Genomic DNA, 72,089 nt, shown 5'->3' on the forward strand with positions numbered 1-72,089 from the left:
GAGAATGGCATTGAAACGTGTATATCATATATGAAACAAATCGCCAGTCCAGGTTCAATGCATGATACTGGATGCTTGGGGCTGGTGCACTGAGATGACCCAGAAGGATGTACAGGGAGGGCGGAGGGAGGGGTGTTCAGGATGGGGAGCACGTGTATACCTGTGGCAGATTCATGTTGATGTATGGCAAAACCAATACAAAATTGTAAAGTAATTAACCTCCAATTAAAATAAATAAACTTATATAAAAAATAAAATAAAATAAAAACAACAAAAAAACAATTTATCATTTTTAACCATAAAAATGGTAACAGTATTAAACATTGCAAATATCATGTGTTGGCAAGGCTATGGGGAAATAAACATTTTTATATACCTCTAGGGGAAGTACAAATTACCATATCATTTCTTGGAGGCCAATTTGGCTACGTGTATAAAAAATGATAATACATATTTTCATGGATTTGGTACTTCTACACACAAGGCAATTTTATAATTATAATCTGCTGCTGCTAGGTAGCTTCAGTTGTGTCCGACTCTGTGCAACCCCAGAGATGGCAGCCCACCAGGCTCCCCTGTCCCTGGGATTCTCCAGGCAAGAACATTGGAGTGGGTTGCCATTTCCTTCTCCAATGCATGAAAGTGAAAAATGAAAGTGAAGTCACTCAGTCTTGCCCGACTCCTAGCGACCCCATGGACTGCAGCCTTCCAGGCTCCTCTGTCCATGGGATTTGCCAAGCAAGAGTACTGGATTGGGTTGCCATTGCCTTCTGCTACAAGAAGGCAAAGATGTTTTCAAAAGCATATTCATTGTCATTGTGCTTAATAATAGGAAAAATGGCAGCAACAATGGAGATGATTAAGGGAACAAATAATGGTACATATGAACAAAGAACTATGCAGCCATTAAAAAGAATGGGTTGATATGGAAAATGCTATTAAGTATGAAAAGTGAAAGTGAAAATCACTCAGTCATGTCTGACTCTTTGTGATCCCATGTATATACAGTCCATGGAACACTCCAGGCCACAGTACTGGAATGGGTAGTCATTCCCTTCTCCAGGGGATCTTCCCTACCCAGGGATTGAACCCAGATCTCCCACATTGCAGGGAGATTGCAAGATTCTTTACCATTTGAGCCACCAGGAAGCCCAAGAATACTAGAGCGGGTATCTTATCCCTTCTTTCTGACCCAGGAATCGAACCAGGGTCTCCTGCATTGCAGGTGGATTCTTCATCAGCTGAGCTACCAGGAAGCTCATCAATAAGTATAGTTAACTATGAATTTTATTTTTAAAGAGAAGATAAAGAATAACAGTATAGTGTATATATTTTCAAAGGATTTATATATGCCATAAATTTCAAACCTTTTCTTTGTAAGGATAGAAGAAATACGTGATAGTTATATGTCTTTAGAGAGAGATGGTGGGGGAAAACCATAAAGGTGGATAAAAGAGATATTGTTTAACATTTACATTCTGTATTGTTAAGTTTTGAAAAATCTTACCCATGTATAATTTTTTTCTATGTTAACAGACACTCTTTGGGTGTGAAGATAATTGGTATTTTTATTTGTCTAATGTTTTATTCTTTATTCTTTTCTGTTTTAAACAAATAGATTATTTCAATAAAAGATTTAAGTGAAAAATCACCGGTTTTTTTTTAATGAAAACATAGGGTAACCAATATTGGATTATATATTATATTGTTTTCCAAATATATCACTGCATATCAGGGGCCAAAATTATTCACTTGAAAGTATTTAGTAGTTCAAAGTTGCAGAAACTGTTCTAAGAATATGTTTGTTTTTTTGGTTTTTTTTACAAATAATTCCCAGTTTATCTCCTTAAAATGAAATTGGAACTATTCTTTCCAGAATGAGGATGTGGGGATAAAGAAACAAAACCAAAAAGGTAAAAGAATTGATTTGAAAGAAGATTGAAGTGTAATGGAGAATATATGGTAGAAATATTGATTTGGGAATCAAACTTATCTCTGTGATGGTGAAGTCTGCCTTAATAAGACTTTGCTCCATAGATGATGCTTCAAAGAGGCTGACTAGAAGGGAAGCCAGGATAGTTACTGGCAGAGTAACACTAGCACCTTATGACCTTGGATTGTATTTTTAATGAGTGCTTTTTAGCAAATATTTTCATCTTCATTTTCTTTCTTGAAAGGGGGAAAAATACTATTTTCCTAGGGTTTTCATTTTAAAGTAATTCGTGAATTTCAAAACCACCTTATCCCAGTTATGTTCTGAGGTCATGGAATTACAATCTTCAGCACAATAGCTCCCTTCTCTTGATTCTGTTTCTTTGTACACATTTTTCTCTTTACAAGGAATTATTTCCCTGTTATTTCTTTTCTTTGAAAACGCCTATCATCTTCCTTTATGCAACTGAAATTTCACTCTTCCCTGAAGCTTTCCCTGACTCCAAAAGTAGAAGTAGGGGTCACTTTTCCCATGACATTTCATTCATAGAGACATTATGCAATTATTTCATTGTACTCTAAAGTTTCATTTTTTTAATGTCTCTGTCCCCTCTATGCCTTAGGCTGTTTGAAAACATAAAGATGGTCTTTCAATAAAACTGCACAAATGTGCGCATGACTAATGGAAGGAACAATTCAATGAACAAATAATTGTGTACATTAGATATAAATTAAATAGTTTCTCCAGGCTAGGGTATTATCATCATTCATTCACTCGTTTATTCAAAAATATGCATTAATGACCTAAAATGCATCAGGCACCATGCCGGGAATACAGCAGTAGACAAAATAGGAAGTGTTTTGCCTTTTCAGAATTTGCAAACTTGCAAGATTGAGATACAGATCAGGAAACTGCACTCATAGTGACGGGCAATGCGGGTAATGAAAGCAGAGCCCTTGGGTGTTGGGGAACCTAGTCTAGTGGAAGTCAGGGAGGCCTCCCTGAAGAAGTGATGTGTTCCTGGAGACAGGAAGGATGACAGGGATAAGAACTGGAAAGGGAAAAGTGGTTCTAGAGCTGAGGCAAGACAAGCATGTGGCTTCTAAGGCAGAGGCTGAAGTGCAGTTTGATTGGAGGGTGGTAAGATATCATGGCACCTGGTCCCATCACTTCATGACAAATAGATGGGGAAACAATGGAAACAGTGAGAGACTTTATTATTTGGGCTCCAAAATCACTGCAGATAGTGACTGCAGCCATGAAATTAAAAGACGCTTGCTCCCTGGAAGAAAAGTTATGACCAACCTAGACAGCATATTAAAAGTGGAGACATTACTTTGTCAACAAAGGTCCATCTAGTCAAAGCTACGGTTTTTCCAGTAGTCATGTGTGAATGTGAGAGTTGGATTATAAAGAAAGCTGAACACTGAAGAATTGATGCTTTTGAACTGTGGTGTTGGAGAAGACTCCAAGGAGATCCAATCAGTCCATCCTAAAGGAAATCAGTCCTGAATATTCATTGGAAGGACTGATGCTGAGGCTGAAACTCCAATACTTTGGCCATCTGATGCAAAGAACTGACTCATTTGAAAAGACCCTGATGCTGGGAAAGATTGAAGGTGGGAAGAGAAGGGGATGGCTGAGGATGAGATGGTTGGATGGCATTGCCAACTCAATGAACATGAGTTTGAGCAAACCCTGGGAGATGGTGAAAGACAGGGAAGCCTGGAGTGCTGCAGTCCATGGGGTCACTAAGAGTTGGACATGATTGAGCAACTGAACTGAAGAAAGGGAGAGAGTGCTCAAAGAAGTAGGAGAGGTATCCAAGGACCAGGTTATGGCTGGCCTTTTAAAATCATGCTAAAATGTCTGTTACTTTATCCTAGAAACAATAGGAAGACATGTAAGGTAACATTATTGAATATGTATTTTTTAAAAGCTCCATCTGACTGTAGTGTAAAGCATTGACAGGAGGAAGGGAAAGAAGAAGCTGACAAAACCAAAGAGAGAAAAGATAATGAACTATATATTGATCATTATAATATCAGCATATTTGAAAAGTTTAAAGTTTACAGTACTATAAACAAGGAAATTACATGGTGAAGGACATAACGAGACGTCTGAATAGTTGTATTGTCCAATCCCCCTGTGTGGAAATCATCTTTACTGTATCAAGAAAACACAACAGCTAGTTTACAAGAGCCCACACAGACCAAAGGTCTGCATCATTTACAGACCTTAAGCATTTAAGTATCATAATAATAATCACTATTAAGGATTAAACACATAGAATTAATGGTAATTTATAGGTTTTTAATGACACAAATATAAACAAATATTGAAAAACAATATTCATAACTTTTTGAACTATTAAAAGTAGGGCCATATCTTCTTACCTTTCCAGGAAAGACCTGACTTAATTATTAATGGCCCCCACTTTTACTTTCAAATTGTCCCTCTTTGGATGATAAATTACATATTATCTCACTAATAAACTAACTCTTTATTTTGTATTAGTGAATTGGCAAATGAAGGGGAAGAATTTTAAGCATTTATCCTGCCTTTTCAGGGTAATTCAAAGAAAAACTAAGGCTTATTTTATATAAGAATTTTTACTACAGATGAAGATAGAATAGAATTAGAAAACCATCTTTCTACAAACTGTAAGCAATGTATTGACTCCAATCAAGATTATCCATTTTAAAACTATTATTTTAAAATTATTATTATAGTTGATCAAGAATAAAATATTTCTGTAATTTCTAAAATAACACCACAATAATCACTTGTATTTGTCACTAAAGGAAAAATACATACAACTGAAGAATGGAGGAATCAGATAAGCATCACCCTGATCCAGTGGACAATTTTAGCATAATTACATCTAAATCAACCAGATATTAGGTCTCCAAATACACTTCACATCACCGACAGTATGTTTTAGAAACTATTTTACTTGATTTCATCAAAGCCTTTTGATTTAAATTTCAATTTGCTAGAAATACAAGGTATAGAAAAACAAGCTAAATAACCACCAGACAATCCAGGAGATGGAAAAAATTAGGAAAAAATGTTCAGCTTTTTTTTCTTTTAAGTAAATTAGGGAATGGTGAAAGAAAATGTAGCTTGATTAAAAGAGCCTTGAGTGGCATAACAACCAGAGGAAATGCAAATATTGATTTGAAGAAATCAGTACTACAGTGCATTTTGAGAAACTTGGGTAAATTTAAACACGGATTGGATGTTAGGTAGGATGAAAAGTGATTGCTATGAAAAGACTATGATAATTAATGGAGGAAAATTTGATTAAAAAGCCACACATATGGAATGCACTCTTAAAAAAGAAATATATTATCTTTGTACATATATGCATAAACAGAATATCTGGAAGAATGTGCAGATGTTCAGTAGGATTTTAGGAGTAGTGATATAGGCAGAGAGCATATGGTCCCACTATATTTTAGTAAGATAAAGTTTGGTTGTTTGTGCTTTCCAACTTTCTATTATACAATGCACACATATTACTTTGTTAATAACAAAAGGCTAATTCCAGTTTAAAATGTGATATTAAAGATTTTATAAATTGTATAAATTTATAAATTTTTATTAAATCTTTTTTGCTTATAAATTTTTTATTTTTCTATTTTATTATTTTTTATTTTTTATTATCACAATTAACAGGACATAATTAAATTATAGTACACAGATTGAGTGGGCTATTTTAATATTTCAATCTAATAACCAGATGTGTATATATTTTGGGCTTATATTATTTTTTCTTTCCAAGCATGTTGATCTATCACTGTGTTAATTATTGCTTCTTCACAATTTGACATTTGCTTTGCTGTTCACTAGCTGCTTTATTTGGGGATGCTTCATTGAATTACTATGGATTAGGAATAAAGATTCCCAAGGGAATTTTCAAAAAGTTACTAATATTTTTCCTAGGATATGCAAAAATGGTTTTATTGAGAAAAAAATTCAAAACAGTCATAGATTTTAATTATCTCCATAATTTTCTGAAATATTTCCTCATAGAAACAAAAACTTTCAGGAGGGAAAATTTTGTATCTCTAAAGTTTAACTAATCATAATTAATTTTATGCTGCCTTTTCCCAGAAATATTTCAAGAGACTTAATAGAATATACAAAACAAGACAGAAAATAAATCATAAAATAAATGTGGGAATAAAAAATTTAAATGCCAATGTTGAGTAAAAAGAACACAGAATAAATTTTAAAATGCTTAGAATAAAATCCATATAATTAATAAATATAATAATTAATTTTGCTAAATGTCAATTAAACAGTCAATAATATCCATGAAGTAAAAGTGAATCAATCACTCTTAATTCTAAGATTAGATTAGTAATTCTCCTGAGATATTGGTAAAGAGATGCTTGTGAAGTATGAACATCATTTTCAAGGATATATGAGCAAGATGTTATTATCTCATTTTTACATTATCTAGCTTTTTAAATTGGAAACACTTCTTTTGAGGGCTTCAGAAATTCACAACTGTACTCCCATTTTCCAGAGTATTTTGGTTTTATAATCTGTTAAGGTACTGCATGACTATTAATGCTATTCATGTGACTTTCAAGGAAGCAGAAAAACTAAGGTTAAAATTTTGTAGCTTTAAAAAAACTCTTCAGTTTAAAAATTGAAGAATGGTTATATTATGTATACGAGTAAAATCCATGAGCAATCTTTCATTGATATCTTTAAATGTGTATATAACTCTATTTTTTCAAAAAGCACACATTTTGTGAGGAAAATTGACTTTTTTTCAGTAGAGAATTGTGAGCCTTTATTGCTTTCAAGCAAAAACATATTTATTGCATTTTATCATATGTTGGCTATTTTGCTGGGTACTGAGAATCCAGTGGTGAGAGGACACTTGAATCAGTGAATTCTAATATGGCACATTCTTGAAAGGCATTTAGATGTCCAAGCAATCAATACTAAGCAAACTCCCTGGTTTAGCTATTAATTGCTGTGGTTTAATGTTTGACAATATACAAGCAAACTTGGAGTAGTGATAAAATAATACACAGATCTCTTATGTTCCTAATGAGGAAGAAAGGCAGCACTGACTCTCATATTAATTTGGTATTAATTCAGCATTTGCTTTTGACATTTAGAGCATAGAGAGGGCACTTTTCATCTTTAACTCCCACCAGTGGCTGGTACATGGAGCTGTTCTTTTTCTATTTTAACAGAATCAGAGCAATGGTAAGCTTTGATATACTGGTTTGAATTTGGAAAAATCATCTTCTTCAGAGTTATCAAATAACTCAGTGGAGAATACAAAAAGTGAGCCAAAGGCCAGGGAAAGAGCTAGGAGCTTGTCAGTCCCTTCAAAGATTAGAATCTCTGGCCTCCTTTGAAAGTTTCTGTCCATTCTTAAAAAGAGTCATATCATTTTAATACCACCATGTCACTATCTCTAGTAGCAATATAGAAATCACAACAAACATTTTGTATCCCAGCAACCTTATCATTAAATACAGGGGAAGTGTGTGTGTGTGTGTGTGTGAGAGAGAGAGAGAGAGAGAAAGAGAGATGGTAAAAGAATGCGGAAGAAAGTAATAATTGAGGAGAAGCAATAGGAGACTCTAATTTTTTGAGTAAGCTGAGCAATTAATTTAGTTGGACTTGAGGCCTAGATGTCTGATCCTGGATAGGCCTGCTATTTGGTTAATTTGAACTCACTTGATTAGTTAAACAATATATATACAGACTGATACATGTCAATTCACACCCTAGTGTCAACAGCATACATTTTGGCAGTCTGTGTTCGAGGGGTCGCATGTGACCGGGGCATGGAAACAGCTGTGGTTGAATAGGCTTTCCTTGCGGAATAAGGATAGCTCCTCTCAGGTCCAACATCTGTTTGGGAGAGATAAACATAGTGATATAAAAATAATTATGGCTCAGTAAATTTTGGGAAAATGTAATTATATATTCTTCTCTCAAAGAGGCAAGAATATAAATATTTTAAGAAGGAATCATCTAAGAACCCTAGAAGAAAGTCTGAGTTTCAATCTAAAAGTTGCTTTTAGATTTAAAATTCAGCCAAGTAATTTCCTTTTTTTTTTTTATGAAAAGAGAAATTTCCTAGTTTTTTTTTTTAGTAACACATTACATTCTTTAACAACAAGGGTGCATTTGATTTGACTCTGCATCTACTTCTCTGTTTAAATATAAATTTAGTCAGTTGTGTGAAATGAGATATATAAGATAATGACACATTGAAATAATTATTGTCTATTTGGGTATTGAACACAATTGTATCTGCTTTCCCCCCCACCTTTTTCAACAAATATATCACTAACTGGATAGTAAGGTTCTAGTATTACAAGTCAGTTGTCCTTGAACAATGGAAATCTCTAATGGTAATAGATAAGTATCAAGCTATCAATATTACTTTGGGCTGGTGAGATGTGTTTCCATTAGGTTGGGAACAATAACACTGGAGGCAAGGAAGTGTGCTATTTTATTTTGTCCTTACCTTTGAAGAGGTATAAGCAGCATGTGAGGATAGCACCAGCCAAAAAACAACCCAAAGAACCAGCCATTCCAAGCCAACAGGACCAACCAAATTTATATTGGATGCCAAGAAATATATTGTGGAAAACCAGAGAAGAACGTTCTACATAAACATCAACAGCATACCAAACAGAGCCAATTATTCCTGGAGCACCTGAAAGAAATGGAAATTGCTAAAAATAATTCATGTCTTTTCCAAATATAAATCCAAGAAGATTAAGTTATTCTATTGTATTGTACTTAAGAGTATTCTATCATGTTGTATTTAAGAGTAGTCTATGACTCCCCTGACCCACCACCCAGACCCATGATTGAAGTTACGTCAACTACATAACCAGCACCTGTAATTTTAGTGATTTGGGGATAAAAACAAATAACTGAAGTAGAAATTGAAAATTTATCTACCACACCCACCATGTAAGAATAGACTAAATATTTTGTTTATTTCAAATAAAATTTAATCCTCACAGATTTGTCTTTCTGAAAATTGACTGGTTTGAAATGATGCAATAGAGTCCTTTCACATGTATAAATTACAGGTATAAATTGCATGTCAGGGCTCAGATGGAAGAAAATATCATGGCAGTCGTAGAACAAAAGACTATATGAAAATAGTGTTTCTGAAATCTGTAAGCCCCCAAGAAACTCTCACCTTTTTTCCTAGTAAGTCTATGATTTCCATTTAAGTCACAATTTCATTGCACTCTTTTCACAATTATTTAATGCAACAAGTTTAAGAAGGACCTGATTGTGAACACATACTAACCTTTAGAATACAGGACATAAATTACTATATCTTTTCTGTAATACTGAAACATATAGATTTAGCATGAAAATTCTTTTTTTTTGAAACTTAAAACAGATTTTATATATATATATATATATGTCATACTAATTTCAAATAGTAATTCCAAGGCTTTGGTCATCTTGGGTGATTTAATTCAGTCATCTCTTTAGCCATTCCCGCAGGAATTTTCTTCATTGACTTATTTTTCTTTAAATTTAGTTTTGATATTTTATGAAAAATAGAGTAGATTATCTAGTGATGTCTTAAAAAAGAATTCTAGAACAAAATTGCATAGCATTAAATGATGTTTAAATTTGCTAAAAAAAAGTACATTGTTACATACAAAAGGTTTATGTTTTCACTAAGCTGGATATGGGAATGGATATTTTGAAAAGAAAAAAGAAACTAATAAATTATTGTGACTTTTTAGTGCAAGCTAAGGATCCTTAGGGCCTTGTGTGAAAATATCAGGGAGGTCCCATTTTTGACCATGTGATGGGTGAGACTTTCTGCTATGAGCTTACTCTGCCCACTTTGGGATCTTTACAGCAACAATTAAGAATGGATACTATTGCTGGGGCTCTACCCTAATTTGCAGGCCAAAAAAAGGAGACAGATTAAGTTAACTGGCATAAAGTCCCACATTACACATATATATATATATCTCCAAGTATTTCTAGTTTTAAAATTCTCATCAATTTACCCTTCATGTCCCAGTCAGGTTCCCACTTAAATTTGCTTTGGTGACTGTTTGCTGCTATCAAAAAAGAAGATGGTTTTCAATCTTCCTACATTTTGGTTTTTCATAGTGCACTTACTCCCAATTTGCATTATGATCCAAGAAAGACACTGGGTTTTATTTAGGATGACTAATTTGAAATTAATGGCTGACCTCAGGGAAATATCAATTTTGCTGTTTCACTAATAAACCCCATATAAAGTGCATCTTGATTTATTGTTTTTTAGTCTTGCTTGATTTATGTCTTCATAAATCCACTTATTCTCTGCTTAAGTAAAGATCAGATCATACTTGTTTATTGTTACAGATATGATCATATGAGTTGGCACATGAGAAAAGTCTAATATAGAACTTGATACAACTTCAGTTCAGTTCAGTCACTCAGTCATGTCTGACTCTTTGCGACCTCATGAATCGCAGCATTCCAGGCCTCCCTGTCCATCACCAACTCCCGGAGTTCACTCAGACTCACGTCCATCGAGTCCCTGATGCCATCCTGCCATCTCAGCCTCTGTCATCCCCTTTTCCTCCTGCCCCCAATCCCTCCCAGCATCGGAGTCTTTTCCAGTGAGTCAACTCTTCGCATGAGGTGGCCAAAGTACTGGAGTTTCAGCTTCAGCATCATTCCCTCCAAAGAAATCCCAGGGCTGATCTCCTTCAGAATGGACTGGTTGGATCTCCTTGCAGTCCAAGGGACTCTCAAGAGTCTTCTCCAACACCACAGTTAGAAAGCATCAATTCTTCGGCTCTCAGCTTTCTTCACAGTCCAACTCTCACATCCATACATGATGACTGGAAAAACCATAGCCTTGACTAGACAGACCTTTGTTGGCAAAGTAATGTCTCTGCTTTTCAATATGTTATCTAGGTTGGTCATAACTTTTCTTCCAAGGAGTAAGTGTCTTTTAATTTCATGGCTGCAGTCACCATCTGCAGTGATTTTGGAGCCCAAAAAAATAAAGTCTGACACTGTTTCCACTGTTTCCCATGAAGTGATGGGACCAGATGCCATGATCTTCGTTTTCTGAATGTTGAGCTTCAAGCCAACTTTTTCACTCTCCTCTTTCACTTTCATCAAGAGGCTTTTTAGTTCCTCTTCACTTTCTGCCATAAGGGTGGTGTCATCTGATACAACTTAGGTCATTGCAAAGAATTGGTGAGGATGTGTACAGGCAAGGTGGTGGCAGCTTGGGGCTTACTTTAGGATTTAACTTCAAGAATAGTCACCAAAATAGTTTTTAAAAACTTAAAGCTTTATATACTTTTTAAGTGGTTAAAAATTGTTTGAGGACATCAAAAACCTTGATTGGGGATATTAGCCAAAGATTAATATCTAATTACAAAACTAAGGAAAGCAGGGTTGGTGGATGTGCTCCTTATTCCTTCATTCTAGAAAAGCAAGTCACATATGATCCTAAAATGAACTCCTTCAGAACAACACCCTTCTTCACCCCAAAACCTTAGTTGAGTATCTTTTTCCCCATCACTAGTCCAGATCAGTACCTGCTATTAGTAATGTGGTTCCAGCAACAAAGCTGATGCGGACTTTGATGTATAGCTCGTCAGGGAGGAATTTCACGCAGTCAAGTCCAAGAAGCAGGGTAATAAATCCAAATCCAGCTAGAATATCTGCAGTAATCATCAGCGCTCGAGTTACCACCAGCTTCACTAGAAGATTAGAGCATGTGGTTTCAGCATAATCAGAGGAAGGAGACATGTTAACACATAGAGGTGCACCAAAGAAAAAAAGACAACTGCATACATCAACACATGCCCAGTGAATACAATCACACTTTAAATGTGCATGAACTTGAAAATAAATACCCTTATTTAATTTTTTCATAAAATTCAAAAGTAGTATGAGACTACTGACATTAATTGTTTAAACAAACATTATTTGTTTAAGCACTGCTTATTATGATCCTGTTGGCCTCTTAGCAAAATGCCTGGCATATGGCAGAGACTAAATAACTATTTCTCTTTTTGCCTCCTGTTTTGGAATGAGTCTTGTTCACAAGTATTAGCTGAAAGCTATATTGAAAGTAGAGTATTTCTTCTTCCAAAGATATCCAATAAATATTCAGTAAATAATTAATCACTATATTTGTTTTAATTTTTATTGAAAAAGTGTAAATAATTGGTTAAATTTTAATATAGAGGAGAAGAATAAAATATTTCCAGATGTCTCATGCCAATTCAGGTGGAAGCCATCAGCAGATCTTTAGAAGAAGGAACTTCTGTTATTAAGTAGACTATTTCTGGAAGCCAGAATCATATTTTCTTTTAATTCCTTTATGTTGTGACCCCTCTTGGCCAACACTCTGCATTAATCTATCCACCTTGTGTTGTCAACTGCACATATTTTAAAGCCATCACCAATGAGAATATTTGGCAGAAAATCTAGGAAAGAGAAGATCAGGTAAATAGAAGTGGAATAGTAGCAGTCATCTGTAATGGGAACATCAACTGTGAAAGTTTCCTCAATTGTGAGTCCCAGTGATACTAAATTAAAACTAGGATAATGTTACCACTAATGGAGGATTAATTATCTGAAGTCAGAACTATTGGTACTTTAGCTGGCTAGTGGAGAGGAGTAATAAAATTTATTGCTTTGATGTTATAGTAATTATTTTACTTTCATAGTGATTTGGGGTTTCATTTTATTGAAATAATTTTTTCCCCAATGATGAGACCACTTTAGGGCCTACTTAGTTATAGACTGCCTATAAAAATGTGGCCAATCTTCCTCATTTCAAACATAAAATATTTTCGTAATCCTTCTAAGAGAGGAAATCAATGCATAAAATCAATCTATACCTTAAAAGGTGAATATTTAAGATATCAAAAAGTGACGATATTTTTAAAAATTTGACTCAAATTTAGGCCAAATCTGAGTTTCATTTTTTTTTCAAAATTGAAGAAAGAGAAAAATATGTAACTTGTTAGGTTGATAGTTTTTATATTTCGACAGATCTCCTTGATCCACAAATGGTATATACAAATAAGCCTCCTGTTCAGCACTCCAAATCAAGTGGTCCCACACTCTGGAGTATTTCCCTTGAAGTTTTGTAAGTCTCCTTTGAAACTTAGGTCAACAGGGCCAGGATTGTCATCTGGGTAGAGTGCCCTGAAATCATTGTGGGCCCTGGTCTTCCCCTGTCTGACCTAAACTCCTATACAAAGTGTGTTTCAGACGCTCCATGGAACTTAAGGACTCACTCCTGTGGTGTCATCCAATAACCATATAGCTAATCCAGTTTCAAGAAGGCAGCTCTGCAAGTAGGTTGCTAATGCTGGCCAGTCAGGAATCTCCTTTTGAAGATTGTCTGGGATTGGGCTACCAGAATATTGAAGGGGTGAGATGGACTCAGACTAACAGTATCAACAGAGTCCTAAAAAATGCCTCTGAGTCTAAATACCCTAAGTAGGCCAGAGCAATGAGAAAGCTGATCTAATTGTGATTGTATAAAAGATATCAAAGACTAAAAATAAAATCCTACTCTCTTATAGGTAACATCATTAACTTAGAGGATACAGCTCATTAGTTTCTTAGAACAGATTTTTATTTCTTTTGTCTTTAAGCATATGGTAGAATTTTTTAAGAATATTAAGAGATTTTTTAGGATATTTTTAAAAAGTAATAGATAAAAATATATCAAGAGGAAAATGTGAAATAGTATAGGCAAAAGATACAGGACCATTTTAAAGTACAAACAGTGGCTTTCTCTGTGTAGTAGGCTTATGAATGATTTTATTTTCTTCTTGCATAAATATACATAACAATATTTTAAAAGTTGGAAATATTGTATCTTTCTATGTTCTTCTCAGCTCTAAACGTAGCCCTGAATTTCTAGAATAACCTAGAGTTCACACGAACACAAATGTCCATTCCTAGACTAAATCATGCTTCTTTCTAGGTTAGTGCAAGGAAAAAGAGAAAACATAAAAGGTTTTGTTTTTTTTTTTACCAAAAAAGTGAAATAAAAGCCTTATGAATTATGTTAAAAAATATTCCAGTCACTCAAATCCTAAACGGCAGAGAATGCTGTTTTTAGAGTGCAACTCCTTTTAAGTGCTTTTTCCTGGACTGAAATAGCTGTCCTGGGGAAAAGTCACATTCTAAGGGTTTACTTTTCATTTATCTTAAGAAAAGAAGTTGCCATGTTGTACCACCACCCATAATTTTATTTGAGAGAGACTAAAACAAATTTAATTTAGTGACTACACCAGTACTTTAGCACAATTTGATGTTCTAAGTAAATAAATAAATAGTATGGAGAAGAGTGGAGAGAAATCAGTAATTAGGCTTTTCAATCTGTGAAGTCTCTATTCATAGAAACAAGGGCCTTGTTAACACCTAATTATAATTTAAAGCTAAACGTAGAGAAGATGAAGGAACTGGCTTTTTGTATCTGCTAATAATGTGTCACATATCTGAATTTTTTTCATTCCCTGATCCCACAGTCTGTGTCTCTTTGCCTATCTCTTTGTCTCCCTATCCTTCTGTCTCTGTATCTGTCCCTCTGCCTCGACCTTCTGTATTTCTTAGCAAATCATTCACTGAAATATTGTAAATTTTCTATCTGACGGTAAGTTATTGCTAAAAGACTTCTCTGAAATCTTTTCATCTAACCTATCAACTCTAATCATAAAAATCACTGCCCTTAAAGAATTAATTTCATTTTTTAATTGTTTACTAAGAGCCTACAGTGTATAAGGCACTATAACAGACTGTTTGTGAGATAGCAGAGCTGAATAAGGTAACAATTTTACCCTAAAAGAATTTATAAATAGATGGGAAAAGATTAAATATGCTAACAATGCTTCAATTCACATTTCAGAAATAATAAACTAAAATTTTAATCGAAACATTTAGAACTGAACAGAACCTTACTATAGTATAGTAGAAGACAAAAACACATCATGGAAACCTGAGTTCAATTCCCTTTGGTCTCCCTGCCCTGACAAGGAGGGATGTGTAAGGCATACGTACAGGAGTGCTCAGCAAGTATAGAATCATACTCATCACAGGTGCGAATTCCATCAAAAGCGTTTGTGACACACTCCCACCAGAGGCCTCGACATTTTGTGCTCACCTAGATGTTGGAGAAGACAATATGTGAAACAGCCGGGCAGACACACTTCAGTTTACCTTGATCAAAGGAAGAACTTGGCTGTTATGAGACTAATAGCAAAGCACAGTGCTTACAAGCACTGTACGCATTTCATTGACAACAAACACCATACATTCTATTTTCTCTTAAGCACTAACAATAAAGACTTTTCTCAACAGAAAGTAAACTTATTTCCTGATTTGGGAGTGGAGGGGGAGTAAGTCATGCTGAAGATGGATAAAATCAGAATTAAACACATTCAGATGCCTATGGTTGGTTCCATCAAGTTGATCTAATGTGGCAGCACTTCATTTCACTATGCTGACATTTACTAACCAAAAAAAAAAAAAAATCAGTATAACAATAGATGATCACTGTTGACATCTTGAATCTATTAGGAATGTACATTAGTTTTTCTTCATCATGAAGATGAATCCCATGAAGAAACATGTTATTATACATGAAATTCATAGATTTAAAATAATGGTCAAAGAAAGTTATACATGAAGACAACAATAAATGAAATATAAAGACCACATGACTTCGCCCTTGCTCCACTGACAGACTACAAATGCTTAAGCTATGATGTGGATGTAAACAAACTGAACATTAATTTCATAAACCTGACAGCTGTAAACCACTACTACTTAGAAATGTTGTACAGATGATTCGAAATATCCACTTTAAAGCTAAAAGGTAGCAGTGTCCTGAAACTTCTCATACTTTACAAGCTGTAAGTCAAAATAATAGATTTCCTAGAATTATAAACATGCTAACAGGAAATGTTTTCAAGTATTCTTGACAGAACTGTTGCATATGGAACAGAGCTAATATGATTGCTTATTCTGATTCAATTACAGATTCACATTATTTTGGCAATCTGGGAATAGTTTAGTAAGATTTAACCAAAAACTATCTTGGAAAATGAAAGCTTAAAATTTTCCTTTAGGAAAGAATAAATAACAGAGCAGAGTGGCAAGAGAAATGAAAGGCAGGGAGATTATAACTGATGTGGAGAAGAAAGGAATATAGAACATTTTTCTTGGCAAAATAAAATTATATCAGAGGATAACTGTGCTATGAAACTCCCTGCCCCATGTTCTGCTTTGAAGTTGTTTGTGCAGCAAATAAGACTTTACTACTGGCTGAAAGTGAAGTCCCTCAGTCGTGTCTGACTTTTGTGACCCAATGGACTATAACCTGCTAGGCTCCTCCATCTATGGGATTCTTCAGGCAAGAATACTGCCGTGGGTTGCCGTTTCCTTCTCCAGGGGACCTTCCTGACACAGGGATCAAACCCGGATCTCCCACACTGCAGGCAAACTCTTTACTGAAATGACTTAGTACACACATCTGATCTGAGACACCACAGAGACTAATAATTTAATACAGAAAATTCATCTTATGAAATCTAATATATGTTTCTGAAGGAGGATTTGAACATACAAAGTTATATGAAAAATGAAAGTGTTAGTTGCTAAGTTGTCTGACTCTGCAACTCCATGGACTGTAGCCCACCAGGCTCCTCTGTCCATGGAATTCTCCAGGCAAGAATACTGAAGTGGGTTGCCATTCCCTTCTCCAGGACATATCCCTGATCCAGGGATCAAACCTGGGTCTTCACTGTTGCAGGCGGACTTTTTACTATTTGAGCCACCAAGGAAGCCCAAAGTTATATACACATAAAATGTAAACTATAACTGACAAAACAGACTTTAAATTGACACCCATTACTTGTGTTGTTTCTTTGAGCAAGATTTTACCTTTTTGAACCTCAAACTCCTTGTCTTGGTGGCTCAGAGTTTAAAGCATCTGCCTGGAATGCTGGAGACCTGGGTTCGATCCCTGGGTCAGGAAGATCCCCTGGAGAAGGAAATGGCAACCCACTCCAGTACTTTTGCCTGGAGAATCCCATGGAGGGAGGAGCCTGGTAGGCTACAGTCCATGAGGTTGCAAAGAGTTGGACATGACTGAGTGACTTCACTTTCACTTTAATGCTAAAGTAACTATAAGAATTAAAAATTACAAAACATACATAGTACAAGCGATTTGCTCAATAAATGATAAAATTTGTAAAGTACTTAAACATCATAATAACCTGAGTAGTGACTAAGTTCAGCATTACTAATGAACCATAGGAAAGTTGAGAAAAGTAGATGTAATTGGTTGAATGGCAACACCTGGCCCCAAATGTGACCATGTTCTAAACCCCAAAACCTGTGAATGGGACCTTATTTGGAAAAAGGAACTTTGCATATGTAGTTAAATTAAGAGTTTTGAGATAAAAGCATCTTCAATTACCAGGGTGGCCCTAAATCTAGTGACATGTCCTTATAAGAGACACACACATGTACACGAGGCTATATTCAAAATGAGTAACCAACAAGGACCTATTGTATAGCATATAGAACTCTACTCAGTTATGTGCCAGCCTGGATGGAAGGAAGGTTTGGGGGAAAAAGGATGCATGTATATGTATGGCTGAGTACCTTCCCTCTTCACCTCAAACTACCAAATATTGTTAATTGGCTATATTCCAATACAAAATAAAAATTTTAAATTCTGAAAAAAAGAAGAAGAGAAACGCAGAGGAGAGACAGAAAGAAGAGAAGGAGGTCATGTGACCACTGAGGCGAACTTCAGAGTGACTCAGCCTCATGTCACTGAATGCCTAGGTCATCAGAAGCTGGAAGAGGCGAGGAATGCATTCATTCTCTTCTAAGAGCCTTCAGAGGCAGTGCAGCCCTCCGAACACTTTGACTTCAAACTTCTGGCCTCCAGAACTGCAAAAGAGTAAATTTCCCTTGTGTTAAGTCAACAAAATGTGGTAATGTGCTATGGCAGCCTGGGGAAATGGATATAGTAGAGATGGTTTGTACTAAATTATCATAATACAACAGAAAAAAGCCTTCTCATAGCCTTTTACTCATTGGAGTCTGAATGAACAGAAACACACTGGATCTGGTTCATTACAACCTGAAGTAGGTTATGTGGACCTGAAGTCACTATTCTAATAATCAGAGATTGACTAATAATCTCCAATTTCCTGCTAACTCAGCTACTAAAATGAACTAATGAAATCTAATTTAGTCATTCTATGTGAGGTATTTAGAAAATGAGATGAAATATATATTTGAGGATACTTATTTTAAGCTAAAAAGTATTTTTTTCTTGCTAAAATAATCCAGTAGTGCTGTCATTTTTCAAGGCTATTGATCATTTACCTGCAATAACCGTATTTAGAAAAGCAATGAGCTCATTAGGGGAAACAAGGAATCCAATTTCATTAGGTATTAATGCTTTAGGGCACAATATTAGATTGTTTGGTATTCACACTCAGTCAAGGTACGTGAGAATAGTGGCTGTAATTAACTAAACTTCTGTGTTAATATAGCACTTACTGGAGACACTCTTAAAGGTGCCTTTGTGTGCAAAAAAACAAGGTTAAAAGACTGTAGGTTATTTATCACATTTAGGAAAGCCCTCCTTGCCTAAAATTTAGTCTTCACTTATCCTTCTGTTGTATAATGCCTTATTAAGAACTCTCTAAAAGGCACAAAGATAAGTGAAAGTGTTAGTCACTCAGTTGTATCTGACTCTTTGCAACCCCATGGACTGTAACCTGCAAGGTTCCTCTGTCCATAAAATTCTCCAGGCAAGAATATTGGAGTGGGTTGCTGTTCCATTCTCCAGGGGCTCTTACCAACCCAGGGATTGACCCTGGGTCTCCTGCACTGCAGGTAGATTCTTTACCCTCTGAGGTAGGCAAGCAACTCTATAATTCTTAAAGTTTTAAGAAAAGGTTCTTGTAAAGCAGACTGATGCATAAAATATTATGGTTAATATTTCTTAAAGGGCAAAACTGTGGTGTTGGAGAAGACTCTTGAGAGTCCCTTGGACTGCAAGGAAATCCAACCAGTCCATTCTAAAGGAGATCAGTCCTGGGTGTTCTTTGGAAGGAATGATGCTGAAGCTGAAACTCCAGTACTTTGGCCACCTCATGAGAAGAGTTGACTCATTGGAAAAAACTCTGATGCTGGGAGGGATTGGGGGCAGGAGGAGAAGGGGACAACAGAGGATGAGATGGCTGGATGGCATCACGGACTCGATGGACGTGAGTTTGAGTGAACTCTGGGAGTTGGTGATGGACAGGGAGGCCTGGTGTGCTGCAATTCATGGGGTCGCAAAGGGTCAGACATGACTGAGCAACTGAAATGAACAGAACTGAAAGGGCAAAAACAACATTAACTATAATTTTATCTCACAGTGTTGTCCAAAATGGACAATTCCAGATTTAAGCTTTGTCCTCTTAACATGTGATCCATATATTAATAGATAACATATAAAATAAAAGCAGTAATTTTTATTTATATCAATTTTTATTTTTTTAATTATAAAAGTATGATAACACATTTACAGAAGACTTGGAAAATACAGAACAAGGTTACATGTTTGTGTCACTATATGCTACCATTATCTTTTAAGTAGATAAATTAAGATTTTTAGTTGGAGTTTCAATATCAAATTCAAAAATTAACAGAATGAATCTACAGAGAAGTAGAAGGATAGAGTAGATCTGAAAAGCACTGTAAACCAATTCAACACAATTAAGATTTATACAATTTCTACACAACAGTAGAATACAAACTCTATTCAAGTTCCCATAGACTGCAAGCTAGGAGACACTGGAACATATCTGAGGATGTAAAACACGGAGCAAAAATTTCATGGTCTAAAGGCACTGAAATCATAACAGAGCCTGTTCTCTTATTACTGTGGAATTATGATATAAATCAATATCAGAGATACTTGAAAATAACCCACATATTTTCAAGCGTAATGTGACATTTGCCAAGAAAGATCTTTGACTTAGCCATTGAAAGCCTCCATAAAGTTAAACTGATAAACAACATAGAGGGCGATTGCAAAAAGAAAGCATTTACTTTTCTGTAAATAATGTTTTCCCTGGTTTGTTTTTCACTTTTTAATTTTATTTTTAAAGGGCTTTTATTTTTATTATTTATTTATTTGGCTGTGGCACATCTTTGATCTTTGTCACGGCATGAGGGGTCTAGGTCCTTGGTCAAGGATCGAACCCATGGCCTCTGTGTGAGGAGCGCAGAGCCTTATCCACGGGACCACTAGGGCAGTCTTGATACTTGATGAATTTTTATATCATTTCAATGAATATCTGTTGATCCTGAAGTGAGGAGAAGTCAGTTTACCCAAGTTGTGACAGTAAAAGTACAAGACACATATATGAAGCTGGCATAAATTTCTTAAAATGTATTTTTTTGCCAACAGTAAAACATAAAGATTTTATAAGAGTACAGATTTCTGGCCAATCTGGCCACCAGGAATTCCTAGTTCCATGTAGCAACAATTAGCAAGAACTGAGTGGTTCTTCAAATTTCTGCCTATCATTGAAACCTTGCCTCAAAAGTATGCCTTCTTCCATGAGATTCTGCCAGTCTCTCCAGCTGGAGTTAATGTCTTCTTGGATCCCACAGCAACCTCTGCATATTTCTATAGCATTTATACTGTTGCATTACCTTTTCATATGCATTTATGTGCATCAGTCTCCCAAGTCTGTCTTTCAGACTATGTTCATTCATTCAATGTCTGCCCCATGTCAGTCAACCAACTAATGCTGAGGATACAGCAATGACCAAGACAGGTATGGCAGCTTGCTTCAAGGAGCTTATAACCCCTGCTCCTCAGTGTATAATAGATGCTCAGTAGATGTTTACTGGGAGAAAATATTTGTCAATTTATTTTTAATCCATACACATTAACTCTCATTTCAAATTTGCCATGCAAAATGGTTACTGAAACATTAGATGTACAGTTGATGCTTAATATGTCCTTTCAGCTTGACTGGATAGAGTAGAAAAGTCAAATCCAGGAGTCTAAGAACTATTACTGAGATTAGGAGTTTATACTGATTGGATGTCAGCCTGGACCCTATCTCCTCAATTCACTCTGGAAATTATTTACCATGGTGGTAAGGATGAACAGGATACCACATAGACAAGACTTAAGGAAACTAGATTGATAATCTCTTCCATTTGAGTATGAAACTCAAAGTGAAGTTGTTCAGTCATGTCTGACTCTTTGCGACCCCATGGACTGTAGCCTACCAGGCTCCTCTGTCCATGGGATTTTCCAGGCAATAGTACTGGAGTGGATTGACATTTCCTTCTCCAGGGGATCTTCCCAACCCAGGGATCGAACCAGGTCTCCTCCACTGTAGACAGACGCTTTACCATCTGAGCCACCGGGGAAGTTGAGTATATAATGGCAAAAATTAATTCCTTAATCCTGGGATTTCTTATTCTAAACTCTTTAGCAGTTTCCCATTAAGGCATCTCTATCCTAGTCTTTGCCAGTTTCTCTTTTCTCATCACTCTGTGTTACAAGCAGCAACACACAATTTTGCCTGCGTTGTCTTTTTACTACATTTGTGTGTGTGTGTCTTGCCTCTATATATTTTATACATCTTTTGAGAAGAGACAAACTTAAAATACTTTAATTTACATTTTTCATATGTAGTAATTATACACAGCAAGTTAGTAAATATTTATCCTTGGCTGACCACTATCAAACAAGATTTTTCTTTTTCACTATGCATTATGTTATAAATGCCTATGAATTGGGATTTATGTGTAAATATAAAATATAGGAAGAATAATGCACTAGCCAAAAGAAAACTGGGATAAGTCATGAAGATATATTCTTTTAAAAACCAAGGTAAAATAGAAATTTATAGTTTCACACCACTTTGCCAACCTCATGCTAGTGTATTTCAATTTTGAAGATGCAACTTACTGGTTTCCAGTACTTACTTAAATATATTTATTAAAATGCAAAAGTTTTAATAATACTATAGTAAACAACATTTTCTAAAACATGAAACATTTTCACTTTGAACAAACATGGCTTTTGAATTTTTTCATACTAGAGTTCTGAACTTTTAATTTTTATATTTTATTTTCTTTTTCTTACTATTCTAGGGCCTAAAAGAACACAAGACAGGTATTTATAAGGATGAGGAAGCAAGATTAAAATAAACAATAAATGTCATCTTTCCTTTCTACTCCATTTACATACCATGAATTTATTTGCTAAAATGCGTTTGGTTAACTCCTCTGCTTACTTAGCTGTGAGGCACTGGCTAAAGGTATAAATGGCAAGAATGGGACAATGCAAACTTAGTTGGTAAAATATAATGTCTGTGGTCTTCATGATAATATCATCTAATTTACATATATGGACTATATAAGTATTTTCATTGTAATATTTATTGTTTAATTTAAGCCATATATTTAATCATTTTAGAATGTTTTCCTTATGAAAGTATGGTATCTTAATTTTGCAATATTTACTATCCAGTGACAGAGATCACAATTTATGTTGAGTGAATTATTATAAAATATTAATTTCCTTTTATATCTCTCCTTTTTTTCATTTCTTTCCGCCTTTGAAGCACCAGGAAGAAAGGCTATATTTTCTAGATGAGAATACTCTCTTCACTAATTTTATTATACATCTCAGGGGACTGGATCTTTATTGTTATCTGATTAAAAAGAGGAACCAGATCCACATATTGGAAAAATTTAAATTGCAACAAGATGAAAAGTCTTGCCTAAGAAAAAATAATGATCTTTCTACAGAGATACTTCTTGTTCAATGTGAGATTTCCAAATAGTACTTCATATTTTATTTCATTTATTTATTCATTCTTTTAGTGAGTGTGTCAAGTATCATAATAGGTACCCATTCGGTTTATATCAACAAATACCTCCTAAGTTCGCATTATTTAGAAGGAGGTGCTAAGAACTGTAGGAGACAATGAGGCGAATTAAAGAGTATTTGTAGCCTCGAATGTCTGCTGAAGGAATTGGACATCAGTTAGAAAGTACAACTAGTATAGAAATAATGAGAGTATATGCTAGTTATAGTAATTTAAATATTTACTTTATATCTGAAAGAATTGTAGCATCATTAATGCCTGTCTTATTTCTGAAAATTGTCTTATGTCTTAAAGAATTGTAGCATCATTAATGCAAATGGAAATCCCAGGGGAAATCTGGTTATGAAGATAAAATAAATCCAAACATGGATTACCTTTCCTTTGAGGTCATAAAATTTTAATCATAGCATTGCTTGGTATATAGCAGATATTCTCAGTAAATAACTAAGAAAAGTTGAACTGAAAAATTAAAAAAAACTTGTGAAAACATTTTTTATTTTTGATAATTGAGAGACCAGTAACTTTGTAGAGAAGCTACTTTTCAATTTCACTATGGATAACGGTTAGAACTGGACATGGAACAACAGACTGGTTTCAAATAGGAAAAGGAGTATGTCAAGGCTGTATATTGTCACCCTGCTTATTTAACTTATAGGCAGAGTACATCATGAGAAATGCTGGACTGGAAGAAACACAAGCTGGAATCAAGATTGCCGGGAGAAATATCAATAACCTCAGATATGCAGATGACACCACCCTTATGGCAGAATCTGAAGAGGAACTCAAAAGCCTCTTGATGAAAGTGAAAGAGGAGAGTGAAAAAGCTGGCTTAAAGCTCAACATTCAGAAAACGAATATCATGGTATCTTGTCCCATCACTCCATGGGAAATAGATGGAGAAACAGTGGAAACAGTGTCAGACTTTATTTTTTTTGGTCTCCAAAATCACTGCAGATGGTGACTGCAGCCATGAAATTAAAGAACGCTTACTCCTTGGAAGAAAAGTTATGACCAACCTACATAGCATATTCAAAACCAGAGACATTACTTTGCCAACTAAGATCCGTCTAGTCAAGGCTATGGTTTTTCCAGTGGTCATGTATGGATGTGAGAGCTGGACTGTGAAGAAGGCTGAGCGCCAAAGAATTGATGCGTTTGAACTGTGGTGTTGGAGAAGACTCTTGAGAGTCCCTTGGACTGCAAGGAGATCCAACCAGTCCATTCTGAAGGAGATCAGCTCTGGGATTTCTTTGGAGGGAATGATACTAAAGCTGAAACTCCCGTACTTTGGCCACCTCATGAGAACAGTTGACTCATTGAAAAAGACTCTGATGCTGGGAGGGACTGGGGGCAGGAGGAGAAGGGACGACAGAGGATGAGATGGCTGGATGGCATCACTGACTCGATGGACAGGAGTCTGAGTGAACTCCGGGAGCTGGTGATGGACAGGGAGGCCTGGTGTGCTGTGATTCATGGGGTCACAAAGAGTCGGACACGACTGAGTGACTGAACTGAACTGAACTGATGAATAACGAAGAATTACACATAATAACATATTAATAATGTTATTAATTCACAATTTATTTTCTTTTAAAATGCATTTAGTAGAATACTTATGCTATTTTGTCTTTATTCTCTGCCTTATTCTCCTAGTTTGACAAAAAGGGAACAATCATAGAAACTAAAATGGAAAAACCAACAGCTCAGAGAAATAAACAGAATTTGTCCAACAGAATCAATAGAGAAAATAGGAACAGAACTTAAATCTCATATTTTTCCCTTCAGTGAACATTCTACAAAATGTCATCTCCTCCTCCAGAACAAAAACAAAGCAATAAACTGCAGATAGATGATAATATATCTAACATTCATTGACTGATTCATATTTGCCTGGTACTGTGGTAAATACTTTAGATACATAGGCTCATTTAACCCTCACAAGACACTTATGATGTGCATATCATTATTCTTCCTTTATAGGAGAGGAAATGTGGTTTTACAAAAACATTTGTCTAAATTCACACAGTTGTTGCCTGGCAGGTTGAGATTTCACCTCAGGTCCTTCTAACATCAGGTTCAACCTGTAAACATCCACCCTACAAAGCATGACTTCTCTGGCCCTCACAAGGTGCTGTGCAACAATCTAAGTGAAAAAGAAATGGCATGGTGTAGGAACATTTTGGCTTAATAACTTTTGCATAAAGATTAATCTTCCTCCATTTAAGCTCAAGGTGAATGATTCCATCCTTCCTTCCGTTGCCCTAAAACAGGAAAGTGGATTTCAAATTTTACTTCTCCTTGTGCATCAGCCTTACAATCAATTATCAATCCCACCAGTTCAAGTTCTTTAGCTTCCCGTATCTTCACAACTTTTAATGCTTGGTGCCACACTAGTTTAGATGATCAATGTTGTCCTCCTGTTCTATGGCAAAAGCTTCCTAATTGGTCTCCCTGTAATTCATTTTACCTTTTCTAATCCTTACATTAGCCAGAATGATGGATTTTTCTAAAACACATATATATGTTTGCTTAGAGTGAACCACTTTTGTCTATGATATAAAATCTATGGTAGTGGTTTAGATCAGTTGTGTCTGACTCTTGCAACCCCGTGGACTGTAGCCTGCCAACCTCCTCTGTCCATGGGATTTCCCAAGCAAGAATACTGGAAAGGGTTGCCATTTCCTTCTCCAGGGGATCTTCCCAACCCAGAAATCAAACCTGGGTTTCCTGCATTGCAGGTGGATTCTTTACCAACTGAGATAAAGAAAAGCCTCATATAAGAATTATATTTTACATGAACACAAATCCCTTGATGATCCAGTACCTATATTCTTTCCTTACACGGGAAAGTCTTTCCATGCTGAAATATGTCCAAAGCCATTAACATACAGCATTCTCATACCTAGATCCCTGCCTATATCATATCCTGTGCTTGCAATATTCTCTTCTTTTTCTGGCCCTTTCACCTGTTCCTCTAGTCTGGATTAGATACTTCTGGGTAGTCTTCACTGATTATTCATGATTGAGTGAGCTGGCCACTCAGAGGTACCTGTAATCACAGCGTTCACTGGCCATAGCATACTGTGTCTATCAGCTCACCTTTCTGTCTCTCCCAATACGCTGGGAGAAATGTAAGGAAGATCCAAGACTCATCCTCTTTCATAATGTGTACCCACTACAGTATACAATAGGTAGACAATAGGTATCAAAGAGCATTTGTGGAATGATAGATGATAGAAAAGAAAAACGGGAAGCACAAATAGAGGGGATAAAGAGACAAAGCAGAAGAGTAGGGGAGGGAAAAAAAGAAGAAAAGGGAAGTAGAGCATAAGAGACTTTTTAAAAGAGAGGAAAAAAGAGAAGGGGAGAATGAAATGAGAGGAGGAAGAAAGAGAAAGAAAGGAGGGAGGGAGGAAGAATAGAAAGGAAAAAAAAGATGGAAGGAGAGTGGGAAACAAGAAGAAAGAACATAAGAAGCTACAGAAAAAGGAAGACTATTAACGCTAGATTTCCTAGTGGAAATTTCTGGGGAGGCTGTAGATGCCATTGGTCCTCCTGTGTTGGCTGGCCATCTCTCTGGAAGACGTAGTCATGTCTCTAGACAGAGTCATAGCCAGGGAGTTCTGATGTTGAAGAATATAAGACTGAAAAGGACCTTAAAATAACTGAATTCGACTTCATGTTCATAATCGAGGAAACTGGGCCAAAGACACGAGCTGCGACTTGCTCAGTAGAAGACAGTTAAGATGCAAACACAGGCTACAATAATCTCAAAACCCAAGTTCTTGTCACACTGCAGTGTTTCCAGGACACATGTGGCCCAAGAATGAAGGAGGAGCAGCATTATGGCTCAGGACCCCTGCTGCCTGACTTGGGGCTGTGCGCGACACAATCCCATGTGCTTTTTTCCTAATGTTTTTATTTATTTATTTTTTATATTGGAGTACCATTGATTAACAGTGTTAAGCCGGTTTCAGGAAAATAGCACAGTGATTCAGTTATACATACACATGCATCTATTCTTTTTCTTAACTCAAAGAACTTCTCTCTTCAGGGCAGGTGTAAATAAGACGAAATAGTATTTTGTTGTATTTTGAGCATTCTCTAGTAAGGCAAAGGGGTATTTGAGCTTTATCTGCCTCCTGCTCCCTGTTACTCACATTTGTTCTGTATTTTTGCTATTTGTCCTCTCTCAGAAGACCTCTGCTGCCGTTTCTACTTTTTGAAATCCTTTGCATCTTTTTGAGGCTTTGTTCAATGGCTTTTACTCCCTAAGGCTTGCTTCAATGTCCCTGACAGGAAATGATCGCCTATCTTCTTTGTTCCCTTGGTACTTCATTTCTTTCTCAATATGAGTTGGCCTCTGCCCTTTATTATAGTTTCATGGTATCTTTGTTCCTAAGTGTATACTCATGAAAGGCAGGACCTGCTCTTGTTTTATCTCTGCCTCCCCAGTAGGATTAGCAGAGCACCTTTTACATGCATACATTTCATGTTTGTTATGTTATCCTGAACTGTAGAATCCATTTTCCCACTTTGATGTCTTCATCACAATAAAAGATTAACAAAGTTAAAAATTCATTATATCCCTTTTTGTTCAAATTTTCTATGGCTATGCCTTTTTTTTAAAAGCACTTTTATTGTGTCAACTTCTTTTTTTCCAATAGTTGTTTAAAGTGAGTTGTTAATATGGACCAATTATATATGTATATATATATCCATGAGAAGGAAGCAAAGAGGGAGAACAGTATAATTGTGTCAGTGAGTATTGTATCTTGACATTTATGGAAAATATTATGATTTTACATGTTGCCAAATGAAGGAGCAATTATTATGAGAGATCCACAAAATATTGACAAATAAAGAGACTGTTGGAGAGAAATTTTAAAGGTTCTTATAATGGGAAATCTTCTTGGGGAGTGTTTATTATGATACATTTCAGGTGCAAGATATATGAAAAAAGCTAGGAACTACTAACTATAGTCCAAAGTTTGCAAGGATTTACTGGAGGTGAGTAAACTGGACTGCTCATTGCATTCATTTTCACTAGAAGTGTTCTTGCACAGAACAGATGGCAAATTGTTTGTATGTACTGAGATGAAATCAAGGAGACACTTTAAGTGTCTATCTATCTCAGCAAGGTCTGACCCTTTTAAAATTTTTATTTCTTATCAAGTGAAATTAGCAGTTCCATCAGCTTAACGGGAAAGATTTTCAAGTTGATTTAGAAAATATTTTAAGAATGTTTTTAGATGTGATTTTGCATATTTTTAAAAAAGTAATTTTAAGTGTGCTCAAGTCCAGCATTTTTTTGTATTCATCACCTAGTACTGACAGTCCATATTCTAGCAAGCTAATGGTAGCAGAATGTTTCTATCTGTACTTTCTGAGTACTGTTGAAAGGAGAGTTTTTTATTTCAGTCACCAGTTATGGGCATGGTCAGATAATGCACCCTGGACTAACATATAACAGACATCCTTTATAATATTTCAATTCTATTACAATTTTCAGAAATATAATTTTCAAGTGCTAGCTAAAGAAATACTTAAAACTCTATTGGCTTTGAAGTGCCATGTAGGAGTCAGAGGAAATTTAAAAGAAAGAAAAAATAAATAAAACAGAAACATAACAATACACAGAAAAACAGAGAGATTATTACTTTCCATCTGAAACTCCAACATGAGAGTTTAACAAATAAAATTAGTAGAAAATATAAAAACTTGCCCTCGGGTATCTTTCTTAAACTTCATAAAGTCACAGCATTTGTTAGAGTAAACTGTTCTCTTCAGGATGTACACAGGAGAACATAGTGGGTTGCTATGTATTCTTTATTTGAGTTCCTGATACAGCTTCTTTTTCTTACCTACACTTTTTTGAGGCCTTGCTAATGAATAGTTGCTGATTCTGAAGAATTGATTTTTACCTCTTTCAGATTCTTACAGCCACTGAAAAAAATTCTAAATTTCAAAATTACTTCATTCAGAACTTCTCTAGTGACAATAATAAAAATTTCAGATATGAACCGCTCACTCATCTCTTGGACAAACATTAGATTCCCAAGAGCAACTCATTTGTAAAAGAGGGTTTCCTGAATCCATATCTGTCCCTGCACTTTGGGACACACTGGAAAGATTTGGTTTCATGCGGAATTTTTTATCCTATTTGGGAACTCCTTAAAAAGACATTTTTTCATTACACAGTAATTGGGTAGGTTTTATATGACTTGAGTTTAATCACTTGATCAACTTTTAGGTGTTCATTTCTTAAGAAAGTCTATCACATTACCCTTAATGCTATATTCAAGATTAGCAAATTTCTATTTGTGAGGAAGGATGTTACTGGAATGTTATTCAATTGGGTATACACAGCAGTGGAAGAGGTGTTTCTGGAAAGCTTATATAATTATGCTTGTATGAGTTTATCTTTATTAAAAAAGGGAGATTATCCAGTTACCTCATCTGTAAAATGGGATAACAATACCTACCCCATAGATGAGCTGTGTGTATTAAATAAGTTAATAATGTAAAGACTTAGTAAGTACCAAGTAAGGAATAAGTCTGTCCACTTTGGCTAGTACTACAATCACTAGTCCTAGAATGTAATGTGACAGGGGGCTTAGAGAAGAGTTGGACGGACTTGGGTCAGTAAAAGAATCTATTGACTTCTTACCTCCAGGGAGTCATCTGCATTCACCATCCAACAGTCTGTCCAGGTGGCCACGACCAAGAACCCAGCGGAGAAAAACGCAAAGAAGCAGGCAACATACTGAAGAAGATCCCTCATCCTAGCGAGCAGACTGTCTGGAAAGGACACATGGGAAGCTGCCAGCCCTGGGCCCAGTCTTCTGTGCTTCTGGTTCCTGGGGATGTTGAAAATACTGCTCTTTTCCTTTTCCTCGCTCCCCGCTGCAGGTGTCTTAACAAACAGGCTGCAACCCACAGAGGGGTCTTGGAGGTCATTATCTGCAGCAACCAGCCTCCAATCAGAAGCCAGGTCAGTGAAAGGACTGAGTGTGTTTTGGGTGGGGGAGAAAAAGAGCCCTGTTCATGGTTTCTGCCCAGACCGTGGGCTAATGGGAGATGATGGTCACAAGAAGCACGTGCCAGCGTCAAGATGGAGAGAAGGAAGAAGGGTTACACCCCATGCTGACGCCTGTAAACTGATCTTTCTCAGGCCCTCCAGGGAAAGTGAGCTATTCTCCTCCTCCCCTCAGTAAGGGGGCTACACGGTTGACCAAGCACTATTTTATTATTAGGACTATTTTAATATTTGCTAACTACCTAAGACAGGCTACTGGTGAAACTATGCCAACAAGGGCTTGCTCAAGGGAGTTTGCATTCCAAAGTGCTGGGCAGAACAGCCCATAAAGGGTTCCCAAGCACCTGGGCCCCAGGTAGAGCCATGGCTCCTAACCTTTTGACATCATTCAGTGGGAAAGAGTACGCATTTTAATCCAGACAGCTCAGGGTATAAATCCTTGTTCTGAAGTTTATAGGCTGAAGGCGCTTGGGCTCCAGTTTCTGTAAAATGAGGATATTAATACAAGCAGACATCATGACGTGCTTGGGAAAATAAAACAATATTGTGTCTGTAAATCATTTATAATAGTGTCAGACAAAATAGCTAAATGGTAAATATTAACATGACCAAGAATTCCCTATATGATTACTTTTTCCCCATAAACCAATGTTTGAAAAGATGCTTGAAAAAGAAACTGTATGTGCTAGAATAAAAGAATTTATTTTAAGTGTGCAATATAGCATGGGTAACTTGAATTTCATAGCCTTATTGAGTATAAATGCTCAAAGAAGCAAAGGGAATGCATTCAGTATGTCTGACTCTTTGTGATGCCATGGACTGTAACCTGCCAGGTTCGTCTATCCATGGGAATTTTCGAGGCAAGAATACAGGCGTGAGTACCCATTCCCTTCTCCAGCGGATCTTCCAGACACTCAGGGATTGAAACTGGGTCTCCTGCAGAGTTGTAGGCAGATTCTTTACCATCTGAGTCCTAGGAAAGCTGATAAATATGCCATAACTAGTGGTATTTTTAAAATACTTAAAAGAACATTCAATCATCATCAGACAGATCTTTCTACACTAAAATACAGATTTGTAAATCAACATTTAAAACAATTTATGTGGTTCTTAATGCAAGGGAAGGAAGGAGAAAGACAGGGAGAGAGAGACTGAGAGAGAAAGAGAAAGAGGAACAAGAGAAAAGGATTAGAAACAGGTCATTACTCTGGGAAGAATCAGCTACCAAGATAGTTATTTTAGTGACAGCTGAGGAAGGGATTACTTTTTTCTACTTAATGATTCAGTTATAATATTTAGGGTAAAAGGCTAAAATCAGTATTGATAAAACATCCTTCAAGTATATATTAAAATAATATACGTTTGTGACTAAAGTTTCTTGTTTTCTAACTTTAATTGATTTGTGTTCAAAAGTAGAGAATGTAAATATAAATGTGAGAGCTTTTGTAAAGCCATATGTGGAATATGTCTATTTATTGCCATAAACAAGGCTATGTGTATGTATATACATATATATGTATACATACATATATGTCAGTAGTTGTCATTAATTGGTGCATTACAAATTCTTTTATTTACTTTATTTGTCTTATTTTACTTAATAATTGGAGAAAAGAACACTTATTTTTAAAGTGCTCCCTCAAAGAATGGAATTTCCTATAGTGTAAGGCAGCTACAATATACACATGCTGCTTCGTGAGTCATAAGTGAGTCTGTCCCTGTGCCCTAAAATCTAAAATGCTCATGCTCTGTTGATCTGGGCAAGGAAACCAATTCCAGAAGCACATGCCCATTACAGGAAAAGTCCTGGACTTGGCTGCTAGCTTGCCACCCTGGGACCTTTCACAATGTACTTTTCCTGCTAACAATGCACCCCAGGGCAATGGTTCTTAAACTTGAGTACACACTGGAATCTCCAAAGCCACTTGTTATAAATGCAGACCTTGGAGCTCCAGCTTCAGAGATTTGGATTGGAGAAAATTGGAATGAAAGCCAAGAGTTCACATTTTGTAAATGTTTTATACAAAATTCTGATTCTGAGCCAGCCAACCATGCTTAGAAGGATTAGGAAGAGAAGAAAAATCAGCATTAAAACCAGCATGGTACTTTACAGAGTCATATACTATAGTTCCATGGACAGAGGAGCCTGGAAGGCCACAGTCCTTGGGGTTGCAGGACTGAGTGACTAACACTTTCACACTATATTACAGCTCACAGACAAAGCTGTGGAAAGGGGGATACCAGAATCACATCTTTGGTACCAACTCTTCCTTAATTACTGCTATATTAGGTCCCAAATTCAAATATCAGAACTGAATAGAGAAGATGAAATGAAAAAAAAAAATAACTGGGCACCATGCATGCACTATGTATGCAAACATATACATGTACACACACACACACACACACACACACATATATCTGGAAATCAGAGATTCTTTCACAAGAAAAATGTCGGCTGTAGCTTATTTCATTCCCCAAGTTGTACTGGATGTTGTATGTGGTTAAGGATTGGGCGACTACTAATATTACCATAGAATTATTCCTGAATCAAAGTATAGTACTTTCAGAGGGTAACATAAGACAAGCATGTTTAAAGGTTAATTTCTATGAGTGAGTCCATAATATGACAGGAGATCCAAGAAAGGAGAGCCATGCAGATTAACCAATGAGTAAGAAGGATATCACAGGTTTGGTCTGAGTGCACCTCAAAGGAGAAGACAGATGTGCTGGGAGCCATGAGGACGGAGGCGCAGGTGCAGAATGAACCATTCATGAGTACAGAAAACAAACTGATGGCTGCCAGAGGGCATAGCAGAGGGGAAGGGGCTAAATAGGAGCTTGGGATTAACATATACACACTCCTATATATAAAGTAAGTAAACAACAAGGACCTACTATATAGCACAGGGAACTATATTCAGTATCTTATAATAGGTATGATGGAAAAAAATCTGAAAAAAGGATATGCAAAATATGTGCTAAGTTGCTTCAGTCATGTCCAACTCTTTGCGATCCCATGGACTGTAGCCCGCTGGGATCCTCTGTCCATGGGATTCTCCAGGCAAAAATACTGGAGTGGATTGCCATGACCTTCTTCAGGGGATCTTCCCGACCTAGGGATCAAACCTGCATCTCTTATGTCTCCTGCATTGGCAGGCAAGTTCTTTACCACCTGGGAAGCCCCGTGTGTGTGTGTGTGTGTGTGTGTGTGTGTGTGTGTGTGTGTGTGTGAAGTGTGAAAGTGTTAGTCACTCAGTCATGTCCGACTCTTTGCAACCCTGTGGACTGTAGCCTGCCAGGCTGCTCTGTCTATGGAATTCTCCAGGTTGTACTCAGAGTTGGCTAAATGGAACACTTAACTGCCTCTTGTGTTCCAGGTTTTGGGCCACTCATTGCAGCTTCTCAAGGACAGGGACGAGGGCAAGAATACTGGAGTGGGTTACTACTCACTTCCCAACCCAGGGATCAAACCCAGGTCTCCTGCAATGCAAGGAGTTTCTTTACCTTGAAACTAACACAACATTATAAATTAATTACACTTCAATAAGACAAAAACAAAAGCAAAAAACCATTCATGAGTCTATATAATTAAATCCATTCATTCTCCCCATGCTCTAGATTCTAATACTTAGCTTTATCAACTCAATCCTAGGTTAGGTCCATTCCATTCAGCACACATACAGCCTACTCCAAGCAGTACTATGCTAGATCCTGGAGACAGAGAAAATAGAGTACGGAAGCTCTGGTTCCTATCCTTGAGAAGGTGCAGTGAGTGGCCTGAAACCTGGCACACGAGAGGGAGTGAAGAGTTCCGTTCAGCCAACTGAGTGACAGTACCGCTTCCAAGTGTAATACAGAGGCACATTGGTTAGAAACATGCAGGGGTTGCCCAGTGTAGTATAAACATGAAGGACAGTCATCACTCTGCAAGGGACCCAGCAGTGTTTACAAAATATTTTCAAACCCATGGTCTCATCTAAGCTCCATGAAGACAGACAGTTTTGTTTTGTTGACCAATCTACCCTCAAGTGCTTAAAAGTCTGCCCCCCACCCCCCATAGCAAACTCTCAGCAACTAGATGATACATTCTATTTACTTCTCACAGCTCTCACATTTGACAGAAGAGACAGGAATAGTAGACTTTGTCCTTCAGAATCAAGCAGGATTCCTCAGGATAAATACTGGGCCAACAAGGGTGGCTCCATTACACTTGCAGCTCCATAGCTGTTCACTCCTCAGGATCCCTAAGACATTGTGGTTGATTCATAAACACCATGTTCCCACTGGCCCAGCATTTGAATGACTCCTGCTTGAAGATTTAGAGCTACCTGGTGATGAAGTGATCGGTGCCCTCAGCCTAGCACCCTGACTCCGCATCTCAGCTCAGATGGAAAATCTTGCAATTGTTCCTTTGGCCTGCAGGTGGAAGCAGCTCTGCGTTTTCAGTTGGGAAAAACAGCAAGTTGTTTTTGTGCTCTTGTTTCTGTTAGTGTCACACACTGTTCCTTCTATGTTCATTATATGTTCTTAGGAAAAATAAGCTGATTTATACCACATCTTATGAATAATCTTTTCACTATTTTTTAATTGCCCAATGCTCACTGGAAAAATGCACATAATAAAATCAGTTCCTGCTGTCAAACACCATACTGACTACATCTAACGGCAAAATAAATCCATGGTAAAAGAGTTTGGTCCTCAGAGTCAGCAGACTCAAGTTCAGGCTAAGCCATTTAACATACGTGAGCTCATGGGCACACTATTTGCTACTTTATTAATAGCTGGCTCAATAAAATGAAAATGACAAATTCTGTCTAAGTTGACTATGAAAAATAAATAATATTTGTAAAGGTCTTCAGACAGGGCCTGAAACATAATCATCAATAAACTATAGCTACTATTTTTTTACATTACAATCTTGCTCATCTTCAGATGTGCCATATATATGAATATACATGTGTGTACAGGTATGTATTTGTGTATGCCTATGCATATCTATGTACATACACATAGACGTAATACATACATAGATAGATATATAGATAGGTAAAACAACTTAGTCAACTGAACGCAGAGGAAACAAAAGGTGTAATCATGAAGCAATCTCATTTTTCTCTCCTACAGTCCTTTCAAATACATTCATTTTGAGCCAATTCTTTGCCTGCCACTTGGATGAAATCTAGGGTAAGTCCCATGATATTGCTGTCATTATTGGGTAATATAAATTCTAGCAGTCATTTCAAGGCACAAAGACACAGCGCCATTCCAGTTATATAAACATCTGTACTCTGCACAATGGCCAAACCTTTTGTAGCCAATCCTCCTTTGTGCAGGCCTCATAGCAATGTGCCTACCACAGTCTCCACCCTTTAGGTTTCTTGGACCCAAAGATGGACAGCAGTCTACTAGGTCTCTCCAGGTTCAGGGAACAAACACCAGGTTCTCAGAGTAGATGAGCTGAAATTCCTTTCTCTGGGCTTAAACTAAGGTGCAACAACTCTCCTCCTTGGAGGCAGGGAAGTGGGGCTCAATACATATCAAGAACTTTCTGAAAATCTCTCCTAATATCCATTTCTTTTCTTGGAGATAACTGTCTTTTTTTGTATGTGTGTGGCGAGAAGGGTAAGAAGGGTGGAGATAGTTAGCCCAAAGAGTTGCAAAACTGGTTCAAAGACAACTCTTTTGCAACTCCTGTATGGGGTCCCTCATCTCATTTTGGAATGTGGTATTTACTGTCTAGTGACTTCAGTCGAAACTGGGACTAAAACAGTTCCAACTGAAAAACCTAGTACACAGGCTTTCTTTGTGTTAAACTGAAATTCCTGTGTTCATCTTAGCTAGACCCCATCTGGATTTACTGTGTTTGCTCATGAGTCTGCTCATAAGTCTCATTTAAGATGGACCCAAGCTCACCTAGAGGAGAAGGTTCCAGTTAGTGAAGTAAGTGAGGAGATTGACAACCATCTTATATTAATTATAACTGAAGGAAGTTAGGAAGAAGAGGATATTTAAAATCTTAATAAAGGGGAGAGCAAACATGACGGTCAGTTTTAAATAGTAGAAGGGTTGTCAAATGGGAAATTAATAATAATCTTCCCAGGAGGCTTCAGAGAACATAACAAAATATTGTAAATGCACAGAAAGGAAGAGCTATGCTCAATTCAGGAAGAATTGCCAACAATCAGAACTGAATGAAAAGAAAGTGGTCTGGTCTGATGGGTTCCTTAATACCGGAGATGTTCAAACAGAAAGGATTACCACTGACAAAGGTTCCTGTGTCAGTTCATGGTGGGATAATTGAACTCTGATTTGGAGAATGCTTGGAGAGCATGGGGTCCTAGAAAATTTGTATTCCTAATTTATCTTTTACCTTACATAGAGTATGAGACCTTCTTAAGCCAAACCTCAGAGATGACTCAGTGAATCATTCATCAATAACCACACCTCAAATTCAGCAGCCATGCATATATCATTATTCATTCTGTAGCTTATTTCCCCTTGAAAACCAAAATTTTCATTATGGTACAGTATGATTAAGATATCAATGGTGCTTTGGGTGAACCACAACGTAATAAACCCAGTGTCAAATGGTAGTATTTTACTCCCTATGGGTTAACTGGTAGCTCAGGAAGCCATCCTAACATGAAACTTTTCTCTTAAATGGCTTGTATCCTTCCACATATATCCTTATTTTCATTATTAAAGTGGTTTCAAATAAATATATCAAAATCAGTTATCTTACAATTTGAACATCTTTTAATTGACTCAAGCACATTCAACTATTACAATTTTTTTCTCATCATTTTGCACTTCCTTCTTATTTTCTTTCCACATATTTAAGCATTCACCTACGAGTCAGTTTTATCTTTTTTAAATTAAAAAGCCTATATTAATGATGAATGTATTTACAGTGAAAGTTCACTGTATACTTAGTCCACATTGAGTAGGAAAACACTGAAACTGTAGGCGATGCGCTTATATACTGTTGAGTTGTATCCTTATCATTGTCCTCGTGCTCAGCTTTATAATCCAGTTGTCTTAACTGATGTATTCTTAGCTCATTTGGAATGAAAATTGCACAAAGCCCTTACCTTAGGCAGTAGATGGCAAATTTGGGGTTTCATTCAATATACTGGTGAGAGATGATATCAGTGATAATAACATTATCAAGGGTTTAGAGGCAGAAGAACAAAGTATAAGATGAAGAATCACTGAGTGCTCTGCTATGCCCACAGTTATGTGTATGTTTAGGACAGTAGAGGAAAAGAGAGCTGGAGTGGCATGATCACAGAAGATCCTCAATCCTAGGTTAAGGAGCATGGATCAACATACAATTTATTGACAGCCACTGAAGGTTTTAGACAAGGGGGCAAGAGTGGTAAAGTAGTAGGCAGGTCAGGTAGCATCTCTTTTTACTACTATCTATAAAATTAATTCCTATCTGCCCTAATCTTCAGCCTTTAAACCAGAGTGATCTACCAGGTGTGAAGAAACTAATAGAAACAAGTTCTAGTCAATTAATTATATTTTAGGAAACTGTTTGGGGTCCTCCCTCTTCACTCTGTCTCTAGCACTTTGCCCCACATCATCCTGTACCACTGCCCTGTCTTCCTGGATTCAAAGTCTTTGGAGTTTATCTGTCATTGAAATCCCACGATGGACCTTTCAGACTTAGAAGCTGACTGTATTCCCTAGCTTTTGGTGCTCCCTAGGACACAGCTCATGCCCACCCTCCTTGCCAATCTGAATAACCTCCATTGTATTCTACTCAGCTCTGGCCCCAGGGACCCTACCTTGTATCAGTTAATCTGCAGAGTTATTTCCTTCTGTCCACAGAGGGAAGGTACCTCCAGGCCTTTGTTGTCTCTCTGATTCTTCGGCAGGTGAGCTAAAATTCTACTAATTTAGAAATAAATTTGCAGTCCTACATTTTTTAATCTTCCTAATTTTTCCAACAGTATTTTCACGGTCAAATTTGATCAGGAAAAGCAGGAGAGAGTGAGAAGAAAATAGAAACTCAAAGGTCTTGATTGTTCAGGGGAGAGGAGGTAAGGCTGGGTCACTCTGCCACTCCCTCTCTGTATCCTAAGCGATGCTCCATGTAGGTGACTACTGCCAGAACCACAAATATCCTCTCCTTTCCTGAATTATACCTTTGTTAATGCTGCTTTGTCATCACGAATGACCCCTGCTAAAATCCAAAATCTACTTATCTCAAATTTACATATCCTTCAAGACATCTTTTTCATAAAACCTCTTATCAATAATGCTGGATGAAATTGTCTTTCTTCTATTTCCTCTACACATCTTTTGATAGTTAACTTTCTCTATCAAAATGATTGAGCCATAGAGTGACCAGACATTTGGTAAAAATATCCAAATGTGAGGGTGTTTGGGGTGAGATTAACATTTAAATCAGTGCATTAAATCAAGCAGATTTATGTTAGACATGGGGCTAACATGAGTGGGCCTTTATTAATCCACTGAAGGCCTGAGTAGAACAAAAAAGGCTGGCCATCCCCCCAAAAAGAGAGAATTCTTCCAGCCAGACTGCGATAGAATTGGAATGTTAGCTTTCCTCATCTGTTAGCTTCTTGACTGAAGCTAAACTTGGGTCTAGAGACTTCCAACATTAAAATGAAAAATATACCAGTGGCTTTCTTGGTTTTCAGAGCTTTGGACATTGGACCTAGGATTTTTCAGGGTCTCCAGCTTGCCTACTCATCAAGCAGATCTTGGAATTTGACTTGCCCACCTCCAAAATCCAGTATGTGTGTGTGTGTGTGTGTGTGTGTGTGTGTGTGTGTGTGTGCGTGTTTCTCTGGAGAACCCTAATAGATATCTCATAATGTGAAGTCAAGTGGGCCTTAGAAAGCATCACTATGAACAAAGCTAGTGGAGGTGACGGAATTCCAGTTGAGCTATTTCAAATCCTAAAAGATGATGCTGTGAAAGTGCCGCACTCATTATGCCAGCAAATTTGGAAAACTCAGCAGTGGCCACAGGACTGGAAAAGGTCAGTTTTCATTTCAATCCCAAAGAAAGGCAATGCCAAAGAATGTTCAAACTACTGCACAATTGCACTCATCTCACACACTACTAAAGTAATGCTCAAAATTCTCCAAGCAAGGCTTCAGCAATACATGAACCATGAACTTCCAAATGTTCAAGCTTGTTTTAGAAAAGGCAGAGGAACCAGAGATCAAATTGCCAACATCTGCTGGATCATGGAAAAAGCAATAGAGTTCCAGAAAAACATCTCTTTCTGCTTTATTGACTATGCCAAAGCCTTTGACTGTGTGGATCACAATAAACTGTGGAAAATTCTGAAAGAGATGGGAATACCAGACCACCTGACCTGCCTCTTGAGAAATCTATATGCAGGTCAGGAAGCAACAGTTAGAACTGGACATGGAACAACAGACTGGCTCTAAATAGGAAAAAGAGTACGTCAAGGCTGTATATCGTCACCCTGCTTATTTAACTTCTATGCAGAGTACATCATGAGAAACCCTGGGCTGGAAGAAGCACAAGCTAGAATCAAGATTGCTGGGAGAAATATCAATAACCTCAGATATGCAGATGACACCACCCTTATGGCAGAAAGTGAAGAGGAGCTAAAAAGCCTCTTGATGAAAGTGAAAGAGGAGAGTGAACAAGTTGGCTTAAAGCTCAACATTCAGAAAACGAAGATCATGGCATCTGGTCCCATCACTTCATGGGAAATAGATGGGGAAACAGTGGAAACAGTGTCAGATTTTATTTTGGGGGGCTCCAAAATCAGTGCAGATGGTGATTGCAGCCATGAAATTAAGAGATGCTTATTCCTTGGAAGAAAAGTTATGACCAATCTAGATAGCATATTCAAAAGCAGAGACATTACTTCGCCAACAAACGTCTGTCTAGTCAAGGCTACGGTTTTTCCAGGTAGTCATGTATGGATGTGAGAGTTGGACTGTGAAGAAAGCTGAGTACCGAAGAATTGATGCTTTTGAACTGTGGTGTTGGAGAAGACTCTTGAGAGTCCCTTGGACTGCAAGGAAATCCAACCAGTCCATTCTAAAGGAGACCAGTCCTGGGTGTTCATTGAAAGGACTGATGCTAAAGCTGAAACTCCAATACTTTGGCTACCTCATGCGAAGAGTTGATTTATTGGAAAAGACCTTGATGCTGGGAGGGAGTGGGGGCAGGAAGAGAGGGGATGACAGAGGATGAGATGGCTGGATGACATCACTGACTTGATGGACATGAGTTTGAGTAAACTTTCGGAGTTGGTGATGGACAGGGAGGCCTGGCATGCTGTGATTCATGGGTTGCAAAGAGTCGGACATGATTGAGCAACTGAATTGAACTGAACTGAAGAAGATTATATTTCACTCCTCTTTGCTCACTCAATCTTTCTCAATAGAGTTTCATTCTAGACATTATGCAATTTTTTCTTAACCTCTGGTCACTTCTGTCTCTGAACATATGTTTGCGCTATTTCTTCTGGATGGAATATTTTTTATTTTTCTGGCCATTTATTATAACCCTAATAAAGCTGAAACTCCAATACTTTGGCCACCTGATGCGAAGAACTGACTCATTTGAAAAGACCCTGATGCTGGGAAAGATTGAGGGTGGGAGGAGAAGGGGACAACAGAGGATGAGAGAGTTGGATGGCATCGCTGACTCAATGGACATGTGTTTGGGTAAACTCCGGGAGTTGGTGATGGACAGGGAGGCCTGGCGTGCTGTGGTTCATGGGATTGCAAAGAGTTGGACATGACTGAGCGACTGAACTGAACTGAATATTCAATCAAGGGATGAATATTAACTTTACAAAGCCTGATGTGATATTTTTAGCTCACTCTCCTCTGTTTGATATGTAATCAATAACCGCATAGTTTGCTGCTGCTGCTAAGTCACTTCAGTCGTGTCCGACTCTGTACAACCCCATAGATGGCAGCCCACCAGGCTCCCCATCCCTGGGATTCTCCAGGCAAGAACACTGGAGTGGGTTGTCAGTTTAGCATGCCATTATTTCAAGGTTTCTATATATTAGCTTAATGTCTCCAGATGATGCTTAACAAACACACACAAAAAATTACCAAGTAGAAAATGTCAGGCACACATTAAGTACTTCATATCCAAACATTAATAAAGCACCATTCATGAAGTTTGCAATTGTTTGGGAGAAGAGAGAGATAGATACATAAATATAGAAAGGAAGACCAATCCTTTGTTGAAATATCTGTTTTTGAAAAATGTTTTAGGAGTATAAATAATGGAGTGATTGGTATCTCTAGGCAATTACAAAATGCTTCATGATAGACAAGATGGCTGATTTGGTTCTAATATGATGATAATTCATTAAACATAAAAGAAGGGAGCAGACAAATTAAACATCTTGGAAAAAAAGAGGGAGGGTGAATGTGCATCACATTATTGAGAAATGAGTTTGAGGCAAACACCAGTAAGCAGGCAAGAATGCTTGTTTTTTTTGTTTTTTGTTTTTGCCTGTGTTTTAAATGTCCCACAATATCCAGTGCAATGATGGCATCATTGTAGAAGCACACTTGCTGGGGACGTTTATCTGTTATTTAAGAATGTATGCCCCCTTGGAAATAGGAACTGTGTTGACTAGCTTTATTAAATGCTAGGTTTCAATAAATACATGTTGAATGAAAAAATGAATTAGTTGCATGTGTCAGACATCATGTTAGTTTTAAGACAAAATCTCAAGTGTATTTCTTTAACTATGCCTCAAATGAGCAAAAAGGTCTATATACCAGTGCTTAAAGAATTAATGAAAAAACTGTATCAACATTCCTAATTTTAGTCATATTTAATTGCAGTTTTTAGATATTTTCATTTATATTATTTCATTTTGTATTAAAGACACAATTGGAGAGGCATCATATCACCATTTTACAGGTGAGGAATGTAAGGGCTATTTGATTAGTGACTTATCCAACTCGATAGAGCTAGAAAGTGGCAGAATCAGAGTTCGGATCCAAGAGCATCAAAGTGGAGCACAGGCAAGCATCCAGTGGAAACTCTCAGAGTCAATGGAGATGAGTCAGGGAAATGGAAGTCCTCCCGAGGAGAACAGGCCTACTCAAACCTGGCAAGTGTTCAGGGACAATCCCACTCTGTCACCTGTCCAACATCCTGACTCCTTAATCCTCAAGCACGAGTCAGATGTAAGATCCATCATAACCACCATTGAATAGGCAAGAATCAGGACCTGGCAGTCATGCTATTTGTATCATCATACTGGTACAATGAAAGCTCTCTACTGAAACTACGAAGCAAGGCATTTTACTCATTTGAATTTATCAGTGATATAGTTTCAACCAATCTGCCCTCAGGGAGGCAGTGACATCACTCATGAAGGATGGGCAGTTCTGATGTACTTTATGTCCTGTTTTATGCACATGTATAAATGCTGTGAAGTTCTACACTCCTTCAGAAAAATCTTCTCCTCCCACTCTTGTCTCTTCTCTCTCTTGTCTCCCAAACCTATCCACTGAGATCTTCCATCTTCCAGGATCTTCTCAAATGTTCTCATCGTTTGAGTGTATTGAGAGGCTCATTTGTATGTAATCTCTCTTTGAATCAATATTGATTAGCTCTTAGCTTGTAAAACACTTATTGGGGGCTTATTATATGCTATGGACTAAGCTGGTTGATTTTTGAGTGTTATGTTTTTACATTCTCCCAACAAGTGCAAGAGGTAGTTCTATTATACGTTTATGGATAAAGAAACACATGATTAGAATGAGAACCTCATCCTCTTATCACCTACAGTATTGCACAGATATCTTGCTTATAGCAAGTGCTTAAGAATTTAATTTTATTGAATTGTTTTGTGATCAGAGATCACTAATTAGAATACACATATTTTAGCATATTGGGATTCCCTTGTGACTCAGAGGCTAAAAAGTCTGCCCACAATGCAGAAGACCTGAGTTCGATTCCTGGGTTGGGAAAATCCCCTGGAGAAGAAAATGGCAACCCACTCCAGTATTCGTGCCTGGAAAATCCCATGGATGGAGGAGCCTGGCAGGTTACAGTCCATAGGGTCGGAAAGAGTCGGACATGACTGAGTGACTTCACTTTCACTTAGCATATCATGATTATTAATTACATTAATAATTGTATTAATTTGTATTAATTTGTAATAATTTGTATTAATGTAGATCCAAACTAATAACAATAATTTACTTGCATGTCTAAGGAGGCTTTAAACAGAATAGCAAAACATTGGTATTAGGTGTGATTTTATTTACTTAACCATGGACCAACTGAAGTCTGCTTAGCTAAATTGACACACAGAGATGAAACTAACTAAAAGTAATAAAGCCCAAAGTGGAGCCCAAGAATGGAAATTCTTATGAGAGAAGATCAATCATGTGACTCCTCCATTTTAGTGAAATGTTTAACTACAAAATTCAAACATTAGTGAAAAAAAAGCTTTCAGAATCAAATACATTAGCAGTAATTCCTTGTGCCTCCTCTACCACATTGCTCTCCACTACCCTTTTAAAGATTCTCTTCACTCTGTGGATAAAATACAAATTGTTTAGAATGGCACGCAAGAGCTCTCTCAATTTGACACTTCTCTGCTTCTCTAGGTTCACCTGTTATGACTTCTTAGGTGCAGGCATGTTCTTTTGAACCAATAACTATCTCTCCAAGATCTGGAAAATGCTCTTCCCTCTACCTGGAAGATCCTTGCGCTTCCCCTCTCCTCACCACTTAACTAATTCCCTCTGCCTCCTTCTAGACTCAGGTTTCATTATTTCATAGCTGGTTGACTCCAAAACTTTGCTCATCTGAATCACCTGCATAGTTGTTACCAAAAAGCAGACACCCAGAGAGATTGTGATTTACAGGAATCATAATTTCTTAAAATATCCCCTGGAGTTTCTGGGAAATCACTGTCATAGATAACTTGCCTTTTAATCTCTCCTCCATACCAGGTCAAGAGCTCCTTATCAGCAAAGACATTCCTTCCACCTCTCTGATGCCAGCTAGCATTAGACCAGTAATAAGCACTGGAGGAATAAATGAATAAAAGAAGTTGGCAAATCATCCATTTCTTTGCTTAAATTGTTTTCTCTGCCTACACATAAGCATATATATGCTTTCATTTTCTGATAACGTTTTGAGATCCTCTTGGTTAATCTTTTCCTGCTATATAATACTATGGTAGATATTTTTCTTTTTCTCTTGTAACACTTTATGTGGTTTAGTCGCTAAGTTGTGTCCAACTCTTGTGACCCCATGAACTGTAGCCCACCAGGCTCCACTGTCCATGGAATTTTCCAGGCAAGAATGCTGGAGTAGATTGCTATTTCCTTCTCCAGGGAATCTTCCCTACCCAGGAATTGGACCCGGGTCTCCTGCATTGCAGGCAGATTTTTTACTGACTGAGCTATTAGGGAAGCCCTGTAACACTTTTTAGCCTGACTTATATTTATGTATTTGTATATCTTTCCCACTGAGTTCTGAGCCCTCAGTGTTAGAGACTAAGTCTTTTTCAATTTTGGGATCAGTTTATCCTACCTATACTTTTTGAATTAAACCAAAATTTTATTTAATTCTCTAACCTTTCACATTCCTAAAATAAATAAAAGCCTTATGACTAGATAACATATAACAGGCAGAAATATATCCAATAATCTTAAAGTTGATCTCACATGCAGAGTTTTGATTCCCAAACTTTATGAGGAGCACACTCATATCAATATGTAAGATACACATACGTACACACACACACATACATATATATATACACACACACACACATCTCCAACAGGAAGAGAGATGAGGTTTCAGAGCTTTGGAGTAGAACGTAATCAGTGCAATAGAACAGGGAGCTAAATTCTTAGTAATAAGTAAATCTGTAAGAGATGATTTCAGTAAAATTTATTCTGAAGGCAGTGATGTGGATTAGTTTGCAAACTGTGCCTCAATCAGCCAAACTTAATGTCTCCTCAGTTCTAAACTATGTCAAGCAGGACCTGTCAGTAAAAACAGTAAGTGAGAATAGCTTGTGAGACTTGATGAAGTGAAGGAAGTGGTTACTGGGTTTACTGCTGCAGATGTGAAAACCTGAAACAAAATACTGAGACAACAGAGACATAAATTTGTAACTAGGTAACCAATCAAGGATTTTGTAAAAGGAAAAGCTAATCTCAAGCAAGAGTGAATAATGGACAAGGTTTAGAGAACAAACAGAACCAGAAGAAAGTAACATTTAAGTTGAAAAAGGTGAATCGACTAAAACTAGAAAACACATGAGGCACTTGTTTTTGGATTAACTCACAAATACCTTGTTAGGTAGAGAGTAGGTGCTTGAAGGGAATCAACTAAATGCTGAATAAAGAGATAAATAATTAATAAGTGCGTGAAAGATCATTTGGCTCAATTAATGTCCATAATTTTAAGTAGCACCATTACACTGTGTTCTTTTCTGTCATCCTCTTTAAATAGAAAAGTCTAAATCTCTTAAATGTAAATGGGCCACAACACAAAACAAACTGGATTCTTCCTTTAGAAGTCCCATTCATATCTGAAGCATTTTCTCTTCCTTGCTTCATGTGGGTCTCCCTTTCCTGAGCTCCTGCATGGCCAAGGGTTTTTTCCAGTATGACCTAACTCAGATATCTAATGAGGCTATACTCATAATCCTGACATTCCAAAGAATGCAGGGGTTGAAACAAAATTAAATGCTAAGTCTTTAAAACAGAATAACACAGCCTAAATCCCCTTAGTCAGTTAACATTTGCAAAAATGCTGTCAGTTAAGTTTTCAAGCAAACACCATTTATTTGACCTTAGAGAATTATATGTGAACGGAAAAGGTATGACTACTTACCATTTACCTTAAAGTGTGTTTCACTGAACTGAAGTTTGAACACTCATTCTGAATGTATAAAAATGATAGGGGGAGACACAGGAAGGAGAAAAACAGAAATAGAGTAATTCACAATAACACACAAGAGGTCTTTGAAAGTTTTGTAAACATACACCCCTTTTAATAAAGAAACATGGCTTAGATATAAATCTGTAATGCCACTTAAACTTATTTAACTGTTTCCTATTCTGCTACTTTTAATCTGAAGATACCATATACAATGTTAACTCTAATTAATCTTTAGTTATATTCTTATTAAAAATGCTTAAATTATAGCAAATCTAGTATTAAAATGCAGCATATAGTGTGTATAAACTTTATAAAATCTTCTTTTAGGTATTGTAGCCTTCAGTCTTTTAAAAAAGACAACAATAAAAAAACTCTTTTCTAACTCTTTTCTGGTATTGCTGAATTTTTTAAAAATAGTTTCAACTGAAAAATGAAGTCTAACAAGTGATGTACCTGGATCTAGGTAGATAAGTTGGTGTCTAGATATGGGTGAGAGCTCAAGAATCTTACATGCTGACCTCCATGTGCTGCACATATTCTGTTCAACCACGAGAGGATTTTTTTTCAAATAGATGGCCAACAGCGAGTCCAGTCCTGCAGAGAGATAGGAAATAGAGTGCTTTGTGATATTAGAAAGACCAGGAGAAGAAGAAAGTAAACAGTCAACATGCTATTCCTTTCAGCGGCCTCCTTCAGAGCTGTGAACTTTTTCAGCTCTAAAACAATTCATGGAACTTGCTGAGAACTTACAAGTTTGGCCCTACAGGCATTAAGGATCTGATTCCACCTCAGGGGAAACTACTACTACTACTACTACTACTACTACTACTACTACTACTACACACACACACACACACACACACACACACACACACACACACACACACACAGGCTATTTTCAGTGTTAGAAAGAAAATGGAGAAACTCATTGTTGCTTCCAGGGATGGATGGTCCCAGCTATCACATGGTAGATCAATATAGATTCTCGGTATCTGGAGGTTTTTACCTGCATTTTTAACTCGATAGAACTTTTCTGTGTCTGAGTTCTATGATTACAAAAGATACAAACGAACAAGTTCAAACTCTCCTGCCTAAAATCCCTTTTCTTACTGCCATCACCCATAAGAGAGAAGAAACATCCAAGGGGACCCTTGGGAAGTTTCTCCTTAACAAAAGTGAAAGAAAAGGGGAGTCAGGAGTTCCTTAATAAGTAAGACAAGATTTTTTAATTGCAGGGTAACTATATATATGGGTTTCTTAGATCCCTAACCAAAGTATGAAAACAATACTCTGATTGCCTAATATTTATAAAAGTATGGGTGTATTCTGAACTGTCTTATACTTTCTTTGTCACTGATTGGTGCTGAAGAACTAGTCATAGATTTTCTACGTCATTGACCTGTTCTGAGAAATTTATTCATAAAAAAAAAATGTTGCCTGAGCATTGTGTGAGTTATTGAACAACAAACAGATGACTAAGAGAATGTTTTCTAGGAGCTCACAATCTACTTTGAACATAAGAGCATTACTTGGGGCAATGTACATTAAATACCATGAGTTACAGCTATATTTGATACTTATATACTCCTCGTACTTAAGAAGTTTCAAAACAGAAGAGTCTCTTAAGACTTCCGTTAAAAACATAGCTAAAAGTCAAAGTTTCTCTACTCAAGCTTGCCAAGCAGACTAGGAATCACGGAACATATTTCTTTTTCATAAATGAGTCACTCCTGAAAATACAATATGTTCTTTGCCTGTATGGTTTATGGAATCATTAATAAAGTGTTTCTGCTGTCATAGGTATGAAGTAAGAATTTGCCAGCTAATAGTCTCAGTGACACCCTTGAGATGGAGCTAAGTTATGAATGAGGATCGGGGAGCAAAGCGAATCACTCAATGGACAAGGCTCTGAGGGACTCAAGTTTCAGCACCAGTTCAGATGTATATTCATTATTTTAAATTATGTCATTACCTTCAGGCTCATTTTCAAAGCAAGGAGAGGAAAGGAAGGGAGTTCTTAGCTACATAAAAGTCTTATTTTAAATTTAATTTCCTAAACCAGACAAGGGAACAGAGAGTCGGGCTGGTGATGTCAGAGACTGGAGGCAGACAAAACAAAAGGGCTGCATTTTGAGAAATGGACAGAGATTCAGCATATACAATAAGGAATGAGAGGCAGACAGAAATACCAGAGGGGAGCAGTCAAAGGCTAATGCCAATAGTTAGGAAATAGAATCCTGAGAAGCAGGCTCTGGCAAGCATCATATCCACAGACCAGAAACAAGTCAGCTACATTTGGAAGACCTTAATACCTAAGGCTGGCCTTTGCCAAATCCCAAGCCTTCATCGTGTTTCTAATTAAGAAAAGGAATAGAGAGACTTCCCTGGTGGTCCAGCGGTTAAAACTTCACCTTCCAATGAAGAGGGTGGGGGTATGATTCCTGGTTGGGAAGCTAAGATCCCACACACTTCTTGGCCAAAAAACCAAAACATAAACAACAGAGGAAGTATTGTAATAAATTCAATAGAAACTTTAAAAATGGTCCACATCAAAAAAAAAAATATTTTAAGAAAAGTTAAAAAAAAAAAAAAGGAATAGAGAGTAACTTGCATGTAATTGTTAGGTGTCAAAGGTCATGTTATGCCCTTTCACAAAAGTAAGCTCTTTAATTCCCACTTGCTTTTGAGGAAACTGAGGTTCAGAGGATGTTACTAGCTGGCCCAAGGTTCAGGGAACATGAAAGAGCTGGATGTCCATTCTGAAAAGATCTGGTGATAAGCCCTTTGGTTGAAAGTAAACCCTGTTTCTTTTTGTAATGTTTCCCTGGTGGCTCCGACCATAAAGCATCTGCCTGCAATTGAGACCTGGGTTCGATCCCTGGGTCAGGAAGATCCCCTGGAGAAGGAAATGGCAACCCACTCCAGTACTCTTGCCTGGAAAGTCCCATGGACAGAGGAGCCTGGTAGGCTACAGTCCATGGAGCTGCAAAGAATTGGCCACGACTGAGTGACTTCACTCAATTCTTTAGGTTGAGGGGAGGGCATGGAAATAACTTCAAATGCTGTCAAAATTAAAATCTAACAATAATCAGACTTCAAGTATAGTAAGTCCTGCCAAGGTGTGAGCTAAGTAGGAAATGAGGAAGGCTGGGAAGAATTGAGGAGGCCTAGGACCCAGAGATGAGACATGCTTTACATTACAGTAGGTGCTCAGGGCCAGACTAAGCCCTCAGAGATAACAAGGTAAACAGCTCGGAAGGCATAAGTCAGAAAAAAAAAATCATGTTGGCCATTGACAGGGAGCAGTTTAGTTCAGCAGATGTTCAACTACCTGGAGCAGCATGCACGTAGGCTCCACTATCAGAGTCTGGGGTCTAGAAACATGCAGAATCAAGAATGGCAGAAAGTGTGAGGGTGGATGTCTGGGTGCCTGACTTAGAACTCAGGTTTAGAAGTTGGCAAAATCCCTGCTGCCAGTTGACCTGGACAAGATAATCCAGGGTTCTATCCATTAATTAGGGGCTTCCCTGATGGCTCAGCAGTAAAGAATCTGCCTGCTGTGCAGGAGATGCAGGATATGTGGGTTCGATCTCTGGGTCAGGAAGATCCCTTGCAGTAGGAAATGGCAACCCATTCCAGTATTCTTGAAAAATCCCATGAACAGAGGAGCCTGGTGGGCTATGGTCCATGAGGTCACAAAGAATCAGACAGGACTAAGCACACATGCATGCATCCAGTAATTCAAATCAATAATTTATTTTGTATGTACTGACTTCAAACTCTTGTTCTAGCCTGTGATAATCTGAGTGAACAAAGCAGACAAAAACACCCACCTTCATAGAACTTACCTTCCACTGGAAGAAAGAAAGTAGCAAGTAAATCAGGTCCCAAGGAACAAAGCAAGAATGTAATTAGAAGAGCAGGCTTTATTGGGCAAACTAAGAACATCAGAGAGCCTGAGTCTGTTCTCCTAGCCCGAAATATTATCCTAAGATTTAAAAGGTTTCTTCCTATTAGGAACATGTGCTGCACTGTGCCTAGTCACTGTCATGTATGACTCTTTGCAACCCCATAGACTGTAGCCCACCAAGTTCCTCTGTCCCTTGGATTCTCCAGGCAAGAATACTGGAGTGGGTTGCCATGCCCTCCTCCTCCAGGTGATCTTCCCAACTCAGGAACTGAACCTAGGTCTGCCACATTGCAGGCAGATTCTTTACCAGGCAAGTCACCAAGGAAGCCAAAGAATACTAGAGTGGGTAGCCTATCCTTTCTCCAGGGGATCTTTCTGACCCAGGAATTGAACCTGGATCTCCTGCATTGCAGATGGATTCTTTATCAGCTGGGCTACCAGGGAAGCCATACTTGTTCTTAAATCCTAGAATGATATTGAACCTGTAAAGTGTAGAGTTTGGAGGGGTAGAACAGCAGGAAAGTCAATACTGGTGTCAGAGTGTATATTTTAAAAATTATTATGAATAATCTAGACAGCATATTAAAGAGCAGAGGCATCACTTTGCCAACAAAAGTCTATATAGTCAAAGCTATAATTTTTCCAGTTGTCAAGTACACATGTGAGAATTGAACCATAAAAAAGCTAAGCACCAAAGAACTGATGCTTTTGAATAGTGGTACTGAAGAAGACTCTTGAGAATCCCTTGGACTGCAAGGAGGTCAAGCCAACCAATCCTAAAAATCATACCTGGATATTCATTGGAAGGACTGACGCTAAAGCTGAAGCTCCAATACTTTAGCCAACTGATGCAAAGAGCTGACTCATTGGAAAAGACCTAGATGTTGGAAAGATTGAAGGCTTTTGGAGAAGGGGGTGGCGGAAGATGAGATGGTTAGATAGCATCACCAACTCAATGCACATGAGTTTGAGCAAACCACAGGAGACAGTAGAGGACAGGGGAGCCTGGAGTGCTACAGTCCATGGGGTTGCAAAGAGCCAGACACAACTTAGTGACTGAACAACAACAAAAAAACATTGTGAATAATGTAACCCTCACACACATATGACCTATTCATATCTACCTGGTTGCCTATATTAGAAGTTCAATGATCATGAGAACATCCATAGACACACTAGAAATTTAGGCAGGTTGCACATTACACAAGTCTAGCTCATCATTCAGATCATAGTCCATGTGAATTACATCCTTACAGATATGCAGCTCACAGCTTGAACGGCCATATACAGCAGTCTTAAACTTTTCTAAGAGATAATTAAGTTCATTTGTATAAATTTTTTAGATTCCACATATAAATGTATCATTTGTTGTTTGTCTTTCTCAGTCTGAACATATTTATAAAACAGAATAAGACTCACAGACATAGAAAACAAGGTTACCAAAGAGAAAAGATGAGGAGGGGTAAATCGGGAATTTTAGATTAGCAGATACAAACTATAACATGTAAAACAGATAAAAAGAAGGTCCTACTTTATAGCATAGGGAATTATACATAATATCTTATAGTAAGATATAATAAAAACTAAAAATTGAAAAGTAGTCTGCTAAAAATAAAGCATAAATTGAAGAAATTTCATATTTCTTCTGTCTTTATGCAAGTGAAAGGAGGAACTTTCAAATTAAATAAAAATACTTGAAGAAGCAAAATTTGACTTTCCACATGTTTTTAAAAGAAAAAAAGTCCACATCTTTTAAACAAACCTTAAAGACTCATAAACTAGCAGAGCTAGAACACCTCTAACAGACATGGGAAATGAAAAGAGACTCTTCCGACATTCTAGAAGTGCAAGTGACAGCCCCAGATACAGAAACCAGATTTCTGAGGGCCTGTTTGATCCTCTGTCCACTATGTTACCATGACCTTCATACAGAGAATGCCACCATTTAGAGTGAAAGATTCAGCACGCCATCTCTATGCTTCAGGTTTTCTCAGAGTATAAAAGTTGTCTTGAAACTTTGTGCTAATTCTGACTCAGTTCACAGAAGCTTCACAGGTTTCACTTACCCACACCTACTTTTATTTGAGCAAGGAAAAATAGTATTAGTACTTCCCTCTAGCAAGTCTTGACAAAGCCAAAGCTGGTTTAGTCATTTTCCCATCCATTCTGTCATAAGATTTTGTTTATCATAAGGAGGGTGAGTCACTGTTTTTCCTAAAGATAGAAGAAATAAATAACAGAATGATTTTTATTACATTGAACTCAATAAACAAATTAACATATTTATATTCTTTTGACATGGAAAGATATTCAAGATATATTTTAAATGACAAAAAGCCAATTAATAAATAGTGAGGTGAGGTGAAGTCGCTCAGTCGTGTCCGACTCTTTGAGACCTCATGGACTTCTCCGTCCATGGGATTCTCAAGGCAAGAATACAGGAGTGGATTGCCATTTCCTTCTCCAGGGGATCTTCCTGACCCAGGGATTGAACCCAGCTCTCCGGCATTGGAGGCAAACGCTTTAACCTCTGAGCCACCAGGGAAGTCCAATAGTAAAGGCTCATTTTTGTAAAGTAAATATACAGTCTTGTTTAAAAAAGGCTAGGATAATTTACTCCAAAATTGAAACAGCCAGGAGTACTCTTTTAGTATAAAACTATCGAGGTCCATCACTCTTGACACCAATGGTAAAATTTCATTCTTTTTATGGTTGAGCTGGGTTTTGAAAAGACAGAGAAACCTGAGATCAAACTCCCAACATTTGCTGGATAAGGAGTTCCAGAAAAACATCTACTTCTGCTTCACTGACTACATCAAAACCTTTGACTCTGTGGACCACAACAAACTGTGGAAAATACTTAAAGAGATGGGAATATCAGATCACTTTACCTACCTCCTGAGAAATCTGTATGCAGGTCAAGGAGCAACAGTTAGAACTGGACATGGAACAACAGACTGGTTGCAAATCAGGAAAGGAGTAGGTCAAGGCTGTGTATTGTCACCCTGGTTATTTAACTTATATGCAGAGTATATCATGCAAATTCTGAGCTGGATGAATCACAAGTTGGAATCAAGATCACCAGGAGAAATATCAGTAACCTCAGTTACGCAGATGACACCACTCTTATGGCAGAAAGTGAAGAACTAAAGAGCCTCTTGATGAAAGTGAAAGATGAGAGTGAAAAAGTTGGTTTAAAACTCAAAATTAAAAAAAAAAAACTAAGATCATGGCATCCAATCCCACAACTTCATGGAAAATAGATGAAGAAACAATGGAAACAATGAGTGACTTTATTTTCTTGGGCTTCAAAATCATTGCAGATGGTGACCACAGCCATGAAATTAAAAGATGCTTGCTCCTAGGAAAAAAAAGCTATGACCAACCTAGACAGCATATTAAAAGCGGAGACATTACTTTGCCAACAAAGTCAAAGCTATGGTTTTGCAAATCTAAACTTTGCCGTCTAGTCAATGCTATGGTTTTTCCAGTAGTCATGTATGGATATGGGAGTTAGACTATAGAGAAAGTTGAGCGCCAACGAATTGATGCTTTTGAACTGTGGTGTTGGAGAAGACTCTTGAGAGTCCCTTGGACTGCAAGGAGATCCAACCAGTCCCTCCTAAAGGAAATCAGTCCTGAATTTTCATTGGAAGGACTGATGCTGAAGTTGAAACTCCTATACTTTGGCCACCTGATGCGAAGACTTGACTTATTGGAAAATACCCAGATTCTGGGAAAGACTGAAGGTGAGAGAAGAAGGGGACGACAGAGGATGAGATGGTTGGATGGAATCACCAACTCGATGGACACGAGTTTGAGTAAGCTCCAGGAGTTGGTGATGGACAGGGAAGTCTAGTGTGCTGCAGTCCATGGGGTCGCAAAGAGTTGGATATGACTGAGTGACTGTACTGAACAGATACTGGGAGATAGTGAAGGACAGAAAAGCCTGGTATGCTGCAGTCCTTGGGCTCACAATGAGTTGGACATGACCTGGCCACTGAACAGCAAATATTCAAAACACATACACACACATATACATATAAATACATTTGTGCTTGCAGATGAGACTGCACCCCTGACCAATCCTGAATCAGAACCATCCAACTAAGCTGACTCAATGTTCCTGATCCATGGACACAAAAGTTTACTGTTTTAAGCTGCTTAAGTTCAGTTGCTCACTCATATCTGACTCTTTGTGACCTCCATGGACTGCAGCATGCCAGACCTCCCAGTCCATCACCAACTCCTGGAGGTTGCTCAAACTCAGGTCCATAGAGTCAGTGATACCATCCAATCATCTCATCCTCTGTTGCCCCCTTCTCTTCCTGCCTTCAATCTTTCTCAGCATCAGGGTCTTTTCTAATGAGTCAGCTTTTTGCATCAGGTGGCCAGTTTTGGAGTTGCAGCTTTAGCATCAGTCCTGCCAATGAATATTCAGGACTGATTTCTTTTAGGATTGGTTTGTTTGATCTCCTTACAGTCCAAGGGACTCTCAAGAGTCTTCTCTAACACCACAGTTTGAAAGCATCAAGTTCTTTGACACTCAGCTTTCTTTGTGGTCCAACTCTCACATCCACACATGACTACTGGAAAAACCATAGCTTTGGCTAGATGGACCTTTGTCGGCAGAGTAATGTTGCTGCTTTTTAATATGCTGCCTTTATCGGTCATAGCTTTTCTTCCAAGGAGCAAGTGTCTTAATTTCATGTCTGCAGTCACCAACTGCAGTGATTTTCGAGCCCAAGAAAATAAAGTCTCTCACTATTTCCATTGTTTCCCCATCTATTTGCCATGAAGTGATGGGACCTAATGCCGTGATCTTAGTTTTTTGAATATTGAATTTTAAGCTGCTTAATTTGAGAATAATTTGTTACAAAACAGTAGATACCTAATACAATATTTTAAGCTAATCTAATCTGTGAAGTTCATTCTTCTGCCATAGTGATAGAATTAGAAGTGGGAACTGATCTAAGTTGGTGCATTCAGGGTGATTTTCAGAACTCCTAGTGTGGATTCCAGTACATGGAGAGTCTCCTATGTCCCAGACGGTAAAATATGCAGGTTTAAATGTTGGAGCAATTCTGTCAGGATGAGAAATCCATCTGGAGGACAAAGCTGTCATTCTTAAGAAGGTAGAACAGAGAGAATCATGGAGAGGTACACAGAACCATAATTTTTTTTAAAAAAAGCTTGCATTTAGCTCTCTATCTTTTCATTTATGCAAGCCAACCAAACCCTTTTGTTGTTTAAACTGATTTGGGATTTCTGTCAACTTGATAACAAAAGAAGAAAAAAATCTCAGTGTATACACAGGCAAAGACAAGACCACGTCTCTAAACCTTAACAAGCATCTTCGCTTATAACTTATTATTACAACACAGAGAGTAGTCTTGTAAAACATCCTGAGTCTCTGGATCTCAAACATCTGGTCAGAGGGTTTGACAACCTGATTAGCTCACCTTTCCCTTCCTCTGGATTAGACTGTCTTGAGGCTTGCTTCTTGACAGAAGAATTCCTTTCAATAAAACACTGTTGTTCACCCCCATTTAAGTTGTGTCCTGAGTAGAAAATCTTGCTTCCATATTCCACTCTCTAATTCAGACAGCATGTCTTGATCATAATTTACTTTGAGGGGCCAAGTCTGAAGTCAGGTCTATTGTACAGGTCCATTCACCCTGACAATCCCTTTTCTTTTCTCTGTGGTGATTGCCACTAAAGTTCCAGGTCCAGTATATCTTTTCACTGGCTCACTCACACACACACACACACACACACACACACACACATATATTTCCAGTTTTATTGAGATACAAATAACATACAGCTCTCTATAAATGTTAAGTATAGCATAATGATACGACTTTCACACATCATGAAACACTTACAAAGTCTAGAAATCTGCTTCCACTCCACTATTTTTGGCAGGCCCTAGTTCTGATCACTTCAGGTCTTCATGATATGAGCCTATCCATTGGCTTCCTAGTGTCTTCAAGACACAACAGCTGACTGCCTACAGATGAGTGGTCAGGGAGAGAAAAAGAGACAGTGCTTTCAAGAAAGAAGCGACAACCATTTTTATAAGCTAATCTCAAAAGTACCATCAATTCTGCCAAATTTTACCAGTCACACAGACCTGTAAAAAGTAAAAGGAAACTACACAGGATATAAATACCAGGAGCAAGGAGAAAATTGGGGGCTTATTGGAGTCTGGCTACCACAATCATAATCAGCACTCTGTAGCCAGGAGCAGCATCAGCTTCTATAACACCATGCAGGAATCTAAGATAATTAAATCTCACTGTGTTCCCATGAAACTCTAATTCTAATGGATAGTAAGTTCCACAATAAACTGGTGTCTGTGAACAGAAGGGTCCAAGCAACAAAATTAGCATGTTTCTTTGGGGATATTAAACTTCTTTTTAAACAAAACATTCTGTAGGCCCTGTTTTCTATGAAATTCTCTTTGGCAAAACTTAACTGGACATTTGGAGAACATTTTGACTTTGATTTCCCCTTTAATCCTAAAATATTATATACTCCTTGATTAGTCAACAAGTGTGACTTGAATGTTCTCAGTGGAGAAAGTCACACCAGAATAGTAGTTTTGAGTCTCTAGTTCACATGCCAAGTTTCACTATTTGATAGGTCTCAGCTGATGTGTGAGTAAATTCTTAAAGGAAGATAATTTACACCTATAATTTAAAATCCTAGGCATCATCAATTTTCCAAAAGGTCACAGGATGGAAAGATTGTTGCATGGAAGTAATAATGATATATATTATCTTGCTTTCTATCACACTCTAAGTTTCGCTATGCACTTTTATAGCCATTGTCAAATACAAACATTTGTAGTTATCAGGACAGAATGTATTACCCCATCATAAAACAAAGAAGAAAAGGAACTTTTCTTTCAGAATGAAAAATTCATCTTCCTACTCAAAGGAAGCAGGATATGAAAGATAGTCTTCACTTAAATAAGAAGATTAAAAAATAACTCAGGATTTCAAATCTTGTGTTGAACATTTTGTATGTTTTCATTTATCTTGTTCCTTGAACACTCCCACATCCTGCCCTAGAGCAATTTTAAGGTTTTTGCAATCCTCAAACATTCTTATTTTTAGAGGCCCAAGCTCATGTCATATCAAATATAATGGAAGCTGTGGTATATTGCCCAAACCTTCTTGAAAAATAAAGCATTCATTCCCTTAAGCTTCTGGGAGTGCTGGACACTGGTGAATCATAGCTAACTAATCCCCTCTTTTAGTGTTTCTCTCAGTTATAGGGAGCTCCTAACCAAACACATACTCCTTCCAGGGAAGCAGCTCACATCTTGGGATGTAGGGAAACAAATTAATGGGCCCTTTCCCTAGTTTGGGACAATCCAGGCATCCAAAGTCAAGAGTTCCCTATAGGATTAGCCAAATCCTTGCTGCAACTACATCACAGTTCAACTTCTCCCTCTGTCCAATTTTCTCTCCTCACCGCTTACAGAGATGTTCCAGAGTATTTCTTAGTAAACTGATTTCTAGTCTCCATCTTAGAACCATTGTTCGTGGGGAACTTAAGACTGTTAGTATTCAGAGTGGGACTAAGACAGATTTTGACAACGGGACTTTAGAAGCCAGATTGCCTACTGATGGAGTAAGTATAGTCTTTGGTATACTACATTAGTGAAATGGTTAAAACTTTGACTGGTGATTAATTTGGATGGCATAACACTGGAATGGAATACCCTGATGGTACAATTTATCATACATTTGGAGAAAGACAACTAAAAGCCAAAGGTCATTATTTATTTAAATGATCAACTTAAAGTATAAAGCAGCTGCAATATATAAAGAGATTCTTATCTCTTATAGCTGGAAGTTTGATACAGTAAGAGCAATCCAGTACTCAAGAGCTCCAAAGAGTGAACTTGCTGACTAGTGAGTGTTCTATGCCAAGATCAGTGCCCTCATTGGGATGGAGTATGAGCCTTAGACTTGAAATGGAAATAACTAAGTTGGTGTACTTGAAAAACTCAACTCTCCAACCTGAATTCTCTGGACCTGTAAGAGTAGCCACTCCTCCAAGTTAAAAGCCCAGTTTACCCCTATTTAAGAACTATGTAGAGATTTTTGGCTTGCAAAGCAACATATACCCTCTCTACCTTTGAATATTATCAGGGTTTCTCCTCTAGATCAATAATGCCAACATAATTTGGTTGGGAAGAACTGGGTCTCAAAAGAGAGGAATGAGACACAATGCTGAAAAAAATAGCTAGATTTATCCAAAGTACAGTGATGGGAGCTGAAGCTGAAAGAGTAGGTAGAGGACAAAGCCCTAAGGGTGCAAAATGAAAGAGGGTGGGCAGAACTCAATGCTTGATTGATATGGGATCACCATCCTTTGATACAAGATTTAATTTTTTGTCAATACTAATAAGCTTCTAGAATGGCTCTAGGAAGCTTGAGGAAAGAAATGGCTCATTATTAGATGAGGTGAAAATATGAGAACTCTCACAAAGGATGGTGGCAGGAGATATCAAATGGTTCAAAGACGTGAGCATGCCCGAATAGTTATACTACCTCAGGCTGGAAGCCCACCACCCAACTATTTTCTATGGAAAAGCCCAAAAGATGCTCCATTTACCAATATACTAAGGGATGAGTGAAGCATCAGCATGGTTGAAAAGATCAGTCATGGCTGTCATTAGCAGATCAAAACTGATGGCAGGAGAGGCAGTTACAGGATAATGAGGATTTCCAAAAGACCACAGCCCAGTGGTGGCAACTGACCATCTGAGGCAAAGTGATCATTGATGCAAAGCTCAAAGTGGCAGCCAGAGGAAATGAGGGATGTGCACACCTACAAACATGATTAACAGGCCATAGTGTTCTCAGGAGCAAGATAGTTGGGTCATCAGAAGAGTGCTGCTTAATTATACAATCAAACAAATCAAGGATGAAGAAATAGGGGCTGGGGGCAACTGCCCAATAAAAGTCCTAGTTTCCAGATCTGAGCCAGTTCTCAAGACCAAAAACCATTGGCTAAAGGAAAGAAATGAGAGACAAGGCCTCAGTGAGAACATCTAAAAAACATCCAGGGGAGTTTTGAAGGACTCTCTGGTGCATGCCATTCTAAGCGAAAGTGTCAGTTACTCGGTCGTGTCTAACTCTTTGCGACCCCATGGACTGTAGCCAATCAAGTTCCTCTGTCCATGGAATTCTCTATGCAAGTATACTGGAGTAGGTAGCCATTCCCTTCTCCAGAAGATCTTTCCAATCCAGGAATTGAACCTGGTTCACCTGTCTTGCAGGTGGATTCTTTACTGTCTGAGCCACTAAGGAAGCCCATAACTTTCTAAGACTTCTCTGAAATAAACAAACAAAAAACACTGAGCAGCCTTCTTTGAAGGCAACATACTTCCTCATTTACCAAATGATTTGCAAGGCTGCCAGCTTTGAATGGGCCCAGATCGTAAAGAATTCTGTTATTTAGAGAGCAGTGAAGGTAATCTTATCACCTGAGTCATATGAACAAGCAAACTCTAGTGTTATTAGAAGTATGACAGGTTCCAAAAAGAGAATAACATATAAATACCTAGATTTATGAAGCAAGTTCTGGTAAAAGGCCCTGCAAGTAAACACCTTTTGGAGAATAGTCCTTATGTGCTACTGGGGCCTGGTAGAGAAAGAATATCTATCTGTGGGACAACAAAAAGACAATTGACCAGAGCAACCCATCATGAACTATATCTTATCAGAACCACAGAGTCATAATATCAGGAATATGCACACTAATTTTATTGTTAGACCTAAAAGGCACATCCAAGATGGCATGAACAGGGTCAGAGCTAGGTGGCCTAGACTCCCAAGCCACACATTTCTAGAGTACTGGCACCTGTCTTTGAGTCAAAACTATGTTCACATGGAGGCTTCTTACATCTGGCTGGATTAAGTAAGAGGAAAACAGGACAAACTTCCATCACAGATAGTTTGGCTCAACATGTGGTAAGAACGAAAATGGGCCACTTCACATTGTAGCATTCAGGGCAACACTAAAAACAGCACTGAGGAGAAATCCTCCTATAGGCAGAACTTCAGGTGGTTCAAGTAATCATTCACTATGTGTGATAAGAGAAATATTTCTTAGTAAGAATATACATAAACTCAAGAACAATAGCAAATAGTTGGCCAGGAGACTGGAAGAAAGTTAGATTGGGGAAAAAGAGGTCTAGGGACAGGTCTATGGGGCTGGGCACAAAGTGTGGTTCTTGGATCATCTGTTACTGTGCACCAGAAAACATCTATCATGAAAGAGGCAATAAAAAAAACCAAATAGGCAGTTGGCATCAGTTAGGAAGTATAACTTGTTTCCAGCAATAGCCTCAACTCAAGACTTGGAGAATCTAACTGACCAGCATATCACTCTAATTTCCAGTCAGAGGAGAGAAACAAAACAAAGCAAAATTATACTTTAGTCTGCATTTTTATTCACAATATCTGAAGTATAGGTAAAAACATAATTAAAAAGTATGAGACAGTCAATGAAATAGAAACTTGTGACTGATAATAGAAAGAAAATATAGACTATAGGCACAGTCTAACAAATGACTCAAACCTATTTATTGGAAGTAGCAAGGACTTTAAAATAATAACTATAAATATGATAAAGCATTTATAGGTAAAGATAGATACAGTCAGAGAGAAAGAAATGGAAACTCTAAAAAGAATCAAAAGGAAAGTTTATAACTGAGAAATTCAATATTTGAAATTATAATGCTGAGTGGGCTCACATGCTGGAAAGTAAAAGAAAAAAAAATACCAAACTTGAAGATAAGCCAATAAAAATCACCTAAACTGAAACAGGAAAAATGCTAGGGGTTGAGGTTTTAGTAACTTGTGAATAAATGATCAGTGTGTAACATGGTTGTAAGTGTTTACATAGAATGAAAGGAAAAATAAATTGCAAGCAAAAATATATTAAGTTATTGCTCAACTTTTTTTTAATTTGATGAAAAAATATCAATGTACAAATCCCCAAAATTCAATAAACCTAAGGTCCGTCTAGTCAACGCTATAGTTTTTCCTGTGGTCATGTACGTATGTGAGAGTTGGACTGTGGAGAAGGCTGAGCGCCGAAGAATTGATGCTTTTGAACTGTGGTGTTGGAGAAGACTCTTGAGAGTCCATTGAACTGCAAGGAGATCCAACCAGTCCATTCTGAAGGAGATCAACCCTGGGATTTCTTTGGAAGGAATGATGCTGAAGCTGAAACTCCAGTGCTTTGGCCACCTCATGAGAAGAGTTGACTCATTGGAAAAGACTCTGATGCTGGGAGGGATTGGGGGCAGGAGGAGAAGGGGACGACCCAGGATGAGATGGCTGGATGGCATCACCAACTCGATGGACGTGGGTCTGAGTGAACTCCGGGAGATGGTGATGAACAGGGAGGACTGGTGTGCTGCGATTCATGGGGTTGCAAAGAGTCGGACACGACTGAGCAACTGAACTGAACTGAATTAGGAAAAATACAAAAAGAACTACACCTAGACAAGTTTTTCATGAAAACCAAAAATAAAGGGAAAATCTTGAAAGAAGACACAAGCAAAGAAAAAAGAAACATAAATAAAAAATATATATATAATGTATAGGGAAATAGAATGACTATTTTGATGACTGATTTCTCAGTCAAACAATACAAGTGAAAAAAAAATAGCAGGACACATTAAGAGTTGAAACAAAGCAAGTCAAAACAAGAAGTCAAATTATAATTTTAATCCAATTAAAATAGTCTTCTAACATGAAGTTAAAATAAGAACTAAGTGAGATAGTTCAGTTCAGTCGCTCAGTCGTGCCCGACTCTTTGCAACCCCATGAACCACAGCATGCCAGGGCTCCCTGTCCATCGCCAACTCCTGGAGTTCACCCAAACCTATGTCCACTGAGTCAGTGGTACCATCCAACCATCTCATCCTCTGTCATCCCCTTCTCCTCCTGCCCTCAATCTTTCCCAGCATCAGGGTCTTTTCAAATGAGTCAGTTCTTTGCATCAGGTGGCCAAAGTATTGGAGCTTTAGCTTCAACATCAGTGCTTCCAATGAGCACCCAGGACTGATCTCCTTTAGGATGGACTGGTTGGATCTCCTTGCAGTCTAAGGGACTCTCAAGCGTCTTCTCCAATACCACAGTTCAAAAGCATCAATTCTTCGGCACTCAGCTTTCTTTCTAGTTCAACTCTTACATCCATACATGACTACTGGAAAAACCTTAGCCTTGACTAGACCGACTAGATGTCCATGCCCAAATGTTCAATTCATAATGGGCATTTCATCAATAGTATAAAGACTAAGATGTCAGTGCCTAATTAGGTGACTTTCATGTAGTAGGCACTCAGTAAATACTAGCTGAATGAAAGAATCTCATTACATTTAAGTGTTTAATGTCTGTGTGATTATAATAATAAATATTTGCCCTTTATCAGAAAAAAATACCAATAAGGTGAAAAAAGACATTTGCAATAAACAAAAATTGAGGGAATTAGTTCCTCTCAGAAAATTCACACTAAATCTAACACCTTAAATTCCTTGTGCACTAGTAGCTCAGTCATGTCCAACTCTGTGACACCATCACCAGGCTCCCCTGTCCATGGAATTCTCCAGGCAAGAATACTGGAATTGGTTGCCATTCCCTTCTACAGAACCCAGGTCTCCTGCATTGCAGGCAGATTGTTTACTATCTGAGCCACCAGGGAAGCCTTAAACTAATTTATTTAAAAATCATTTGATGGTTTAAAGCAGAATAGTAACAAATTAATATGGGATTTATCACATTTGAAAATAGCACAGAGAAGGGGAGGGGTAAATGTATGTTTTGTAAATGTCTTACTTTTCTAAGTATTATAATATTATCCCAAAATAGACTGATACAACTGCACTCATTTAAAATGCTAACATGGTAATGATCAAAATCCTTCAAGCCAGACTTCAGCAGTATGTGAATTGAGAACTTCCAGATACGCAATCTTGGTTTAAAAAGTCAGAGGAACCAGAGCTCAAATTGCCAGCATCCACTGGATCATAGAGAAAGCAAGGGAATTCCAGAAAAAAAAACACATATATTTCTGCTTTATTGACTATGCCAAAGCCTTTGACTGTGTGGATCAGAGCAAACCGTGAAAAATTCTTAAAGAGATGGGAGTACCAAGCCACCTGACCTGCCTCCTGAGAAATCTGTATGCAGGTCAAGAAGCAACAGTTAGAACTGAACATGGAACTACTGACTGGGTCTGGATTGAGAAAGGAGTATGTCAAGGATGTATATTTACACCCTGTTTATTTAACTTATATGCAGAGTATATCATGTGAAATGCCAGGCTAGATGAAGCTCTAGTTGGAATCAAGATTGCAGGGAGAAATATCAGTAACCTCAGCCATGCAAATGATATCACTCTAATGGCAGAAAGCGAAGAACTAAAAAGACTCTTGATGAAAGTGAAAGAAGAGAGTGAAAAAGCTGGCTTAAAACTCAACATTCAAAAAATGAAGATCATGGCATCCTGTCCCATCACTTCATGGCAAATAAAGGAAAACAGTTGCAAAGTGACAGATTTTCTTTTCTTGGGTTCCAAAATCATTATGGATGGTGACTGCAGCCATGAAATTAAAAGACGTTTGCTCCTTGGAAGAAAAGCTATAACCAACCTAGACAGCATGTTAAAAAGCAGAGCCAACACTTGGCCGACAAAGGTCCGTCTAGTCAAAGCTAAGTTTTTCCAGTAGTCATGTATGGATGTGAGAGCTGGACCATAAAGAAGGCTGAGCACTGAAGAATTGATGCTTTTGAACTGTGGTGCTGGGGAAGACTCCTGAGAGTCCCTTGGACAGCAAGGAGATCAAACCAGTGAATCCTAAAGGAAATCAGTCCTGAATATTCATTAGAAGGACTGATGCTAAAGCTGAAACTCCAAAACTTAGGCCCCCTGATAAGAAGAGCCGACTCATTGGAAACTACCCAGATGCTGGGAAAGATTGAAGGCAGGAGGAGAAGCGGGTGAGAGAGGATGAGATGGTACGATAGCAACAACCATTCGATGAGCATGAGTTTGAGCCAACTCTGGGAGATAGTTAAGGACAGGGAAGCCTGGTGTGCTGCAGTCCATGGGGTCGCAAAGAGTTGGATATAACATAGTGACTGAACAGCAATAATAAGACTATGATATTTTAAGAATATATATTTTAATCCCTAGAGTAATTGGTGGGGAAAAAAGAAATAAAAAGATACAGTCGAAAAAGTAATAGAGAAAATTACATGAAACTCTAAGAAAAAATAGCTCATCTAAAGAAAGCAGCAAAGGGAGAAAAGGCCTAAAAAACGGGAAAAATTAAAAAAAAATAGAATGATGGTAGACTTAAGTCACACAAAATCAACGCACACTACTACATATAAAACAGATAACAAATAAGGACCTACTGTATAACAGAGAACTCTACTCAATACTCTGTAATGACCTATTTGGGAAAAGAATCTAAAAAAGAGTGGATATACATTTATGTATAACTGATAACTTTGCTGTATAGCTGAAACTAACAATGTAAATCAATTATACCCCAATTAAAATTTTAAAATAAAAATAATTAAAAATTTTAGAAAGATTAAAAACTAATAATTGTATTAAATGTAAGTGGCCTGAAAGCTCTAGCTACGTATTGTTCTTACCTCATTCGTCTGCTCCATTTTTTTCTCTCATTATACCAGTTCAGTTTCTTATCATCTCCATTTTAACGACTGAGAAGGCTTTCTAAAATGGTCATCCTGTCTCAACTTTCTCACGTGCTACATCAGTACCAGCATTTGCAGACCCTTTATAGTGGACTAGATTTCTGAGTGCCTGCTCTAGTTCTTTGAGCATTTATACTTGGCTTGCAAGGTTTCTTTGTTTCCTATAGGTTTCCTAAAAGTTTTCTTTTGTCCTATATACTGCAGTTGGTCTCTTCTTTGCTCCATAATTAAAGACCAAAGGTTAACCAAGCCTCAATTTCAACTCAGCCCAACCCAACAAAGGCAGCTAAACCCAGTTCAAAATCCCATCCTTGGTCAGAATACACTAGCTTGGCCAGCCATGCACTGTGCTTAGTCACTTAGCCATGTCTGACTCTTCGTGACCCCAGGGACTGTAACCCACCAGGCTCCTCCGTCCATGGAGATTCTCCAGGAAATAATACTGGAGTAGGTTGCCATGCCATCCTCCAGAGGATCTTCCCAACCCAGGAATCGAACCCAGCAAGAGAATTCAAAAATGTCGCACTGTCAAAACTCGACTATACGGTTTCCTTCATGTCATACTTCACAGCTCCTTCTTAAACTATATTTTATAGCTACAAAATTTCAGAAATTCCCTGGACAAGATTCCCATGTCATTTGTTTGCATTTTTATGTTTTTCTCTTCTTTCTGAAATACCCTAACTGTCTTCTCTGCTTTGGGAACTCTTACTGCTCCTCTAAATCGTGGCTGAAATCTCACAGATACTATAAGAAACAGAGTCAGACTACCTTCTCTTCCTCAGTGTCCCAAGCTACTTTGAACTAGGACAGGTCACATTAAATCGCAAAGAACTGTATGCCTGCTCCAACCACCAATCTGTGAGGAACAAGATCTTATCATTGTATCCTCTTTGCTCTTAATACTAATGCAGATATTAATATTTAAAAGATTTTCACTAAATAATAGTTGAGGAAACATGTATCTTGTCAGGTCTAGAACAAGAAAACTATTCAAAAAAAAAAAAAGAATGAAGAGTTATATCCACCAACTGGTTAGAAACAACTGTAGGAGCACAAGAAAGTTACACTGAATTCACTTATTTAATTCAAGCAGAATTTACTAAGAACTTACATAGTGTTAGAGTCCAAGAGTCTTGGGAAGGAACTTATGATTAATAATACAAAATACATAGAGGTCAAATTTATAAATCTCTCATATAAGGTATATAAAAAAAGTGAAATCGCTCAGCCGTGTCCGACTCTTTACAACCCTATGGACCTTAGCCTACCAGGCTCCTCCCTCCATGGAATTTTCCAGGCAAGAGTACTGGAGTGGGTTACCATTTCCTTCTCCAGGGGATCTTCCTGACCAAGGATTGAAACAAGATCTCAAGCATTGCAGGCAGACACTTTATTCTCTGTCTGAACTTAACTTGAATCTTAAGTATATTTATTCAAAAGCAAAATTGGTAATAATGATTCCTTGCCAAAACTTTTGCACAGATAGGGCAAACTGTAGTACAAACAAAACTGAGGAAATAACACTTCAACATATTCTAGCATTTAAAAGTATCCAATTATATACAGAAAATTGATACCCTTATTATAAAACATACTTACTGTGCTGTAAGTTCAAAAGGCTTCTATTCAATAACAGTTTATTAACTAATTTGAATACATGTATGTATCAAAATAACAGTATTAAGAAGTTATTCCAGAATGAGACAACCTGTGATTTGTAAAATTGTATTCTAAAAAGAATAATAATAAATAAGTTTTTAGTAATGTTCTGGTTTTTAAATATTTTCCAAAGGACGGGCCATAATATCTTTCATTCAGGTAAATTTACCAACTAAATTGAACTATAAATTTCAATAACTACTGAAGCCTTTCCAGGAACGACAACTGGGAGAAATACACCTGATCTGTATTAGAGTTTGATTTAATTAAAAGACTATATTCTTTGAATTTCAATTTAGACAGGCCAATAACAATGGGTTAGGCCATCATCTGTTTTCTAATACAATCTTGACTTCTTAAGTCTCGAACAATAGACTTATGTTTGAATTTCTCAGGCAAAATTCACTGCAGAGATTAATTATGACACCCTGGGAATAAGCATCTAGCTCTCATCTCAAAATCCCACACAATTTACAACCCTCTTGCAAGTGGTGGTGTCTCTGGAGATGCTCTGACTTTCCAATCCACCTTTTGTGTGTGCTGCAGAATTTATAAGGTATCTCTGACGGATCCATCTTTTTGTACCCAGGAGGGATTTGTCAGATTTTTATTCTACTTACATATTCAGTTATATGCAGCACTTCTTGAAAGTTGCTGAACTGGAGAAATGAGTGCATTGGTGGTTAGATAGTCTTCTTACATTGTGAGAAAAAATTTGCTTTATAAAATATATTCTATTTCTGGTTTATCTTTATAGCATCTCTCAGTGGCCCTTATTATGATAAAAAATTCACAGTCATACTCTGGGCTTACAAAAGAGGAATTTGAAACAAGAAGGAAATAATTTTTCCCGTATCACCAAGAAAAAATATATTCAGTCTCATTTGTGAAAGAAATGTAAAGATGAGGGAACTCAGGGAACAGAAATAAAAATTTCAGATCCCTACTATTTTATACTTCTTCTTCCTCAACAGGTATAAATATGTTTAGAATCCCAATCTGCAACTATGTATTGAACATTTACTAATAATACTAACAGGCCTACGTGCTACTCCCTATAACCTGGAGAAGTAAAATAAGCAATTTCTCCCCTCAAGGAATTTAAAGGGTGTGGCAGAGAGAGATAAACTAATGCTAATATGGATTAAAGTGTGAAAAGAGCCATGAGACCAGTATACAGTGCCACGGGATAAATTAGGAAGAAATGTAAGTGACGGGGAGACTCAGAGATGGTTCTAGACAGGTTAAGATGTTTGAACTGGAATTTAAAGGAAGAGATTTATGAATGACAAGAAAGAGAAAGACTTGAAATCTAGGCTGACAGAAAACCACGGGTAAAGCACCAAAGTCAGAAAATAGAAACGCCATCTATGTCCAAAGAGTGTAGGGTGTGGTGTAGGAGTCCTTTTACTTTAAGTGTAGTGCGAAGAAATTGGACTTCAGCTTTGAGAATATCAGAGGCCCTTAAAGATCATGTTTAAAATGTAGAAAGATTACCCTATAACAAAGTAAAGTGTGGAAGAATAACTGAGATAAGGATAGAAAAAATAAAATAAAAACAAGGAAAAGAACTAAGACTCCTTTAGTCCTGGCAAAGATAGAGATTGCAGATTAATGGAAGTTCTAGCCTAAGAAATTAGGTAAGAAAAAGAAATAAAGGACAACCAAATTGAAAAGGAAGAAGTAAATAGTATCTCTGTTTGCAGATGATATGATCTTTCATGTAGAAAACCCTAATGATTTCACACATACACACATATATACACACAACCTGTTAAAACTAAAATGATCTCACCATAGTAGTGGGACCCAAAGTCAATGGAAAAAATGCATTCCTATAAAATAATAATGAACAATCTAAAAATAAAATTACAAAACAAACCCATTTGTAATAGCATCAAAGTAAATAAAATATTTAGCAATTAACTTAGCCAAGGAAGTAAAGTACTAGTATAATGAAAACGAGAAAACATTGCTAAAATAAAGAAGATCAAATACAAAGACATAATGTTACTATTAAAAAGGCATAAATTAAAGATTTTAAAATTAAAAAAAAATAAAATAAAACAAAATCACAAAAAAAAATAAAAAGGCATAAATAAATGGAAACACATCACATATTCATGGATTTGAAGATTTAATATGGTTAAAATGTCAATACCCAAAGCAATCAATAGACTCAATATTATCCTTATCAACATCCCAATGATGGTTTTTGTAAAAATATATCTTAAAATAGAATATCAAGGGGCCCTAAATAGCCAAAACAATTATGAAAAAGAAGAATAAAACTGGAGGACTCACACTTCTGAATTCAAAATTTACTAAAAAACTACAGTAATCAAAACAGTGTGATTTTGACATAAACACAGGTATTTAGACCAGTGGAATAGAATAGGGAGATCAGAAATAAACCCTTTTGTATATGTAAAAATGATTTTAACTGCTCCTAGACCATTCAATGGAGAAAGGACAGGCTTTTTGACAAATGGTACTGAGAAAACAATATCCACATGCAAAAGAATGAAGTTGGACTCTTACCTAATATCATATAGAAAAAGTAACTCAAAATGGACCAAAGTCCTAAATATAATACCTGAAACAAAATTCCTAGAAGAAAACACAAGATAAAAGCTTTACATTAGATTTGACTTTGATTTTTTGGATATGCCCAAAGGCATAAATAACAAAAGAAAAAATAGACAAAATGGACTTCATGAATATTTTAAATGTGTGCATCAAAAGATAATATTGATAGAATAAAGAAGATATGCACAGAAAGGGAGAAAATATTTGCAAATCATAAAACAGATACGAAAGACAAACAGTATAGGTAACTCCCGAAATTCAATAACAACAAAAAAACACAAATAATCCAATTTAAAAACACAAAAGACTTGAATAGACATTTCTCCAGAAAAGATACATAAATAGTCAATAAACACATGAAAATAAAATCAATGCCACCACTAGGAGAATGGAAATTTCAAAACTACAATGAGATACTACATCATATCCATTAGAACGGCTACTTTTTTTAAAAAATGGAAAACAAATGGTGGCAAGAATGTAGAGACACTGGAACCCTAGTGAACCATTGTTGCGAATGTAAAATGACACAGTCAGTGTCAGTTCCTCAAAAAATTAAAACTACAATTAACATATAATTCAGTAATTCCACCTCTTGGTATGCAAGCAAAAGAATTAAAACAAGATCTTGAAGAATATTTGTACATCCATGATCATATCAAATTTATTCACAACAGCTAAAACTAGAACCAATCTATGTGCCTATCATAGGACAAATGGATAAGCAAAATGTAGTATATTCAATGAAGTATTATTCAGTCTAAAAAAGGAAGTAAATTTTGCTACAACATGAATAAATTTAAAAAACATTATACTAACTGAAACAAGACAGTCATAAAAGACAAATACTGTATTTGAGACAATAGGAAAAATACATACATATATTTATACACACACATTCAAGCTTAGTTCTCTGGCCTTGGTTCCTGGCATTGTTGTTGTTCAGTTGCTAAGACGTGTACATCTGTTTCAGTTCAGTTCAGTCGCTCAGTCGTGTCTGACTCTTTGCAACCCCATGAATCACAGCACGCCAGGCCTCCCTGTTCATCACTATCTCCCGGAGTTCACTCAGACTCACGTCCATTGAGTCCGTGATGCCATCCACCCATCTCATCCTCTGTCATCGCCTTCTCCTCCTGCCTCCAATCCCTCCCAGCATCAGAGTCTTTTCCAAAGAGTCAACTCTTCTCATGAGGTGGCCAAAGTATTGGAGTTTCAGCTTTAGCATCATTCCTTCCAAAGGAATCCCAGGGCTGATCTCCTTCAGAATGGACTGGTTGGATCTCCTTGCAGTCCAAGGGACTCTCAAGCGTCTTCTCCAACACCACAGTTCAAAAGCATCAATTCTTCGGCACTCAGCCTTCTTCACAGTCCAACTCTCACATCCATACATGACCACAGGAAAAACCATAGCATTGACTAGACAGACCTTAGTCAGCAAAGTAATGTCTCTGCTTTTCAATATGCTATCTAGGTTGGTCATAACTTTTCTTCCAAGGAGTAAGCGTCTTTTAATTTCAAGGCTACAGCCATCATCTGCAGTGATTTTGGAGCAAAAAAAAATAAAGTCTGACACTGTTTCTACTGTTTCCCCATCTATTTCCCATGAAGTGATGGGACCAGATGCCATGATCTTCGTTTTCTGAATGTTGAGCTTTAAGCCAACTTTTTTACTCTCCTTTTCACTTTCATCAAGAGGCTTTTCAGTTCCTCTTCACTTTCTGCCATAAAGGTGGTGTCATCTGCATATCTGAGGTGATTGATATTTCTCCCAGCAATCTTGATTCCAGCTTGTGTTTCTTCCAGCCCAGCATTTCTCATGATGTACTCTGCATAGAAGTTAAATAAGCAGGGTGACAATATACAGCCTTGACGTACTCCTTTTGCTATTTGGAAGCAGTCTGTTGTTCCATGTCCAGTTCTAACCGTTGCTTCCTGACGTGCATACCGATTTCTCAAGAGGCAGGTTAAGTGGTCTGGCATTCCCATCTCTTTCAGAATTTTCCACAGTTTATTGTGATCCACACAGTCAAAGGCTTTGGCATAGTCAATCACGCAGAAATAGATGTTTTTCTGGAACTCTATTGCTTTTTCCATGATCCAGCGGATGTTGGCAATTTGATCTCTGGTTCCTCTGCCTTTTCTGAAACCAGCTTGAATGTCAGGGAGTTCACGGTTCACGTATTGCTGAAGCCTGGCTTGGAGAATTTTGAGCATTACTTTACTAGCATGTAAAATGAGTGCAACTCTGTGGTAGTTTGAGCATTCTTTGGCATTGCCTTTCTTTGGAACTGGAATGAAAACTGACCTTTTCCAGTCCTGTGGCCACTGCTGAGTTTTCCAAATTTGCTGGCATATTGAGTGCAGCACTTTCACAGCATCATCTTTCAGGATTTGAAATAGCTCAACTGGAATTCCATCACCTCCACTAGCTTTGTTCATGGTAATGCTTTCTAAGGCCCACTTGACTTCACATTCCAAGATGTCTGGCTCTAGATTAGTGATCACACCATCATGACTATCTGGGTCGTGGAGATCTTTTTTGTACAGTTCTTCCATGTATTCTTGCCACCTCTTCTTAATATCTTCTGCTTCTGTTAGGTCCATACCATTTCTGTCCGTTATCGAGCCCATCTTTGCATGAAATGTGCCCTCTTTGAGACCCCATAAACTGCAGCATGCCAGGCTTCCCTGTGCATCATTATCTCCTGGAGTTTGCTCAAACTCATTTCCATTAAGTTGATGATTCCATCTCATCCTCTGTCGTCCCTTTCTCCTCCTGTCCTGTCTTTCCCAGCAGCAGGTCTTTTCCAATGAGTCAGCTCTTCCCATCAGGTGGCCAAAGTATTGGAGCTTCGGATTCAGCATCAGTTCTTCCAATGAATATTCAGGATTGATTTCCTTTAGGATTGACTGGTTTTATCTCCTTGCAGTCCAAGGGACTCTCAAGAGTCTTCTCTAGCACCACAGTTTCAAAGCATCAATTCTTTGGCACTCACCCTTCTTTATGGTCCAACTCTCACATCCATACATGATTACTGGAAAAATCATAGCTTTGACTAGATGGACCTTTGTCGGCAAAGTGATGTCTCTGCTTTTTAATACACTGTTTAAGTTTGTCATAGCTTTTCTTCCAAGGAGCAAGCGTCTTTTAATTTCATGGCTGCAGTCATCATCCACAGTAATTTTGGAGCCCAAGAAAATAAAATCTGTCACTGTTTCCACTTTTTCCACATCTATTTGCCGTGAAGTTATGGGACCAGATGCCATGATCTTATTTTTTTGAATGTTGAGTTTTAAGCCAGTTTTTTCACACTCCTCTTTCACT

General features: G+C 37.4%; 1 protein-coding gene across 1 annotated transcript; it reads right to left on the bottom strand.

Moving 5' to 3' along the window:
• Nucleotides 1–7,691: 7,691 nt before the first annotated feature.
• CLDN16 (claudin 16) lies at nucleotides 7,692–29,662 on the bottom strand. The gene is made up of 5 exons (XM_068987944.1): nucleotides 29,549–29,662; nucleotides 15,005–15,107; nucleotides 11,515–11,679; nucleotides 8,448–8,639; nucleotides 7,692–7,825 (listed from the first exon to the last, which is right to left on the bottom strand). Exons 1-5 carry the CDS (start codon nucleotides 29,660–29,662, stop codon nucleotides 7,692–7,694), a joined length of 708 nt encoding a protein of 235 aa, XP_068844045.1.
• Between the last annotated feature and the right edge of the window lie 42,427 nt (nucleotides 29,663–72,089).

Source organism: Capricornis sumatraensis, chromosome 1 (assembly GCF_032405125.1).
Source record: "Capricornis sumatraensis isolate serow.1 chromosome 1, serow.2, whole genome shotgun sequence".
Lineage (NCBI taxonomy): Eukaryota > Metazoa > Chordata > Mammalia > Artiodactyla > Bovidae > Capricornis > Capricornis sumatraensis.

Bases quoted from the DNA above. Each gene is read 5' to 3' on its own strand.
- CLDN16 (XM_068987944.1), bottom strand. From the start codon at position 29,662: ATGAGGGATCTTCTTCAGTATGTTGCCTGCTTCTTTGCGTTTTTCTCC. The intron at 15,108-29,548 runs GTAAGAAGTCAA...TCCAACATCTAG, and splicing joins ATGCAGATGACTCCCTGGAG to GTGAGCACAAAATGTCGAGG. The intron at 11,680-15,004 runs GTACGTATGCCT...CTAATCTTCTAG, and splicing joins TATACTTGCTGAGCACTCCT to TGAAGCTGGTGGTAACTCGA.